This window comes from Podarcis melisellensis, assembly GCF_964234715.1.
Source record: "Podarcis melisellensis genome assembly, chromosome: 11".
NCBI lineage: Eukaryota > Metazoa > Chordata > Lepidosauria > Squamata > Lacertidae > Podarcis > Podarcis melisellensis.
The window spans coordinates 38,399,012-38,471,100 of record NC_138543.1 but is presented as its reverse complement, the minus strand read 5'-3'; the positions used below and the strand labels follow the sequence as shown (position 1 = coordinate 38,471,100).

At 42.1% G+C, this 72,089-nt stretch overlaps 1 long non-coding RNA gene across 5 annotated transcripts; it reads left to right on the top strand.

The window, feature by feature from the left end:
* The first annotated feature begins 33,441 nt into the window (after nucleotides 1–33,441).
* Nucleotides 33,442–48,545, top strand: LOC309380213. Of its 5 annotated transcripts, none has more exons than XR_014172717.1 (4): nucleotides 33,442–33,459; nucleotides 34,460–36,440; nucleotides 38,005–38,744; nucleotides 39,140–39,983. It is a non-coding gene; the product is annotated as an uncharacterized lncRNA (long non-coding RNA). The 5 variants fall into 5 exon arrangements; XR_014172714.1 differs by lacking the exon at nucleotides 33,442–33,459 and adding an exon at nucleotides 33,892–33,905 and having other exon boundaries at nucleotides 39,140–40,072; XR_014172713.1 differs by lacking the exon at nucleotides 33,442–33,459 and adding an exon at nucleotides 47,170–48,545 and having other exon boundaries at nucleotides 33,912–36,440; nucleotides 39,140–39,286.
* Nucleotides 48,546–72,089: the final 23,544 nt, after the last annotated feature.

The following is a 72,089-nucleotide window of genomic DNA, read 5'->3' as shown; positions in this document are numbered from 1 at the left end:
CAAAGCCAACCTCAGATGTAGAGTCGATCTGTTCAGCTGTTTAAAAGCATCTTTTCGTGATTAGTTATAATTTTCTATCGGAGCCAGCATTTGAGTCAATTCAATGAGGAATCATTCATTGCGTAAAGTCTCTGCAAGCTGCAAACAATTTATCCCTGAGGGGACAAGACCAAATGCTGAAGCGTATCAACTTGCTACTGAGTAATTTCGAAGTGTTCATAGAATAAGAATATCCTCACGTTGGACGGCTTACAATCTGACTTTTTGATATTGTTTGCTACCGTGCTTTGGTGCAGATTAAGCTTCCCAGCCATGAATAAAGAAAAGAAAATCTGAACTGATCCTTTTTCTACTGCAGAAGAGGCACTGGCCATGGCATTGTCAGCAATCAAAACTCCCATATGTGTGCAGACAAGCAGGTGGTCCTGTTTTGCATAGATGCATATTGCCAGATTTTTATAAATTTGTGCTTTTTGCAGGAGGGTCTATTTTATTTTTATTTTTTAAATAATATTTATTGAAGTTTCCAGAAAAATCCAAAATATAAAAGAAAAAAAAGAAAAAAGAAAGAAAAAAAAAGAAAAAAAGACATTTACATTTAGGCCTTACTTTCATTGACATCTTTCCAGGAATTCCCCACCCCACCCTCTCTTGTATCCCATTTCCATTAAATTAGTTCCACAAGTTTTTACCCTAAATTTTAAGCTTATTATCATTGTTATCATGACCCAATGTTCAATTTAATTCATCTTATATAACCATTTTCCCTTTATATTCCACCATCCTTCAACTTAAAAATATTTTTTCCCTCTAAGATCGATCCCTATTCCCTTCCACAAATTCCCCTCTTTAATACACAGGACAGAATGAAATAACAAAATAAAGAACAGAATATAATTTTACACCCTTTGGATTCCGAATTTCCCTCCCCCCTTTCCCGGTTTCGATCCCCAATGTCCATCAATCTATTTGCTGTCAGCCTGGAGACCCCACACCATGTCCAAATCTCGATCAGCTCCACTTTGCCGTCTTTTTGGTAGTCTTTAGTTTCAAACACCCAGTCTTTGGAAAAACTCTATCTCAAGAAGGTCCATTTTTTCTTTCATCCAGATCTCTATATTTACGAGTAAAACTCAAATTTTGTTTCTTAATCCTTTTAAATCTGAATGTCCCAAATGTTCCCACTTCCAGCTCTGTCCATTTCTTGTTGTTCTCTTTCCTCACTTTCCTCAGGTTTCTTTTCCTGTTCCGCTGCAAAAACATTCTAATTCCAAAATCTTCTAGTTCCTCTACAGAGGCTTTATTTGTTCAGGAACAAAAACTTGCGTCAAGTCCCTTCTGTTCTTCAATAGATATATCTATTGTCTCCTTTAGTGTAGTGACCTCTGTAGACAAAATAATGTTTCATTTTTGCAGCTTTCCCAGGAGATAAAAAGTCCAGTTCAAATCCATGAGTATTTTTCCACTTGCAACAATTCTTGTAGTGTCCCAAAGTCCCCTCGGATTATGGTAACTTAGTTTCCTTCCAGATCACACCCAAAAGTCAAATTAACTTATTGTCCCTTGTTTTCAACAATTTATATCCACATTGTAACGAATCTAACCGGCAAAGTCCTAGTAACAAAGTTCTCTTTTTATTCTGCAGGAGGGTCTATTTTAGCCCATTTTGCATAAGGTATACCCCTCTTTGCCAGGAAGGTCAACACATGTCAAACATTATAATTGCTACAATACTTTCATTTCCCTAGCTAGCTAGCTATCACATTGGTATCTTTCCCTACCTCCCATATAAAGCTTGATTTACATGGGATCATCACTTGTATCCTAAGATAAAACTTGTGGTCCAGGTATGGCTAAAAGTTCAGGTCACCAGTCAGCTCCTAGGTTGGGACTTCCTCACAAGTCTGCTAGGTGTAAATCTAATGATCTATTAACTATACCACACTAGCTCTTGTTAAACATAATTATTTAATTGACACTGAAATGAAGAATGCCTGGGTGTGCGCTGCTAACTCTGGGAAAACTCCATTGAAGCTAAAAAAGTGCTGCTCTCTGAGCTTTAACTAGTTGATAATTAACTGTGAATGTTCTCTGCTCTTGAACTGTGTGCTTTTGATCATATGACAAAGGTATTCGGTTGCAAATCTCCATTTTGAAAGGGAGTTGCCTTTAGTCCTTTGTTCCCAGGCTATGTGGGAGTAAGGATGTGTAAATGAGCCTCTCTGAGAGTGACTGCAGCTCCAGGCAAAATGGAGGCTGTAAGGAGAGAGACCTTTGTTCTTGGGTCTGTCTGGAATTATCTTTTATTTTTTATAAGATGCTGAGGCTGTGCTGGACATGCACCAGTTCTTGTATGGAGTTATGTGGATGTCTCACCATTAGTTTTGTTCTGTTCTGAGGAAAGTTCTGCAAGTAGAAGTTTTGAATAATATCTAATTGGTCTGGACAATGTTTTATTCCAAAAGGAGACAGAGTTTAGGCACCCAGTTGCTTCAAGCCGCACAATTTTAATACCTGCAATAGCTCTGCACTAGTTAGATCTCAGCAGGAGTACAGTGTTCAGTTCTGGGTGAAAAGCTTTAAGGAGGATATTGACAGATTTGGCCACAGGTATGGAAAACAAGTCATAAGAATGTAAGAAGAGCCTTGCTGGATCAGGTCAAAGGCCTATCAAGTGCAGCATCCTCAAAGGTCAACATGATGCCTATGAGAAGCCTGCATATGGAACCTGAGCACAACAGCAGTCTTCCCTCTTGCAGTTCCCAGCAATGGGTATTCAGAGACATATTCCTCTGACAGTGCAGCTAAAACAAAGCCATCATGATGAGTAGCCACTGATAGTCCTATGAGAGGGAAAATGGCGGTGTGTGTGTGTGTGTGTGTGTGTGTGTGTGTGTGTGTGTGTGAGAGAGAGAGAGAGAGAGAGAGAGAGAGAGAGAGTGTTAGCTCTCTTGAAATACTATGGGGAGCAGCACACATTAGAGGGCAAAGACTTATTCCCTGCTATCTTAGAAGATATGAATAGATCTAATCAGAAAACCTTATTGTATTTTTCCTACATGGACCTACTCTTCATTTACTCTATATTTCATTTATCTTCAGCTTATTCAGAACACGAATCTCATTACGTTCAAAGAACATGCAAGCATGTGTTTACAGTAAGTACACTTGAATTTAGTGGAAATATTTTTCCAGAGGTCACTACAGAAGCTATGGAACTGTTGTTTTTGCCTGAGGACAAGATGACATATTTATTTTATGGGGGTGGGGAAGGATCTCTAGTTAAACGTTGCACAGCTATCCTTTTTTATTACTCACAGTAGCTGCAAGGAAACAGATGTCTCATGCCATATATTGTACTGATTATTGGGATTGCAGTTTTAATTCAGTATCTTTTGCACAACAGTTGCTCACTGTTTCCTATGCTATAAGAGGAAATAAGAATCAATATGAGCAACAAAGGGGTGCTATTAGCTAAAGCACTAAGCTACGATTTCTATAAGATTATTTAGAAAGAAGAGGAGCATACCTTCAGAAGAATTTCTTTCTGCTAACAGATCTCCCATAACACGAGAACACCTGGACATCCAATGAAGCTCAATGTTGGAAAATTTAGGACAGACAGGTGTATCTGAAGAAGTGTGCATGCACACAAAAGCTCATACCAGTAACAAACTTAATTGGTCTCTAAGGTGCTACTGGAAATGTTATTTTAATTTTGTTTAGACAAAAGAAAGTGCTTCTTCATGCAATGCATAGTGAAACAATGGGATTTGCTCCCAGAAGAAACAGTTATAGTCCTTCAAAAGAAAATTAGACAAACTCAGGGAGGACAAGGCTATCAGTGGCTATGATGGGAGAGTTCAGTTGTTAGAGCATGAGATTCTTAATCTCAGGGTAGTGTGTTTGAACCCCATACTAGGCAAAAAATAATAATCCTGCATTGCAGGGGGTTATACTAGATGACCCTTGTGGTCTCTTCCAACTCTACAATTCTACAATGACTATGTTCTGCCTCCACTGTTGAATTCCTGAATATAGGTTTCTGGGGATAATGCTATCAGATCTCCCATAGGCATCTGGTTGGCCACTGTGAGAATAGGATGCAGAACTAGATGGGCCTTTGGCCTGATTCAGTAGACTCTTCTTATGTTCTTCAGCGATGTCAAAGGGTAACAAATGTGCAAACACTTAATTTCTCCCAGCACCATTCCCCCAAGTGGATGTGGGGAAGGAGTTGCAACTGGCCACTAATATGCTCATTGCATGATGGCTTCTTTAAAACCTCACAACCTTTGGAAATAAAAGACTGCCTTTTGTGTTTTTTTAAGCTGTCAGATCTATTGGCTCTGGGCTGCCTGCTCTGACAGAAGCTCTCCAGGGCTTCTCACCTACCAGAGATCCTTTTAACCAGAGTCACCCAGAATTGAACCGGGGACCTTCAGCGTACAAAGCATCACCTGCACTTCTGAGCAATGTATTCTTTTCTACTGTCTGCATCACACTGACAGGCAATCAATCAAAAAATGCTCTCATTTATCTAAAAGGGCTTTGCACAGGACAAGTCCTAGGGAATTTTGCAGAAAGTCAAAAACTTACTGTTTGCTTGCTTGCTTTTGACTAGCAAATACCAAACAGGATACGAGAGGGGTTTTGTTCACTTCTAGGAGTGGGAGAGAAAATCCATCCATAGAACCACAGAATTGTAGAGTTAGAAGGGACCACAAGGCTCATCAAGTCCAACCTCCTGCAATGCAGGAATCTTTTGCCTAATGTGGGGCTCAAACCCCTGACCCTGTGGTTAAAAGTCTCATGTTCTACCAGCTGAGCTAAATTAGATATTCAGTTTGCATTTAAGAGTGAATTTACTTAATTTGCATGTTCCAAAACACTATGTGAACTGAAACACAGCCATCCTACCAAATTTGCATGTCTCCTGATTTGCAATGCATTTCTTCCACCAAGTAATTGGTACAAAATTGCATACCCTAGGATAAAGTGCATGTATTGATGAAAATAACATATAACATGCATTATATGAGCAGGAATTGCTTTGCAAAAATATGCATATTTGTTTTTTTAAAAAAATGCATACAAAAATGTCTATATTAGGAGAAATCTGCACCTGAATTTTTTGATGAATTTTCACAAGATCTTTCAAAAAACGTTCACATCCTTGATGGGGAAACATGGAGAACAGAATGGGAAATGGAGAGAAACCAGCATTGGTATCTCAGGTCTGCCTCATTCACATATGACATAGCTCTTAATTTACATGCAAATGAAGTGCCCAGGAGGGAGGCGCTGAACCTTTCCTCTTGCAACTTTCATCCCCATAGTCTATCAGGCATGTCCCCAAGAGACTGTGATCTACTCCCAGTATAAAAAAAATAACTGGCAGCGATCTATCCATATACGGCCTAGGATCCTCGTACCTACGGGACCTCCTCTCCTGGTATGTCCCACAGAGGACCTTACGGTCTTCAAACAAAAACATCTTGGAGGTCCCAGGCCACAGAGAGGTTGTTGCTGTTGTTTAGTCGTTTAGTCGTGTCCGACTCTTCGTGACCCCATGGACCAGAGCACGCCAGGCGCTCCTATCTTCCGCTGCCTCCCACAGTTTGGTCAGACTCATGTTTGAAGCTTCGAAGACACTATCCAACCATCTTGTCCTCTGTCGTCCCCTTCTCCTTGTGCCCTCCATCTTTCCCAACATCAGGGTCTTTTCCAGGGAGTCTTCTCTTCTCATGAGGTGGCCAAAGTATTGGAGCCTCAGCTTCACGATCTGTCCTTCCAGTGAGCACTCAGGGCTGATTTCTTAAGAATGGATCGGTTTGTTCTTCTTGCAGTCCATGGGACTCTCAAGAGTCTATTCCAGCACCATAATTCAAAAGCATCAATTCTTTGGCTATCAGCCTTCTTTATGGTCCAGCTCTCACTTCCATACATCACTACTGGGAAAACCATAGCTTTTACTATATGGACCTTTGTTGGCAAGGTGATGTCTCTACTTTTTAAGATGCTGTCTAGGTTTGTCATTGCTTTCCTCCCAAGAAGTAGGCGTCTCTTAATTTCATGGCTGCTGTCACCAGAGAGGTTAGGCTGGCCTCAACCAAAGCCAGGGCTTTTTCGGCTGTGGCTCCAATCTGGTGGAACGCTCTGTCACAGGAGACTAGGGCCCTGTGGGACTTGACATCTTTCCGCAGGACCTGCAAGACAGAGCTGTTCCACCAGGCCTTTGGCCAGGGCACAGCCTGACCCCCTCCTTTGGCAATCCTCACAGAACTCTAGCCCAATGGTTGCCATTAATCTGATTTGAATTGATTTTATAATGAAATGATTTTAGTATATTGTATAATTTTACCGTTGTTAGCCACTCTGAGCCCGGCTTCAGCTGGGGAGGGCGGGTCATAAATATATTATTATTATTATTATTATTATTATTATTATTATTATTATTATTATTATTATGTCACTGGAGGGAGGAGGAGTGTGCATGGGGTGGGTAGATTGCCGAGAGGTGTTGAGGTTTTTGGGGGAGGGATGCACAGTTTTTTTAGATAATGATAAGGATCCCGCAATCTACCAGGATCAGCTGGGGATCTACTGGTTGGACATCCCTGGTCTACATGACTGGCAATGAGGTGAGGATGGAGAAAAATGTTTCAAGCAACTGGGTAGGAGGAGGTACAGTGGGCAAGGTTTAATCAGCCCTCTACCACATTATCTTTTTCATCATTAGCCTTTTGTATTGAGCAGAAATGTTCACAAAGTATAGAATTTATTTCAAAGCTAGGCTGTGGAAGTGGTTTGCTTAACATCCACAGTACAGTACTCCTTTTAAAATACTTGTTGGGGTTGGGGGTGATGTGATCTTCTCAGCTTTGCAAGCTCTGTTGCTTTCCATACAAATACATTCAGGCTAGCTTACAAGATTTAATGGTGCAGTTCAGCAGGTCTTGAGTCCCTTAGGCAAATTTAGGTACATTAGACAAATTGGACAGTTCATGCAGACTTGTCCTCTGTTGAGTCCCAGGACACAATTTGTTCTATAGGCATTTCCTATCCGCTGAACTGCTTAAATTCTGATTGTCCCAGAGGGGAAAGCAACCAAAATTCAATTATAATATGGGACATAACAGATGGTGAAATTCAGTGTGCAGACAGTTTGAACAGTACAGCCACCTCATGGTCCCAAATCAGGGAAGCTGCCTGTCTTCTGCGCTGGTTTGCGATTAGAGCTGAGCCCCAACCTATCTGATCTGTCTTAGAGGAGGCTCTTTCAGGGCTTCCAGCATAACAAAAAAATAGCAAAACACTTTCAGTTCTTGTGTAATTTTGCATATGTATCTGACAACAAAATCTCCCTATCTAATGAGCAGATTTAGATTTTGGTTCAGCCTTACAGCACAAAGCTAACTGTGTCTTCTCAGAAATAAATCCAATAAAATTTGGTGGTGTTTACTCCCAGGTAAATTGGGTTAGGATTGCAGCCTTACTCTGAGGTAGATGTCTATGGAATTTCAACCTTAGAATACAATCCTATACCGATTGGACTTAGTTATGAACAAACATTTATAGGAATGCAACTTAAAGCTAGTAAAATGAATCCTAGACATAAAAAGAGGGAGGACATTCATAGTATATGAATCCTGGACATGCTTTCTCAGAAGTCCCACTGAGTCCAGTGATGCTTTCTCACAAGTAAGAGCTGCACTGGGCTCAGAGAAGAACAACCAAAGCGATGAAGGGGCTGGAACAACTCTCCTATCAGGAGGGATTGCAGCATTTTGGATTAAAGGTCTTCTTTGGTGATCATTTGTAGCCGAGTAAGATTGTCTTCCATTAACACGGTTTTAAAAGTGAGTCCGTAAGTGACTGTGGAGGCCAATTCTGGATCCAAATATCTTCCACAGTGGGGACATAGGTTTCCAGGTGGGAGTTGATCATGATGAGGGTTTGCCAAGCGTACCTTCCTCTTACCTTCCTCCCTTTCATCCTGAGTTTGAACATCTTCAAAACCCATGACACCTTTGGCAAGGGCTGTTCTCCAGTTGGAGCGCTTGCAGGCCAGTGTTTCCAAATTGTCAGTGTTTATACTACTTTTTTTTTTTATTTGCCTTGAGATAGTCTTCGAACCTCTTTTGTTGACCACCAACATTATGCTTACCATTTTAAAGTTTGGAATAGAGTAGTTCCTTTGGAAGATGATCATCAGGCATCCGACCAACATGACCAGTCCAATGAAGTTGATGTTGAAGAATCATTGCTTTGACACTGGTGATATTTGTTCTTCCAGTACACTGGCATTAGTTCACCTGTCTTCCCAGGTGATGTGTATTTTTTTTTCAGTATGCAAGGGGTGAACATGATAGGCATGAATAAAATTATGCATGTTGGGGGGGGAATATAAATGGATGTTTTTCTCCCTCTCTCATAATGAGAGCTCAGAGTTATTCAATGAAGTTGAATGTTGGAAGATCCATAGCTGACAAAAGTAGGTCCTTCTTCACACAGTGCATAGGTAAATTCTGGAATTTTCTACAACACTAGCATTTCCCACCAGTTTTTACTGATCTCTGTTGATAATGGATTAACCATATTTCATAACAGGTATCCTTATCCATGTTAAGGGTGTCAACTCAGGCTTTAAAAGAGAATAACCATATTAAATCAACAGGCCATTTATATGGATTAGCCAAAAACTCTAAAAAAAAATCATTAGTTTTTCTTTAATGCATAGGAAGGTGGACAAGAGTAAAAGGAAGTAATCAAGTTATCCTAATGAGGTATATTCCATATCACCTGCCATCAAGAATAACCCAGACAGACAGTAATCAAACCAGGCCAATCAAAACCACACTATCATCAGAAGAAATTGCTTCAGCCTCTGCAAATGCACAAATGTGTCATTTAAGCAGTCACAGAAATCCTCATCAAATAATTGGTTTTTAAAGCAGCACCAGGCAACCTGGATGAACACCTGTCAAGCTATTTGCATTAATTAGCACCAAAAGTTCATTTATAAAAAGTAGGAGAAACTGGATAATTTACCATGCAGAAAGTTTCAGAATCAGCTGCCCTATGTAGCTGTTTTCAACTTTTACCAACTTTGCTGATTAAACTGGTAATGTTTTTAAATAACCAACAACTTTCCCAGTTTTATTACTTAAAATAATAATAATAATAAATTGGAACTTCTTGACAATGACCTATCAAGCTTGTGCCTCAGATTTCTTTCTTTGCAAGTAATTAATAAAATAATGAGAAGGCACATGTTATTTAACAGACATCAGTGGATACAAATCCTCAGTGTATTTATTTCCTGACACTCCAAATAGATTGAAGCCATTTATGGATTTAGGTACTACCTAAAATATATAGTATTGGATTCAATTTTTTACTCTGCAGACTAAAGAAGACCATTCTTAGAACGAGAATTCTGCTCATGAAAGAAGCTGTAAAGGTCCAAACTTAAGATATAACTGGGCCCTTAGTATACAGAGTGGCCCTAATACCCTATATTTTGGTTGGCTCAGAGGAAATGTCTAACTTCCTAAGTTCCTTCCATCTAGTCTCACCTGTCTTTCTTTCCTGAGCAAGTTGATCTGGCTAGCTTCAGCTCCAGCCAAAGCCAAGCTGTGAAAGAACTCCTTTATTCTTCCTGGTCATACGAAATCTGCAAGGTAGGGCTGGTGTCAGGGGCACAGGAAAACACAACATGAGAGAAGTCTTTTTTCAGCCCTTGTCAGCCCAATGTGTTGGACTCCAGCACTCATCATACCCAACTGATGGTCATCATGGCTGGGGTTGACAGGAGTTGGAGCCTAACATATCTGGAGAGCACCAGGTTGGAGATGGTTGTATAAGAGAAACCATCTTCAATCTGATGCAGTGCTGGATTTACGTATAAGCTAAACAAGCTATAGCTTAGGGCCCCACTCTCTTGAGGGTCCCCCCAAAAAATTAAAGGAAAAAACCACTGGATGTACATGTCCAAAATATAAGATAAAAAACCAAATAAAATAAAACCTACATACAGTTAGAGCTTAATAATTATTTCACTATTAATACACTTCTTCTTAATTGTATTTCGCTATTAATATACTTCTTCTTAATTGTATTTCAGTTCAACAATTACTTTGATTCATAGTTTGTTATGTGCAAATGGCTTTAGATACCTATTAGGTCCATAAATTATCATATAGCATATATTCAGCACACAAAAACATCAGCAATTTGTTTTTGACAAAGGACAGCTGGACATATAAAGGGCCCCAGTACCTTCAGTAGCTTAGGGCCTCCTCAAACATAAATCCAGCCCTGATCTGATGCCATCCAAATATTTTGGACTGCAAACCCAGTAGCCCCAGACATCATGGTTAATGTTAGTTGGGTCTGCTGGGAGGTGGAGTTCAGCTACCCTGTACTAATGTTGGTATCTGTAACACTGCTTTTATCGGAACAAATTTAATGTGGGTTTCCCCCCTATCTTTGTAAACCACTCTGTGATTTGTTTGTAATGATAAGCTGTGTAAAATATATATTTAAATAACTAAAATAAAAGCACTTCTAGCCAGCATGTACCATGGTTTGGGAGGGCACCAGGTATAGGAAGAGCATGTTAGAGAGACAATCAGCAACAGCCAGGTGGGAACGCTGTGGGCAATGCACATCTGCGTGACTCCCCCCCCCAATCTATTTAAAATAAAATTGTACATTTCAAACCACAGAGGATGACATGAGCACATTTGGATTAAATGCACTGGCTCAGTTTCAGTGTTCTCTTACCGCTAACACAAGGGCTCTTTGGCTAGTGTAAGGGCAAGTATAATGGTTGCACATTATGAAATCCTGTGCAAGAGGTGCACTAGCAGACACTTGTTGTGCAAGAACCAAGCTCAGGCCAATGTAAGTTTCAATAGTGGGAGTGGTCCCTACTCACAAGTCAATAGTCAATAGTAACAAAAACTAATCCATTCAAAAGTATGTAGTTCGAGTTCGAGTTTGTAATCTCTATTTGAGTTTGTAATTCTTGTCAGAATACATACTTTTGAATGGATTAGTTTTTGTTACTATTGACTATTGACTTGTGAGTAGGGACCACTCCCACTACTGAAACTTACATTGGCCTGAGTTCTTGGTGTGCTTTTTTCTTGGTATATTTAATAACAAGAACTCCAATTTATTTAACAATCACCAAGCTGGCTCCCTGCACCTTCTCTTGCACAAGACATTTTGCTAGAGCATCTAGTACACCACTAAGGGACTTTTACTTAGTGCTACATTGAATTCTTCTCTTATTGGTTAAATTAAATAACTGCTTTTGAGCTTTGAGCACCAACACTATTTTAAAAGCTACATTTTCAATTATATTTTTTAAAGCATTTGGGTAAGCTTGTTGTGTCTGAGGCTTCCTATGCTAACCTCCTTTCTCTGCCCATTCCAGGGAAGCCTTTTTGCTCGTCTGCTCAAGGGACTAACGTTTTAAATATGTCATCACATGGTCAAGCGAAACACAATGCTATGCTTTGTCACTTGGCTGCTAAATAGAATAATGATAGTAATAAAGACAAATAAAAGTCTCCCTTAGCCACAAAATTTCATTTCAAACCTAGTTAAGCGAGTTACAGAGTAACTGGTGTAATTTCCTGCAGGGAAGCTGCAAAAAACGTTTTCGCAAGTTCCTGACCTGTTTTGTCATGTACAAAACTGTCACCGTGTTATTACACAGGGTGTAGTCCTTTGCCAAACTGTGCACAGACCTCAGGAATCTGGGAGCTTGTCAAATGACAGCAGGGAGAGGTTCACTTTCATGGCTTGAGGCCATAAATCCTGCGAATAAAAGTGAAGTTCATACATAAAGACGTTTTCTCTCTTGGTGGGTGCTTTGATTCCGTGACAAAAAAAGTCACGAAGCACACAAAAAATCCCCCTGTGTGTGCTGCCGAACCATTTCCCATACTGTTACTTCACCTTTTCCTGAATTTTTCCAATGCAGTGTACTGTATGCATCAAAGCTGTTTCCATGCTTTTAAGTACAGCATGTGTCTTGGGAAAATTCCAACCCCAACCCCACACAGTCTACCGCTGAACATGAAAATCTATTGCCCAGAGCTTGTACAAGAGATTGGACCACCCAAGCCATCAGTCTTCCCTTCCCTTCCCTTCATTTCCCATCTCTGTTGTCCAGCCTCCTCTTTATGAAAGCAGTGGCTGCACACCCTTCTCCTCCCCAGTTTTTTCTTTTCTTTTGTTTGTTTCTTGTGCCCTCTACATCCCGCCTCATTCCAGAAAGTACCTAGTGGGTGCTCAGAGCAAGACGTTCTGAGTGAGGTGAGGGCATTCTCACAGCCAGCTTGCCCAGAAAGCTTCCCTTTAAGGACCTTTGAGGACTTTCAAAGAGAGAGGAAGGAAAGGGTGAGCAGATTGGAGCCATCTGAGGCACTAATTCACTGCCCCTGTGCCCACCACCTGAGACAGTTGCCTCAGTCTGACTAATGGAAGCACCGGCTATGCTGTTGCCCTTGGTGTGCGAGTGACAGCTTGAAGTTCATATCCAAACAAAGGGATTGGAACATAATGTAAGGATGTGTGTCCTCATAATTCTCCTTGTTCTCCCTTGCTGTTGGACAGGCTCACTCTGCTAATTTACAATGAGGGAATGCCCCCACCGCCAGGTGAGGGGGGGGGCTGCACCGAGAAGAGATGAAGGAGAGGTAAATGACATAACACCTTGATTATGACCCTCAGGAATGATGTAGAGAGGTGGGTCAGATAAAGAATTGGCAGCTCCTTTAATGAAAGACACAGGAGATGGAGGGTTTTATTTGTGCTATAATTAATCTGGAAATATAACGTTCTGAGAGACAATGATCTGGGAGGGATGCAACTCAATGCTTTGATTGCAAAAGAATCAAGGTTATGATAGTGTAATCATAGTTCCTGTGATTATTGTTTCAAATGTGTGTAGTTAAACAGCTTTGAAAAATCTATCAGTCATGCTAGAATAAGTGAGTGACTTGGGATTTTATCCAGTCTAAAAAACCCAGTAGATTATGAGGATATCGGGGTGATTATATGGAACCCTGCTGGCAACACTATTTGTGTTTGCAAAAGGTCTGGGGCAGACAAAGCGCTTCATTTCCAATCTGTGCATGTCCTATAGCTTCCAGCTGAACTCCTACAATTTTTTATACCACAAGTGTTTCAGGTTTTTATTGTGTGGCTTCCAGCATATATATAAGCATAATAAAACATTAGACGTTAAAAAAAACATTCCCTTTGTCTTCAGACAGCTCAGGGGGTGGAGAACTCCATACCCTCCAACATTCTTCCAGTGAAAATAGAGACAGCCTAAGGAAAAGTGGGACATTCCGGGATCAAATCAGAAACTGGGATGGTTTTTCTAAATCTGCTTTATTGTGCCATTGCTATCAATGTGTTTCTGATGTGTATCTAGGGGAAATAGCTGGTGATACTAATACTGAAAACTTTAAAGCAGGGATAAGGGGTAAGGGACGCAGGTGGCGCTGTGGGTTAAACCACAGAGCCTAGGACTTGCTGATCAGAAGGTCGGCAATTCGAATCCCTGCGATGGGGTGAGCTCCCATTGTTCGGTCCCTGCTCCTGCCAACCTAGCAGTTCCAAAGCACAAAGTGCAAGTAGATAAATAGGTACCGCTCCAGCGGGAAGGTAAACAGCATTTCCGTGCGCTGCTCTGGTTCGCCAGAAGCGGCTTAGTCACGCTGGCCACATGACCCGGAAGCTGTACGTCAGCTCCCTCGGCCAATAAAGCAAGATGAGCGCCGCAACCCCAGAGTCGGTCACGACTGGACCTTTACCTTTTAAGGAGAATGAGGGCCACATTCCCTTTTTGGAAATCTTCTCGGGGCCACATGCCAGTGTTGAGCAGGACCAGAGGGGGAAATGGGCAGAGCAATGAATGTAAATGTTTCCTTTGTAATGTAGGCTACACACATTGCATATCCCCATGTTTCTTCCATGTGGTCAAGATAGAGTTATTATCAGAGTTCAAGGACATAGTCTAACCACTGGAAAAAACAGCAACAGTAATTCTATAATGACATGTAAATCATCTTTTTCCACTACACTTTAGGTTAGATACTGTTTTTCAGGGGTGAAACTCCTAGTCATGTGACATGATTATGGAGCTTCTCTATTGGCTGGAAGGAGACTTTCACAAGAGGAAGCTCTGAATGATTCAAAATGAAGGATTAGGTATCTTATTCATGTGAATGAATGAATAATGGTTTCTTGTATAAACATTAATAGTGCAATCCTATCCATATTCATTGAGAAGCAAGCCCCATTGAGTTCAGCTTATTCTCATGTTCATAGGATCACAGCAATTTTCTCACTATAGCTATCACTAGATGAACCCATTGACTTCAGGGGTACATACTTCCAGGGGAAAAGATGCAGGATTGAAGCCTGAACTACTTTTGTGTAGAAGCATTGAATTAGAAAACATATTGTAAGATCAACTTAAGGTAAAGGTAAAGGTACCCCTGCCCGTGCGGGCCAGTCTTGACAGACTCTGGGGTTGTGCGCCCATCTCACTTAAGAGGCCAGGGGCCAGCGCTGTCCGGAGACACTTCTGGGTCACATGGCCAGTGTGACATCGCTGCTCTGGCGAGCCAGAGCTGCACACGGAAACGCCGTTTACCTTCCCGCTGGTAAGCGGTCCCTATTTATCTACTTGCACCTGGAGGTGCTTTCGAACTGCTAGGTTGGCAGGCGCTGGGACCGAGCAGCGGGAGCGCACCCCGCAGCAGGGATTCGAACCGCCGACCTTTCGATCAGCAAGTCCTAGGCGCTGAGGCTTTAACCCACAGCGCCACCTGTGTCCCAACAAGATCAACTTACTGTTTCATAAATAACTATCAGTTCACAGAGACAAACCAGTAAATGTGCATATTATTGCTAATGTACAGTTTTAGGATTTTGTTATTAATGCTTTGAAGAATGCTATCTATTAAAATATTGTTGCCTGCAAGAGAATTTAAAAACTCATGCTGAGAAAAACTATTTGCATTTGTGTGATATATATATATATACCGTATATATATATATATATATATATATATATATATATATATGCAGGTTTTGGTGTCCTCGGGTGTCTTCCCGTGTAAAAGTTGGGGTGTCTAGGCGACGTTTCGACGAGGTCTCACTCGTCATCTTCACCTCGTCGAAACGTCGCCTAGACACCCCAACTTTTACACGGGAAGACACCCGAGGACACCAAAACCTGCATTCCTGTACCCGTGAAAATCTACGAAAGCATATATATATATATATATATATCAGCATGAGATATATATATTAAGCCTTAATCTTATTTTGATTTCAGGCAAACAAGAGACATTAATACTCTATTAGTATTTCAAAAACAGATTGTCAGTAGGTGTGCCACAGGATAGTATTGATGTATTCTAGGCAAATATTTTCTCAGTCACATTCACATGAGGTAAGTGCTCTGATCAGGTGTTATGCCTGAACAGGGAATATAAACATGACAATGGGGAGGAAGGAGACCTCTAGATGTGTTTGGATTAATGTACCTAGAAGCTTCTGGCTGATCAGGAACCCTGATTCCAGATTAGGCAGCGGCTTCCATGCACATTCAGTGAAACACTCTAAGAGGGACCCTTCAGACAATCTCTTATCTCATCAAAGATGTTTGCTGCTTGTGTGGAGTTGCTGCTATGTATATTTCTTTTCCTCAAATAATTACATGAACTGGGGAACATCCCCGCTAAGGCGATAGAGAAATGTCTCTATTTCTGTTATGGTGAGGGAGTAGCAGCTTAAGCTATTGCCCTTAGATGTGCCTTCATTTAAACCCTCCCAGATAACAAACCTCCACACACCTTGATCCATGGCAGAGCCCCCTTTTCTTGAAAAGTTGTGGCCCAACTGAAACCAGTGCCATGAATGGTGGGCCATGTCAGCTATGGGGACATTGAGGGTAGGATTGGCACATGAAGCCCCACATGCCCTCTCTACACTTCCCCCATGCATTCTTTGAATGCCTAAATAGGGCTTGAGATAAACCAGAACATATACTACCAATTCTACATGCTGAGGGAAATTCCAGACAGACCAAGGTCTCTGCCCTGCCCTATTTTTCCATCTTCACTGCCATCACCAGCAGGAATTAGAAGGGAAGGTTTGTTTGTTATGTTCTCTTTGTAGCTAAGGGTCTTCATAACTTAGGGTCATGCCTGCCTGTGTGTCTGGTGTGTGAGATTGTATGGATGAGGCTGCATTTATGCATATGCATGGGAGACAAAATGTGTTGTGCCTGGTATATGGTGCATGTGTGTTTGTGGAATGAGGGATGGGGCTTGAGGGACATCCCTTTCCCCCCAGTCTTTTGAAGGAGGAGGATGTTCTGTTTTGCCTTGTCCAACATTAAAATGCAGCCCCTAGAAGGTTGGGTGAGTTCCAACCTGGTCCTCAGGTGTATCTGGATCTCTTTCACAACTGTCTGTGTTTTCTTGATCTGATGATCTCGGGTTATTGCCCCTCTTGTTAGGAATTTTAAAGGGAAATGGAATATTTTGAAGACTAAGTTCAAAAGTTCAGCCATGGATATGAAACCCCTAGAGGCAAATTCCAGCAGCATCCATCAAACCATCATCTTTTCAAGTCTTGCTCTACTAGCAACTAAATTTGTTATAGCATCATTTAGAGTAACTGATGTATAGGACAACCTCCATTTTTTTGTCTTATCTTTCAAAAGAACTTAGCTAGGCAAATCCTCTGACAGCAATTATAAGAGGACAATACTTGCACATTGTTCACAAGACAATTCGTCGGAATTTTTAGCTCCTTTTGTGTTTGTTGCTTAGTGTTACTGCCTTCAACTTGGATATTCTGCAAGTCAGTTCTATGCACTTTCCTCCCTATAATCATTAAGTTAAGGCTTCCTGCCAAAACTGAAAAGAAATTACGTGGATCTACTTCTAAAACCAGATTAACAAAAATTTATGGCAGCCATTTTAAAATCTATCACACCTTTGGCATATTGACTTATTGTATAGCACTTGAATGAACAAGCATTTTGGGGGTCCTGTGGCCTGTCCATTCTCATAGCAGTTTAAACTTTTCACACAAATGATTTCCAAATCATTCACATCAAATCTTTTGCTAAACTTTTCTTTTGCCCAGCCGCTTTTAGTGGGAAAACCCATCGCAGGAAACCTGATTGATCTTTGTTACAATTCAACAGTAAACAGCAGGTTTTTTCCTGGGTGCTATGTACTGAGCTTGGATCCTAGAACAATAGGCAGGTAGGTTGCTAGAAGGCAGCAACCTGATTGGTCTGCAGGAGCTGCCCAATCCGGCTCCAGGAGAAAGTGAATCAGCAACCTGATTGGCCTGCAGGAACAGTCCAATCAGGCTCTAGGAAGGGAGTTGAATCAGCCAATCACACGGGACCCATTGTGTAAATAATGTATATATAGCCAGAGATTTTGGGAGGAAGCACTCGCTCACTGTTTACTATGAGCTGAAATAAAGAGCATGAAATCAACACTCAACTTCGAGTATATTTCACTGAGGAAAGCTGTGGGACAAAATCAAAACCTTGCAGAAAGCAAGGAACAAGTGTGGATGAGCCCTCTCTCTGCAGGAAGACCTACTCAAGCCTCTCTATTTTAAAGCGTGCTCTGAAAACCTTCCTGTTTCAGGAAGCTTTTATAACGTAACATGTACACCTATTAAAGATGGAACCTCTTTACTGCTTACAACTTTTGAAAATAATTTTCTGCAACAAACAAATAAACAAGTAGTAATAATAGAGGACAGGGTTGTTTTAAGGTTTGGAGCATCTGACTATTAGAAATAGTTTTTTTGTGGATATGTGCCTCCCTTCTGTAATTCTCGGCACTTAACGAAATTCGATTACAACAGATGACCCCCTCCATCAAATGCCCATATGTCATGCAAAATAACTACTGTCCTTCAATTAACATTAATTCATTGCAAGCACATTAACCACTGATGCGTTGAGTTATGACAATGGAGTAATTTAATATCCCCAAATTGACAGTTTGACACATTCTTTTTTACGAGCGCCTGTTAATTTTAATGGCATTTTATGCCTTAACATGAAATCAAAATGCTTGAGAGGCTGGGAGTGTTTTGCTGAATGTAAATAGAAAGGGTGCCAACCGGTCAAAAGTAAGCACTTTTCAAACCCATCAGTTTCACTTGAACACAGGCTTTACTTTACTTTCTTGCATTTAAATCAGCTGGAACTTTGAAGTGCTTAACTTTGGCAACATCTTGCTCAAAATGTTAACGCCGGGTCAAAATTCCTCCTCCATCTTCACAGGGCTATTTGACTCCACAAAGTGAGGCTTTGGAGAAGGGTAGAGGGTCAAGAAGAGTCAGACACAACTAAACAACAACAGAGGGCACCAAATAATTTTCAGTGCAGGCAGGGCATGGAGCTTGCCATTGAAAAAAGAGATTGCAGAAGGTTTGGAAGGTGTCTTTCCTTTCTTTTACAAAACCTTGCCATGACACTGAGCATTGCTGAAGGTGAAAGGAGAACCCCATCTGCTTTCTTCAGTCCTATTATTTATAGGGGTGGGGGAAGATGGCTACCTCCACTAGTCAGCAGTATATTTGCAATGATATTTTTAAACAGTAGGCCGCATTGTTGATCCACTATAACCTGCCAGCCTCATTTATGCTGAAATCTAGCCTATCAAACACCTTCTAGCATTATTATTCTCCAATAATCTTTTTTAAAATTTGCGTACCACCCTTCACCCAACAATCAGATACCCCTCAACTATCCTGATTTTCCTGGGACATTCTGGAATTACAGAAGTCTCCCTTTCTGACTGGATCCTTGAATGCCCCGATTTCCCCTCTCAGCTGAATGTTGGAAGATTTAGGACGGATAAAAGAAAGTAATTATTCACGCAGCGCATAGTCAAACTTGGGAAATCACTACTCCAGGAGACATTGATGTCCACCAATTTGGATGACTTTAAAAGAGTACAATGGTACCTCGGGTTAAGTACTTAATTCGTTCTGGAGGTCCGTTCTTAACCTGAAACTGTTCTTAATCTGAAGCACCACTTTAGCTAATGGGGCCTCCCGCTGCCGCCACGCTGCCGGAGCACAATTTCTGTTCTCACCCTGAAGCAAAATTCTTAACCTGAAGCACTATTTTTGGGTTAGCGGAGTCTGTAACCTGAAGCGTATGTAACCCGAGGTACCACTGTATTAGACAATTTCTTGGAGGAGGGGCCTACTAGCCACAATGAATACGTTCTGCCTCCAAAGTTGGAAAAACTAGTTAGACACTTCTAAGCCCCTTTGATTTCAATAAGAAAGAGTTAGAAATGATTAAGTTGTTATGCGCCACATGATTGCAGCTGTATGGAAAGCGAGATTTGGCTGCATCCATCCTATTGTGTTCCTTGCCACTCCTGCCACCACTGTCAGTGTGTTGGGCAGTGGTCGGCAACCTAAGGCCCATGGGCCACAAGGGGTCCATGGGGGTTGTTTAACCAGCCCATGAGCCGCCCCCAAACCAAGCCACCCGCTCGGTGAGTCCCCGCGTTGCGCTGGTTTAGTGCAGCGTGGTGCGGGGACTCACTTCTGCGGCACCAGAAATCGCCTCTGCACAGACACTGGAAATCACAGGCACGGGCGCTTGTCCATAGACAGCTTTCCAGGTCATGTGGCCATCATGGCTAAATTGCTTCTGGTGCAACGGAACACCAGGACAGAAGCCAGAGCGAATGGAAACGCCATTTACCTTCCCACCACAGTGGTACTTATTTATCTACTTGCACTGGCGTGCTTTCGAACTGCTAGGTAGGCAGGAGCTGGGACAGAGCAACAGGAGCTCACCCCATTGTGCGGATTCGAACCACCAACATTCTGATCGGCAAGCCCAGGAGGCTCAGTGGTTTAGACCACAGCACCACCCACATCCCTTCTTCTGGGCTTATGATTTTATAGTATGCTACTATTTTTTACCATTTTAGAGTCATTATCTGTCTCTGCCTTTGAATAATAAAATGTTACATTGTGTAATATAACAATGAAATATTTGTTTGCCGGTTATAAAATCATCCATTTAAAAAATTGAATGTCATTTCCTCATTATTTCTGTTTCATTCATTACAACCCATATAATAGAGAATAATGGATTAAATACCCACTTTAATTTCATGTTAAATGCTGCTCGTTTGTCAACTAAAAGATTAGAATTGAAAAAATTACAGGCTGCTTCCATTCCACTGTATTATTATTCTCGTCGTTGTTGTTATCCTCATCAGGTTATGAGTATGTTTATGCACAGCCTTAGAAGTTTTAGGTTTGTGTTTCCATAAGCAATAGGGAAGTTTTACTTTTGCTCCTTCTATAGTTCATTGCTACATTTTAGGAATAGACAAATCTGTCCATGACTTTTAGTTTTTCTTTCTTAAATTCAGTTCATCTCATTTCCATATACACATTTTTTTAAAAAAAATCCTCACCAAAAATTGTCAGCACTTTAGCATGAATTCCTACTAGTATAAAAATATGGCTGTTAATTTTTTTCATGTTTCTCTTTCTTGGATTGTGTCAAGAATGAATACTGCTTGATAAATTATATATATATGTATACGTATATATGTATACTTATATATTTGTATGAAATTTTAATTTACACATTTTTGACAGAAACTTCCTTTGAGTTTTGATTGGATAAGTGCATTGCAAAATCTGGAGAAGCATAAATTTCAAAGGATTGCTGTGTTTTGGTTTGCATATTTGTTTTGGAAAGTTCAAACTGGGTAAATATGCATTAAAATGTGAATTCAAACTTAATTTCCTCTTCATCCCATTCCTCCAATATAAGTCAATATATTACTTTATATTATATAAGTCTAAGCCATGGTTGTCTACTTTCATGACAGAAGGCATCTGCATACTCTCAAACATCAACACTGTGGAAGAAATTTAATGTTGTAGAAATACGATGGTGAAGGAATGATAGAAATCTGAGATACTGGTTCAGAATAAGCTTTATAGGCTCAATCTGAAGGATTAATTGTACAAGGAAACAAAATCCACATTTTTGGCAGATTCAACACAGAGTACTATGTCTAATAGGGTCATTCATTCATTCATTAATTCATTTATTTTAATATTTATTTATTATACACACCACCCTATACCTGGAGGTCTCAGTGCGGTTCACAACAAGACCACAATATATAAAATCAAACCAAAAGTAGTAACCCAATACCCCCCGCCCCCCAAAACCCTCTTTTGTCCACCTATCACAAAAGAGACATTTTGAGGCATCAGGGATGAAACCCTTTGGACCAAGCAGAGCTAAACATTAGACTGCTCTGTATCAGTATTGAAACTTAATTTAAATAGGTGTTGACAGGAGTTGTTGTGTAATTACTTGCATAGCTGACAGGACTCCATAAACATAAACGAAGAGTAGCTTTTCACATAGAGCATTTTGATTGATTATGTCAGAGAGAAAGGCATTTTTGATCTTCCCCTGTACTTGGAGTTGGCTTTCAACAAATGACTCACAAAGTGATGGAATTTCTTCCCCAGCCTTCTATCCCTAGTTTTCATTACTCTTTTGGAGACAGCTTGGTAATGTCGCTCCACAGAGTGAGTTAATCTGTTGGTGTAAATTTAGTTTCTTGGAGGTGGACGGTTTCCAGGAACCAGGAATGAATCAAAACCTTTGAGCCTAGAGAAAGTTTGTACCCAGCAAGTCACCATGTATCTCTGCAGCAGGCTGGTAATATCAGCTTCTCCTTGTTCACCATTTCCCAAAGCACGGCACAAATAATATTTCCACGAGAAAAGGCAAATCAGACTAACTTAGTTAAGGGAGGCAACTGACAGCGGGTGAATGTTCCTATCAGGCTGCATCTTCTGTTGCTGCTACCCGATACAAAATTAAGAACCTGGGGTTTTCAGGTGTTTTCAGACACCTAATATAGGAGTGAAAGTTGATTTATAGGTGTAAGAAGCCAGCGTAACACAAAGATCAAAGAAAGGAGGTGTTGAATGCAGGAATGCCAAGCCCTAAGGGGAGCCACTTTCAGGAAGAAGTAGTCCTAGGGGTGGGAAACCTGTGGTCCTTTAGATGTTGCTGGACTCCATTGTCCACTGTCAGCATGGTCAATGGCCAGGGGTGATAAGAATTGCAGTCTAATATATGGAGGGCCAAGGATTCCCCAGCCCTGCTTTAGGGGGACTGCAACTCCTTCCTTAACAGGCTGAATACCACTCACACAAGTGGACAAACCACACAGTAACTTATATGGACTCAGTGTATTCATTTTTATACAGTCCCTTATGTTGTGGTCCCGTGCCGCCAACCACAGCAGAACTCAGTAGAGGGAAAAGCGAGCCAACCAGCCAAGTCTCAGGCGGGTACTTTTCTGGAGACAGAGTCCATATACAGTGGTACCTCTGGTTACAGATGCTTCAGGTTACAGACTCCGCTAACCCAGAAATAGTACCTCGGGTTAAGAACTTTGCTTCAGGATGAGAACAGAAATCGCGCAGCAGCGGCGTGGTGGCAGTGGGAGGTCCCATTAACTAAAGTGGTGCTTCAGGTTTAGAACAGTTTCAGGTTAAGAACAGACCTCCAGAATGAATTAAGTTCTGAATCCAAGGTACCACTATACAGGGTGAGTCTTTTAAAAGAGGCCCCGTGGAACATGTGTACTCTTTTAAAGGACTCGCCCTGTACAAGGTTCAGTCCAGTCCTAAGGTCAGGAATATCTCAGTTCATGTAGTCAGATGATCCAGGGGTCAAGAAAGCTGAGGGTCCAGACTCACAAGAAGCAGCAAGGTCCAGCCAGGAATGACACATGTTGTTTCCAGCGACTGACTGAGGCTGGAAATCCTGCTTAAGAAAGCTGGAGCCATCTGGTTCTCATTAGGAGCAAGAAGGCCGATCAGCAGCAGATGGAGTCACTTTGCTTTCTCCTTCAGGCTGCTGCTCAGCAGGTGAAGCCAACTCCTGACCCATGACACCTTACTGCACTCAGGCCCCAATCCATTATGTCCACAGCCTTACCTGCATCTGATACAAATGAGAGAGAGAGGTGGGTGCCATTCACATCCAGCTGGCATCTCAACCTCCCAGCAGTTTCCTGTGGATGTTAAACAGCATAGGGGTAAGAATAGCTCCTCACAGAACTGCCAAAGTTTCAAGCAACAACCCCATACCTCCACATTCTGGAATTGGTCCCAAGAATAAATGTTTTTGTGGCCTTGCATTTCTTTGTACAGTGTCCTGAAATCTATTTTTGGATGAAAGATAGTTTATAATTTTTAAATATATATATATCAATGATGCATGAAACAGAGAAGATTATTATGAATGCCTGGGACATGCCTACCCCAGAGTGCAGAGTTCATTTATTTTATTCCACCCACACAGCTTGTGCTATAGTGAGCTTGTTGTACCAGCCCATCCTGAGCATGCTCCCCTAGGAAAGATCTCCAAAGAGGTCTTCATTTCCTTGATTTGTTTCTACTCCGCAGCAATGCTACAGCACAGCGCTGCTGTTTTGACACTACTGAGTAATAAACTTAATATTGTATTAGCAAACCAGTCATCTGCAATAGAAATAAGATTCAGGATCCCATTGCTCATTGCAAAAACCGCATACCCTCTTTGCAATTTACCCTGCCACTTGAAACTCCAACTGTGGTGAGTCAGAGGTACTATGGGAGTCTTCATAACATATTTTATTGTTGCATGATCTATGCATTTTTTAAAAAACCTCATTTCCTTTGGGTATTTTTAATGCTTCAAAATACTAACTCAATTGATTTTTTTTTGCCACAGTAATATACAAAATTGTGTTTTAAAAACCCACACCTTTAATTTCCTAAGTGAAGTGAATTACTGCTTCTAACTTTCATTTTAATGTAAACTGCTGTGGGAATTTCATGTAATACCCATAATAAGTACAATATACTACAGAATTCACTATGCTAAATATTCAAATACTTTTTGGAGGATCTCCTCCCAATACAGTATTTTTAAACAGTATTTTAGATGACTTCTACTTTAAAAGGGGGGGATTTATGTTACAGCTTAATGCATGGACGAAATTAACTTCAGACCACTGATCTTTGTTCAGAGAATTAAAGAGAAGCAGTATAGAAGTATATACAGATAAGGCAAAATAGCAATGCCAGTTTCATTGCAAGTTCCCTGGCAAGTATGACCGTTAATAGAGCGGCTGTTCTTGCTGAAATTCAACAGATTGTAGTAGCTGATTGCATTGTTCCCAAAAGGACAATTTGAATCCTCTTTGGTACATTTGCAGGGGAAAGGCAGTGATGCTCAAGAATTGGTCAGTGACCCAATTGCCATATGCCAGGTGTGCTTTGTAGAGCTGCAGAGCCATGGGTTATGCACAAATGCCAGCACAGCTCCTTGGCATTTCACTTATGTGCTAAAAGTTCTAGCGCCTAAAAGCCAAGTTGCAGAATATATAAAGTTTGGGTTGTTGTGGTTTTTTTCCATAGGTGGTGGGGTATGATCAAGAAAAGCTGGGGGCCATCTGCATTATCCTTTTTAAACAGTATCATGCCAGTTTAAAAAATCATAGCTTCCTCCAAGGAATCCTGGGAAATGTAGTTACTGGAATGTAGTTCCTACATGCAGACGGTTCCTAAGCATTGACCAGACTGAGTCCTTAGCTTCAGAAAGGTGGCACCGTCATGTGCCTTCAAACCATGCCCTGGGAGCATAATGTGTGTTTCTGGGAGCTAGTTTCTGAACTAACACAGATGGTGGGAATAAGTAATAAGATTTGCTTGCTTGCTTATGTAATTTATATCCTACCTTTTCTCGAAGGAGCTCAAGGTGGCATACATAAGGTAAAGGAACCCCTGACCATTAGGTCCAGTCATGACCAACTCTGGGGTTGCGGCACTCATCTCGTTTTATTGGCCGAGGGAGCCAGCGCACAGCTTCCTGGTCATGTGGCCAGCATGACTAAGTCGTTTCTGGTGAACCAGAGCAGCGCATGGAAACGCCATTTACCTTCCCGCCGGAGCGGTACCTATTTATCTACTTGCACTTTGACGTGCTTTCGAACTGCTAGGTTGGCAGGAGCAGGGACCGAGCAATGGGAGCTCACCCCGTCGCTGGGATTCGAACCATCAACCTTCTGATCAGCAAGTCCTAGGCTCTGTGGTTTAGTCCACAGCACCACCCGTGTCCCATTTATCTCCTACCTTTTCTCGAAGGAGCTCAAGGTGGCATACATAGTTCTCCCCATTTTATCTTCACAACAACCCTTTGAGGTAGATTAGGCTAAGAGTGAGTGACTGGCCCAAGGTCAGCCAGTGAGATTCATGGCTGAGTAGGGATTTGAACCCTTGTCTCTCATGCCCTAGCCCAACACTCTAACCACTACACCACACTGGCTCTGATACATTGTGATGTTATTTTCCCTTTGAGCATGTTTCTATGTTTAAATGTGTTCTGACTTGCCACATGCCTTCAGCCCTCCTTCTCTTCCCTTTCTATTGTCCCATGCCATGTCTAAAATCAACTGAAAAACAGGTGGGAGAAGTAGGCGACATTTCAGGCATTCCCATCTGTGGCACTTGAATTTTATGAATCCTGAGCTTTGCCAATCAGCTTATCTCTGTGTGCTCTTTCTTTATATCTTTATACCCCTTATATCTTAGTGATAGTTCTCAGTTGTCTCCATTATTGCTTCATCTTGATATCAGCAGGGGATTTTCTTGCCACATGACTCACATTTCTGTTTCGAAATTGCCTATACACATATCAGATAAGATTGCTGTCAACATTAAGCCATAATCCCAAGTGGTCAGAATGATACCTGCTTGAAAGGGACTTGTTCTCGTTTTGCCCCAGGCAGTTGTTAATTTAGACAAATTAATCTCTGATTGCATTCAGCTCCATCTGCCAGAGGGTGTAGGATGCAATTTGGGCAGTAAAAGAATCAAATCCCTCTTCTTGGCACTAGACGTAGAGGGTGGGCATTTGCCTCTGCAGTTTGCCTTGACTTTCTGGAACACAGGCAGAAATGAGAAAATAACCCAGAGAATAATTTGTACATAAGTTTTTCTGTGCTTCTGTTGCAATAGTTTTTAATGGGGTTCATGCGGGGCTTAGCTCACCTCCTCTTTGTGGCCTGAATGACACACACACACACACACACACAGCTAGCAAGGCCCATGTTTGGGTGGCTTCCTTTGGCTTCCATGTTGGTTTGGGTAGCATTGCAAGCTTTACATCACCGTAACTACAGCGCATCATGGCAATTTCCCCCTCTGCTTTGGTGTGGCTGAAAGGTTAACCGACTAATCTTTGCAAGCGGATTGAAAAGGCCTCCTTGGTAGTGAAATGTAATAGAAATTGTCAAGTTGCTTATTCTAGTCCTCTAGCACCATCTCAAAACCCATTGCCAGTTCTTTATATAACACTGATGAGGTTGGGTACTCTAAGGCCAGAAGCTCTGCTGCTCTGCTAATATCTTTTCAGGCACTTTGCGATCTACATTAAAATCCTGCCAGACCACATAACAGCGTGGCTCCTACCAATACACATCTAGTGAATTAGATTATGATGCCCCCAAGATGCCGCTTTAAATAAACATTTTTATAATGCTTTAAATTACTCGCATTTGCCTGTAATCATCAAAAGGTTTTATTTTAAAAGTTTGCACGTGAGCTAAATATTGGCTTCGGCATGGAGAAGAGAAGCGTAATTTCCAAATAGACTTATTGATATTGAAATAAATGGTTTTCATAAGGCTTGTCAACTGTAATGATTAAGGATAATGAACACAGAGGGGAATGTGCTCACTCCACAAAAGTGCCTACCTCTGCAAACCTTTTAAAACTAGCAATGCACATGCCTGGCTAATGCAGAGGCAAGGAAGCTGTTCCAGCCTGAGGACCACCCGTCCTTCTGAGCAACTGTTTTGGGGGGAGGGAACATGCCAGTGGTGGGTGGAGCCTAGGGATGAGGGGAGCAATTGAATTCAGTTTGCATTTAAAGGCAGACCTACCAAATTCACATATTTTTCTGAAAAAGAATATGTTAACTGAAATACAGCCATTTTTTCAAATTCACAATTCTCTGAATTTTGCAATGCAGCTCTCCATTTTGTCACGGTAAAATGTGCATTAAAATGCATATATTAGTGAGAAATAAAACGCAGAAATGCATAATATTAGGGGAAATGGTATTGCAAAGTATGTCTAATTAGGAGAAATATGTACTGGAATGCTGGTGAATTTTCATGAGGAAATTTAAAAAGTTGTTCACAAACTGAAAATGTGGCAAACTGAACTTAAGACTGGAAAAATGAGAAACTGAGAAAAATAAATATGGACAGGTTGTCCATCCTTAGTGCAGCTAGAAAAAAAGTGGGTGGAGCAAAGAATGTGAATCTTACATTTGTGCAATAGCTTTGTTTCCACACACACACACCTCTCACTATCCTTTTAGGCAAGATAACAGTCATTATAAGAAAAGCCCGCTGATCCAGGCCAATGGTCCTTCTAGTCCAGTATCCTGTACCAGATGCCAGTGGGAAACCCACAATCAGGATTCAAACACAAGAGCACTCTCCCCTTCTGTGGTTTCCAGCAGCTGGTATTCAGAAGTATTGCTGTCTCCTCCATTATCGGAGTTCAGAGGCCTATTCTATTTGGAAAAAGAAAACACCCAAGGAAGGTGTGAAGAGGTGCAGCTTGAAAAGAAGGCATGTATTACTGGAAAAACCATTCAAAAGTGTTTTGGAGAAATTATTTTGCTAAAATATTAGGCAGAATTACATACAAACATGTGACTATTAAGATAAATTTACATTAAAATGTTAATGAATCTTCCTGAGGATTTTTGTTTATTTATTGCAATCTAAGGTAGAAATGTGGAGAAATGAACTCAAGAGAATTAAAATTAGAAACCAAAACCCATAAAACACAGAACAAGACTTGTTCATCTAGTGCTACATCTAGTGTTGCAGCAATAACTGCTAGCACATTTGCAAAGCTAAGCAAGGTCCAGTATGGTTTCAAATTGGATGGGGGACTCTTGAAATTCCTGCATTGAAGGGGATTGAACTATATTCTATAATTCTATGTTTCTATGATTCTATGGGGGTGTATGGGGTGTTAGGAGAAGGGTGGAAGATACAGCACACTCCTTCTGGGGGTAGTTTGTCCACTCTAGGTCCCTATCCTGCATTCAGCTCTCACTTGTAGCTCCTAGAAGTTCTCAGCTTGTGACAATGGCCACACCTTGAGAAATGGATTTGACTGGTCGGCTAAAGCAGGTGAGGGTAGCCAATGGGTCTCAAACTCTTGGTGAGTTAGGGAATTCCCCTACATGTGAAGACAGACTCAGGCGGATTGAGCAGACGAAGCCAATAGTGAGTCCAATGGCCCAGAAGGTGGATTCTGCACAGGTTGTAGAGGGAGAAGGAAAGAAGAAGGAAAACCCTGATCCTAAACCTTTGCTGCTTTGCAGCTATACTCATTGGTGAGAAAGGCTTTGGGAGTAAACCCCAAGGAAAAATGAGTAGCCACTGCCTTGCCGGACATCTTTGGGAGAAGAAAAGGCTAAGAAGTAAATCCTACACAAATCCGGAGTGGAGTCTCTTAGACAGTTGGATATGGTGCCTTGTACGCCTCCTTCCAGAAACTCCTGCAGTCAGTATGGTGTCAAACATATTGCTCTGCTTTCCTTTGGACCACATTAGCAAGGGTGAGAAGGGAGTCTTGTCATCTGGGCAGCCCAGGACCTCCATACACACTGCCCAGGCTTGCACCCCAGAGAGTTCACATTGGTGCTGCTAACACACCAAAAACAATGTGGGAGGCAGCAGTTACTGATCTCTGCAGCCACAGCAGATGCTGTGATTCTCCATAAATGTGACTTCACCCCTGGAGGCGCACTCCATTGTCTCTCAAGACAGATGGATGCCAACAATGATTGTATAACTATGGGAGAGGGATACCTATGTTTCCCATAACCCGTTCCAGCCTTCCTTCTATGGAAAGAACTATTTGGATCACAAGTAACTTGTAACACAAACCAAGGATGCCTAGGAAAGGAGAAGGCTTATTAAAGGAACCCACATTAGGACTAGATTATAGTGTCATCTTTAATAGTATGCCACTTTTGTTTTTTTAAAAAGTAACTTATTTCACTGAATAGTTTGTGCTGGGAGGTCAAAGAAAGTACTGAACTAAATCCTAAGCGATTCTCGCCTTTCTTGGTGCTTATATTACAGTTCTATTATTCATTGTGAAGACCAGGCCAGCAGCAAAGCCCTTGGCAGCAAACATTCATTTTCAGGCATATTAACTTTTTTAGAAAAGGAAATGTGATTTCTTTAGACTTTAGTCATTGCAATATTTGTCAGCTGTCTAAGTCTAAGAAATTAACTTTTTTGCGGGGATTGCTTTTGAATATGAATAGATAATAGAGGTTCAAAAAGCTTTGCTTCTCGAAGACTGACAAATGAGTTTTCATCAAAATAAGTGGTGAAATCTGTGGGGGGAGGAAGTTATTTTATTTTAGTGTTTTTTTAAAAAAGAATGTAAACCTGGTATTTTTAAAGCTATTGCTGTCAGAAAAGCGAATTCTGACATTTAGATAAAGCCAGTGTGGCAGAAGAGTAGTTGGAGAGAAGTTTGTGCGGTGTCATTTTTCAGGAACCTACCATTTTCAAGTTTCTTCAAAAATTAGTTAACTGTGGGAAATAAGCCCCCTTCTCTGTTTTCCATTTCTTTCAGGTTCCCATTAATCAAGTTTGTGCCATATAAGGCAGGTTTCAACCAGCATAGAGACTTGAGAAGGGACCAGTATAGGATGTGGCACCCTTCCTTCCTTCCTTGAGAAAGCCCTTTCCGAGCCTGCAGAGGAGAGGGTGTTGCGGGCAGGACCCTCCCACAGTCGCGGGGGCTTCTCCTGCCCCCGCGAGAGTTGGGGGAATCCCTGGGCGTGCCTGCAACCCAGCCCGCCAATCGGCGGGCCGGGGGAGGCGTGGCCTGGGCTACTTAAGGCCAGGCATGCCCAGGGACCACCCTCTTTTCCCCTCGCCCAGCAGCTGAGCGGTTTTCCCATCCCACCCACCCTTAGGTTTAGCTAGATTCGACCTTGCTATGGACTCCGGTTGGTCGCCGCAAGGGGCCTGGTAGGAATTTTTCCAAATTGGCGCACTTCCTGCCTTTTGGTTTTTTCGCCTACCTCGTAGCAATTGTCACAACTTTCGCGGTATTGGCGGTTAGGCATTGGCATGGGGCAATTTTCAGGCAAAAAGGAGGGGGGAAGGGAGCGCCATCACCTTCCCCCAAGGAGAAGGGGTAGTCCGGTAGAGGACTCCCGGGGGGGCGTGGCCTTGTCCGAAGCCTGGAGAGGTAGGGCCTCCGGCACGCCCCCGAGCGGTGACACCCGTGGGATCCTAGTTGGCGTACTTCAACAGGACTCCCGCGGTTTGTGTTCAACCCTTCCCGGTCACCATGCCGGGTAGTCGATAGAAGCCAATGCCTAAGGCCAATACCTTCAATTCCGTAATCAATAAAGTTGTGGCCTTTTATGCCCATTTAACCTTAAACAATGTGTCTGAGTCTTCATTTCATTTGGGGGAGGAAACTTGCCACGCAAAGAACACAAGAGAGACAGGGGTTGAACACATTTAGAGAAAGTGAGGGGCAATGTCTCCATGCAGCCATATTGTGGGTGACTTGTGGGCGAAAGCAGAGGCAGAAGTGGGTGGAACAACACAGGCAAATTTGTTGGCTAGTTTCCTTATACACAGGGATGCGGGTGGCGCTGTGGTCTAAACCACAGAGCCTAGGGCTTGCTGATCAGAAGGTCGGCAGTTCGAATCCCTGCGATGGGGTGAGCTCCCGTTGCCCAGTCCCTGCTCCTGCCAACCTAGCAGTTCAAAAGCACATCAAAGTGCAAGTAGATAAATAGGTACCGCTCTGGTGGGAAGGTAAACGGTGTTTCTGTTTGCTGCTCTGGTTTGCCAGAAGCGACTTAGTCATGCTGGCCACATGACCCGGAAGCTGTCTGTGGACAAATGCCAGCTCCCTCGGCCTATAGAGTGAGATGAGCATGCAATCTCAGAGTCGTCCACAACTGGACCTAACAGTCAGGGGTACCTTTACCTTTACCTTTCTTTATACACTCACCCAGTTCTCTCTCTTCTCCATCTAGGCAAGCAATATCAGAGTTCAAATACCGTACATATTCCTTTTGGATGAAGGGCAGGAAATAAATGTAATAAACAGGGTCACATTTGACCCCCAAACCCAAGGTTCCCCACCCTTGCCTTATAGGTTTTGAAAACTCAAATCTACCTGCAGGACCCAAAAGATTAAGAACCCCTACTCCATTCTTTCATTCCTTGCAGCCGTTTCTTAACTGACTTCTGAAAGTCCACAGGAAGGCTATGTTTCTTTTTATGTCATCATCACATATACATGGTATAAATATAATCTCTCTGCTTGCAAGATGACAGCATCACCTTTATGTACAGATGAAATTGGCACCATTTGCAAGCATACCTCCTTCACGACTAGAATCTTACCCCTGACGCCTGCTCTTTTAGAGGTAATCAAATCACATTTTGAATTTCCTAAGCACAGTTAATCATTTTAACAGAATCATTTTGCAGAGTGGTCTGTGACTTACTTGGAAAGGACACCACATTAATGTATATTTTTGCAATCTCTGCTCCATGGGGACACTGAATCAAGATATTTCCTGTCACATCGCAAGCTTCTTGACAGAGTGTACCTTAAACAATATCCTTGGTTACCTGGAAAGTTTCCAAATGTTTTTGCTTTTAGTCAGGTACCAGAAAAAAAATCCATTGGTATTTAAGCTTAAGTTTTTCCTTCCTGTTTGTATATTCACAAAGAATGTCAGTCAAGGGAGGAGAAATTGGTGCTTTAGATCTGAGTTGTCAAGCATCCCTGGAAGTAGTGACTGTCAATAAAAAATAAATCAAACCTTGGGTATCAGTAAATGTCACTGAAAGTTGTGTGTTGGTAACAGCAAAAAAGGGGGGGAGAAAAAACATATCACCCAACTAGTTTCTGAGTACCTGAAAGAGGCTGAAGGTTACCCAGTTCTGAAAAGACATTTAATTGAGACTCTTGGGAGTCTTCAGTTTGAGACATTCATTATTACCATTTCCTATAAGAGCTTCCATCACCTGCTCCATGACACAAATCTGCTCTTGCAACCCACTTGAGATGGAACCACACTGTAACTCGATCCATCTGTAGTTCATAGCGTATCTCCTGCATCATTTTGTCATAGGGATGTGATTGGAGAGTTAAAGAGGACCAGTCTGGTGAAAGGAGGAAATGAATATCCATTCAAGGAGTTCATTTTTGGACCTCTGGGGTCACACGCTCTTAGAGTCATGAGACAAAGTAAATCTAGAGCAGAGGCAGTCAATGCGGTGCCGACCAGATGTTGTTAGAACACAACTTCCAACATTCAATGGTCGGGGATGATGGGATTTATAGTCCAACAATATCCGTTCTATAACATTTGTCCAAGGAAAGTTGGGCTCCCCCACTGAACATAGCTAATCTGCTTCAGCTATCTGCTACCATTGGGGTACAGCAGTATAACAAGTAAAGAGATGTTGTACATAAGAAATGGAAAGAAAAAGAGAAAGGTCATTCTCAGGATCTGAACAGGCAGATTTTCAGAGGGCCAAACTACACAATAAATGCATAGTTTGGCATGGTGTTAATTTTCCTTCTTCTCGCCTTTAAATGGTTGCAACTGAGTTGATGAGGATCAGGCACATGGCACAAGTCAAAATGGGGTTTAAACATTGCTTACTGCATGGCAGTCTCAGTGAAAATCACTCCTCCCCCCCTGCCCTTCAAGGTGCAAATTGGCACAGCAGAATCCCCTAAGCTGATACCCTCCAGATGTTTTGGACTGCGTCCCCATCAGCTCAGGGGAGTTGTAGTCCGAAACATCTGGAAGGTGCTTGGCTGGGAAAAGGAAGGCTATGGTATTTATTTATTTATTTATTTCAGTATAAACCACAGTTTTGTAGAAATATAGCAAGGTGCTGTACACCATACAAAGTTTAGAACAACAGCATTAACCAAACATCAGAAAAATAACTTTAAATACAGGTTGGCTGAAGGAAAATCCACATTCCCAAGGCTGCCTATTATTAGCTGACATCTAAAAGAAGGCAGGGATGATTCCTACCAAACCTCTACTGGCAGGGAGTTCCACAGGACAGGGGCTGCCACACTAAAGGCTCGGTCCCTAGTAAGAGCTCACTGAACCCCAGAGGCTTGGGGAAGCACAAGAGGTGCCTCCTCAGAGGTTCTCAGTGACTGAGGTGGAGCAAAAGGGAGCAGATGATCCTTAAGGTACTTTGGTCCCAAGTTGTTTAAGCACAACAACCTTTCAAAACTGTGGCATGTTAGCATCCAAAATGTATATATAAAGCAGGGGTCAGCAAACCTTTTCAGTAGGGGGCCAATCCACTGTCCCTCAGACCTTGTGGGGGGCCAGACTATATTTGGGAGAGGGGATGAACGAATTCCTATGCCCCACAAATAACCCAGAGATGCATTTTAAATAAAAGGACACATTCTACTCATGTAAAAACACACTGATTCCCGGACCGTCTGTGGGCCGGATTTAGAAGGCGATTGGGCCGGATCCGGCCCCTGGGCCTTAGTTTGCCTACCCTGATGTAAAGGGTTAATTGCAAGAGCTGTAGAACTCTGTGATGTCATACACTCTGTGTCAGTTATGGCAGTTGGTACAGCTTTGGCAGTTAGTGGAACAGTCTTAAGATTTAGAGCAGCAGGTATGTTGTGTTGTGCTGCTGTCTGCCTCAGAGTTAGTTAGTCTGTAAGAGTTTAATCTATGCAAGATGTTTTAGCAATTTAAGTATCACCGACCTGCATTGTATATTTAATCTGCAAGTGCAAGTATGATCAGTAACAGTTGTATGTTATTTAAACTTTAAAAGAGAGTGTCTCGAGTACAGTGGTACCTCGGGTTAAGTACTTAATTCGTTCCGGAGGTCCGTTCTTAACCTGAAGCACCACTTTAGCTAATGGGGCCTCCCACTGCCGCCGTGCCACTGGAGCACGATTTCTGTTCTCATCCTGAAGCAAAGTTCTTAACCTGAAGCACTATTTCTGGGTTAGCGGAGTCTGTAACCTGAAGCGTATGTAACCTGAAGCGTATGTAACCTGAGGTACCACTGCAGTTTTTATAGGAGGGGAAAGAGAACTAATTAAAGGGTCAAATGGTCCAGGCCTGTCTTCCATATACTTTGAGTCTTAATTCCCACAAAAACTGCATTGATTGTATCCATGGATTTCAAAACAGCACAGATTTTTTTTTGTTTCCTAGAATTTCTGAGCAAACAACAGCAACAAGGATGCCAGTGTTCTTTATTTGAACTCCTAATCCATCTTCTTTGCATTTCAGAGATCTGTATTACAAAGGTTGGCATGTGTTTTTTCACATTCCGCTGCAATTAGATTCGAGTCCAGATGTGATTGCCTTACGATGGAACTCTTGCATCTTCATTAATGCGACTCACTGGCAAACCACAAATCTGCTACAGCATACCTGTCAATCCAATGCAAGTGTAGCTTTTATATGGCAATAAGTAGATTCTATTTCAGTGTGTACTCCAAATGCCAGGAGACAACTGAATGGGTTGTGAGTAAATGGAGATACATCGCACTACTTCAGGCAATGCTTTCCTTGATTTTCTGAACCGCTTGAGAAGCCCTGCAAAAGATTATCCTAACAAAAGCTGCTCAGAGGACTAATGTAACATAGAAGAAGACATAACAGAAACAGATCACTGGTTCCCAGACAAATGAGGGCATCTGCATGGATGGAGCATATCCACTTCAAGAGCCATTTCTGTAGCAAATGATTCCCTGGGTCTCAGCGGATCTCATCCTCTACTCTTTAAAGGAAGAGAAAAAAGGCAGAGAAAATGGGATGGATGATAACTGGTGGCATGCTTTGCTCAGTGATATATACACAATGCAAAGTACAGCGCAGCAAGAGAAAACTTTACATTGTTCATCGGAGGCTGATTTATTCTGCAAAAAACAATAATAATATTGGTTTTTGGTCTAACAAAAAACGTCAGGAGTATTTAGGTCTATGTGAGCAGAGCTCCTTTTTTGCAAAATCAGCTGTTTGGCAGGGAAGAAGTAGGAGAACATATTGGATCCATCCCAGTACCCATTTCTAAACTGTTAATTGGGCAATTCTGGCCCAACTGCACTGGCTTCCAATTGGTTTCCGGTGCTGGTTTTGACCTCTAAAGGCTTAAACAGCTCAGGACGGCAATATCTCAAGGACCACCTCTCCCCATATGAACCTACCTGCATCTTGTGATCATCATCTGAGGTCTTTCCTCGTGTGCCTTCTCCACGAGAGTTCTGGAGGGTGGCAACATGTGAACGGGCATTTTCTGCAATGGCTCCCCATTTGTGGAATGCTCTCCTTGCCAGGAGGCTTGCCTGGTGCCCTCATTATACACCTTTAGGTACCAGGTGAACATGTTCCTCTTCAACCAGGACTGACATCTGATGCCCTTTTAAATGTGTTGTGGGGGTGGGATTATTGGTTTGTAGTTCTTATTTTTATTATGTATTTTGTGTTTTTTATATTGTAATTTTATCTTGTGAACTGCCCTGAGATCTACAGATGAAGGGTGATATACAAATTTATTTATTTATTTATTTATTTATTTATTTGATTGATTGATTGATTGATTGCATTTCACCTTGATAAAGGGTTGTAGGCATGGTGTTTGTGTTGTTAGATGAGGCTAGGAGTTTGTGCAGTATTCAAGCACACACTAGGATCTCACTTGGATGCATTCTAAGTGAAATGATGCTGAAAATAACAATACATACACATCATATGCTGATGTGCAGTGTATATTTTATATACTGTTATAGACCAAGTTCAGGAAACCTGTGTTTACTGGGCTCCATCAGCCTCAGCCAACATACCCAGTGGTCAGAGATGATGTGAGTTACAAAGCAATAGAATCTATATGCCACAGGTTAGCTTAGCTAACCCTCTACTGAGATGGTAATGGATAATTTCCTCCTCCTCCTCCTCCTCCTCCTCTTCTTCTTCATTTTGTTCTGTTTTTGTCCAGTCCATACTTTTAAGTGAAGTGGCCTGGATTGGAACATAATTATCCTTCTGATTTTCTACTTTCTACAAATTTTGTGATATAGTACTCGGTTCAAAAAAATGAACTTAAGAGTCAGACATGTACTTGAGGCAACCTATGCTTGCCAGAAAAGAGACCATTACATATAAGAACCATTTGCTCTCTGTGTGGTGTTTTGTGTGTGTGTGTGTGTAATCAGGGGCGCCGACTTATAAAAAATATTGGGGGGGCCCATACCGACTTATAAAAAATATTGGGGGGGGGCCCAAGACCTCCAAACCACTGCTGCTGGGGGAACGAAAGGGGCGAGCCCCGGGCTGCCCCGACCTTAAGTGAACCTGTGAGGGCCCGCCCTTTGCGGCAGCCGATTGGCTGCCGCCGTGGGCGGTGAATATTAATGATGTATCATTTTTGTGCTTCATGCTGTGGCCACAGCCATGTGATCTGATGGTGAATTTGGGGTGACCCAATGCAAAAATCCTGAGAATCCCTGTGGATCCATGCTTTGTAACCATGTTTTTGCACCATTGCAGCCCCAGGCAACAGTGGGTGGGTGATTTTTGGGGGGCAGGCTGTAGCCATGGACATGCTATGTGCTCTGATGGTGAATTTGGGGTGACCCAATGCAAAGATCCTGAGGATCCCTGTGGATCCATGTTTTGTAACCACGTTTTTGCACCATTGCAGCCCCAGGCAACAGTGGATGTGTGATTTGGGGGGGGCAGGCTGTAGCCATGGACATGCTATGTGCTCTGATGGTGAATTTGGGGTGACCCAATGCAAAGATCCTGAGGATCCCTGTGGATCCATGTTTTGTAACCACGTTTTTGCACCATTGCAGCCCCAGGCAACAGTGGGTGTGTGATTTTGGGGGGCAGGCTGTAGCCATGGACATGCTATGTGATCTGATGGTGAATTTGGGGTGACCCAATGCAAAGATCCTGAGGATCCCTGTGGATCCATGTTTTGTAACCACGTTTTTGCACCATTGCAGCCCCAGGCAACAGTGGGTGTGTGATTTTTGGGGGGCAGGCTGTAGCCATGGACATGCTATGTGCTCTGATGGTGAATTTGGGGTGACCCAATGCAAAGATCCTGAGGATCCCTGTGGATCCATGCTTTTTAACCACATTTTTGCACCACTGCAGCCCCAGGCAACAGTGGGTGCGTGATTTTTGGGGGGCAGGCTGTAGCCATGGACATGCTATGTGATCTGTTGGTGAATTTGGGGTGACCCAATGCAAAGATCCTGAGGATCCATGTGGATCCATGCTTTTAAACCACATTTTAAGTGGGGAGGGAAGGAAAAACACAGAACGGACAAGGAGCACAAGAGGGGTGTGCAGAGAAGCAGCTGGCTAAGAATGCAGGGGAGGGGTATAACGGCAGGGAGGAAAGGAAGGCAAAAGTTTTCCCTCACCTGCCCACCCAAGCCAGCCAGCGCGCTCTCTCTCTCTCTCTCTCTCTCTCTCTCTCTCTCTCTCTCTCTCTCTCCTGCATGTTTTCAGCCCTCTCCTTGCCTGGAGGGGAGGGGCTTTCCCTGCTCTTTGTTCCATTTGAGCAAACACAGCAAGGAAACAGAGGAGGGTGGGCAGTAAGACCCTGAGGCAGAATGCAGGAAAGCAGCCGCTTCCTCTTTTTGAGGGAAAAATACGGTAATAATTTTCTTAAATTATTGGGGGGGCAGAGCCCCCCCAAACGAATTTTTGAGGGGGCTCGGGCTCCCTCAGGCCCCATTGAGTCGGTGCCTATGTGTGTAATCCCTTTTCTTAGCCTGTTATAGCTGTGTCTAGTAAAACTTCAGAATCATTTGAACTTGTCTGATCTTTCACTGCTTGGTCCAAATGGTGGGGGGAACACCAGTGGACTCCAGAAATGCACAACTTTAAATGAGGTGGTAAGCTCATAAATCATAGAATTGTAGAGTTGAAATTGACCCCAAGGGCCATCTAGTCCAACCTCCTACAATGCAGGAATCTCAAGATACCTGCTCCTGCAGTCTGCTGACAGGAAGCATCTATCAGGAGGGAAGCAATTTTTGTTAATTAGCCCTCTCACCCTAAAAAATCTGCCCTGGGCAGTATGACCCCCCTGAGACTGATTGAAGGAAAGTTTAGGAGCTTCATGAGCAGGGAGAATTGCCAGAAATGTATCCCTCCCATTTCTGCTTGCTGATGGATGCCTTCAGTCAATTGAAAGACACCAATTGGATACTACCCATTATACTTAGGACCCCTTTAAAAAGAAATGGGTTTACATTAATTACTTTCCTCACCATATATATAGACATGGGGATTACAATGTTCTGAAGCCATAGTCATAAAAAGCATCTCCTCTCATGAATTGTCCTAATTCTACATTGTCTTGCTTTTTTCTCATAGGAGCACCTAAGAAACAAGGAAGCCAGCGCTAATAGATATCTCCATATCGCCCCTAAGCCAGATAGCTTCAGACTCCACATAGATCAGCTGCCTTATCTCAGTTAGTCTCCTTTCTCCATAAATTGTTAACTTGTTGTTTCAGGCCAACTATCTGTTATTAACTTGGTAGATAAATGTTATGAGGCAAGATTTGGATTTTATCTTTTGGGCTTGACATGAAATTGAAATTCCATTTGGAAGTATTTTCTTCTTTTTGTACTTCATTTCCTGGGTTTTGGGCCAAGTTCTAATTTTCACTTGCTTGCTGGAGCCTGATTTTTTTATTTTTTATTTTTTATTATTTTCGTATTAGTCTAAGACTCTTCTCTCTGATCCATTGCATTTTCAGATTGTGTTCTCAGTGTTTTGCTCTGTTCATTGAGCTGTTCTAAATGCAGAGTCACACCTTCGTCTTTTCCTTGAGGCCACTGTTTACATTTATCTTCTTTCCTTCAGGTTAAAACAATATACAGCCAGTTACATACTTACACTGAGAGGCTGAGTTCTCCTTTGCTAAAATGATATCAAAGCCCCCTTGCACTTTGTGACCACCTGAAGCTGGTGAAGATCCTACTGGCTTCCCCAAGACATATAGGTCCCAAGGTAGGAGGGGAGTGTAAATGTTCAGAGTAGAACTGTGAACCCCAAAATGATACCTGCTATGACTTGCTTAAACTACAAAGAGCATGATCCAACCCAATGTTTTGCCCTAATTTGTGCAAAAGCTAAAATTTTGTCTTAATGGATTTCAATAGGAAAGCTAAAATTTAAGTATACTTTAAATTTAAATAATGGAAAGGGTTGTATCTTAGTGGTCGAAAGCATACTTTGAATGCAAAAGCTGCCTCCTAATGAGTCAAATGATCAATCATTCTAACTCAGTATTGTCTAAACTGTCTGGTAATGGTACTTCAGGGTTTCCATTTCAGACAGGAATTGTTCCCAGCTCTACCTGGATAAATCGGTGTTCAATGAGCCCGTGGTATCTGGAGGCTGTGGATCACACAAAATTAGGCCAAATGGCTCACAAGGCACCAGTTTCCCCATCCCAGAAGTAGATGATGGTTGCATTGAGTTGACTAGTTGTGCTACATCACAAAGTATACTGAAGACCATCAGCTTAGATGGTTTTTAAAAGGGATTGGGAAAATTCAAGGAGGGTTCATAGAGGATAAAGGAGAATAAGACTATCAGTGGCTACGGTCCACTGGTGGTGCTATGGTCTAATCCTCTGGGCCTCTTGGGCTTGCCGATCAGAAGGTCGGCGGTTCAAATCTCCATGATGGCGTGAGCTCCTGTTGCTCTGTCCCAGCTCCTGCCAACCTAGCAGTTTGAAAGCATGCCAGTGCAAGTAAATAAATAGGGACCGCTGCGGTGGGAAGGTAAATGGCATTTAAAAAGCCAGATGTCCCCCATATCATATTTGTGCAGCTGGTTATTCCTGCCTATGTGAGTCAGCTGCTTACTCATTCACTAACCAAGTTTTCTTTAACCTTGTGTAAGAAATAGGCATGCACGCACAAAATCACATATCTCAATTGTGAAGTAATGTGTGATGAGGGTGTTAGGTGTGACTAATGTATGCATGTTGATCCAAATTATGTGAAGCTTTCTCAAAAGAAATGACAGCACAAGCTGGATCTTCAATCAGGCAGTTCCAAGACTGAATCTGCTATATCTCAAGCAACTTGGATAGATACTTGACAAGACTTTCCTTGGTTGTTTAGGTAGAAAGTATGAGCTGCTTCATGAAAACAGAAAGTGATCTACACAAATTGTTCAGCTATAGGCATACATCCTTCTAAAGATAACTGCAGTGCCATCACTTTCTACAGGAGATTAAATTCTGAAATATGTCAGAGTTGAATAATTCTGAAGAAAAGTGTTGCAGGAAAGAAAAAGAAAGAAAGAAGAAAGAAAGAAAGAAAGAAAGAAAGAAAGAAAGAAAGAAAGAAAGAAAGAAAGAAAGATCATGAGCAATCACAAAGTATGCAACAAATGCAAGGACATCAGAGTACCACTTAGGTCAATAGCCAATCAGATTTGACTATGTAGCAGTGGTAAGAGCAAACAAAACCAATGCTGTATTCTCAGGATGCAATGTAATGTGTCCTCATTGCTGAGGCAATTGGGTTGACACCTCCTGCCATACCAGATTGCTTCATCATGGAGCATTCATTGCTTGTCCTCACAGCACAGCTTGGCAAAGCAAGGAACATTGGCCTGGTTGCCTTGGCAATGTGGGGGCTTGTTCCCTGCCTTGCTGTGATGTAAGGGCAATGAAACAAATGCAGTTCAGAGTGGCGAGACAGGATGTTGATCCAGTTACTTTGGTGATGGAAACACTTTTGTGAAAATTTTGTATGTGTGATGTTTTGATGAAGCGCATTGGTTTGATTAGCTTAGCTCTCTTCTTGACTATAAGATGGCCTATCTTGCTTCTCATCATCTTAAACTACTTCACCTTACAGCGGAACCTAATTATTCTTTCTGCAGTACAGCAGTACAGCAACTCTCCTTCCCAGTTACAATTCACATTACAGTTCCAGTACATTGGATAGCTCCCAAGAGTAGTTTTCATGCCTGCCAAAATGTGAGGGCAATTTATCTAGCTGAATAATATAAATGACCAAACACCCCATGGATCTGTAAACAAACCTTTGAACTGCAGAGCCAGTTCCAGAACGCTCAATTCACCATCTTTCCTGGGAGTTGCCTTCATGTCATTAAATACTTCTCTGCACACAACTTTGAAGACAGGAGAGGTGAGTTGCTGTTGGTACCTCAAAGGACATGGTGAGAGAAGCAACTCTCAGATTTAAGGAACAGCTCAACATCAATACATCCATTTCAGCTAAAGTGGCACAAAATGGTGACTTGAGATTCTGGCGATGTGGCTAAAACCTGGCAGCAAGGTTTGTCCTGGCAATGTGTAGGGAAAAAATGACCCAAGCCAGGCAGTCAAAAAATGGCACACAAAGACAAGGATGTCAGTTATCACCGCTGTTGTTCATTCTGGTACTGGAAGTACTGACGAGGAAAGTAAGAGAAAATAAAGAAATATTGGGAATAAAATTAAAAAGAAGTGAGCATAAATTGAAAGCCTTTACGGATGATCTGGTAATCACTGTGGAAGATCCGAAAATCTCCCTCCCAAAAGTAATGAACATAATACAAGAGTCTGGACAAGTGGCAGGATTTAAATTAAACAAAAATAAGACCAAACTGCTATTAAAAAAACCTTAAAGAAAATGAGAGGAAAGAAGTAACAGAAATGGTAAAAAGGTAAAATATTTGGGTGTATGGATAACAGCAAAAAACATAAACATATATAAAAATGAACAGAAGAAGTCTTGGAGGTGTGAAGCTGAAGGTACTTTTTACCATGTGTGGTGGGATTGTAAAAATGTAAAAACATATTGGGAAATATACAATGAATTGAAAAAAATGCTGAAAATGACATTTGTTAAACAACCAGAAGCTTTCCTGTTAGGTATTCTAGATCAAGATCTGCCGAAAGAGAAGAGGGCATTATTCATGTATGCTACTATGGAGGTGAGAATTTTGGTAGCTCAAAACTGGAAGACTGGAGAAATTCCAACAAAAGAACAATGGCAAGAGAAATTGATGAACTACGCAGAAATGGGAAAATTTACAGATAGACTACGAGAAAAGGACAACAGTGACTTTGAAAAAGAGTGGGAACCTTTTATATTATATTTGCAGAAACAAAAAAGAACATTGACTTGATGGCAGGATTTAAATAAACATACATACTTTTTAAATATAGAACATTTAAAACAAAGAAGAAATGATATGGTGAATTGGTGGAAACAGCAGTAAGCGGGTAACAAACCCAGGGAAGCCTGGGAGGAAAGGGGATGAAAATTTGTAACATGTATGTTATTGATATGATATGTTTGTTAAAATACAAAAGAAAGTTAATAAAAAATTATTTTTTAAAAAATGGCACACAGGGAGGTCAGTAGAAAGCCAAGCTTTAAAATCAGGGTGCCTTTTGTTCTTCAGAATGATAAAAGGTTTATCCACCCTTACCTTTAGCCCTCCTCTTTCCAGGCACAGGTCAGCACTAGAAAGCTCTGTGTCTGTTTGTCTGTTGCCCCAGAGCTTTCCTCGTGAAAACTTGCTCTTAAGTGCTCCGTAGCAACAAACATCAATGTGAGCTTTCCTTGGATTGCTGATTGCTCTAATTGAGCTTTAAAGAGTGGGTTTTCATGGAAAAGCTGCAGAGATTGAAAAAATAAATTAAAAGACATGAAGTTTTAAAGTGCAGACCATACCTGGACAGAACTGCCAGGGACTGGCTGAAGGGCTCCAGCCGAAGAACCCCCTAGGTAAGTAGCAGAGGAGGAAGGATCACAACCTGGATTGTGGTGATGGCACTCTGAAGACAGGTCAGATGAGGTTGGAGGCTGGGAGGTGGAAGAAACGACAGGCTCAAGGGAAAGAGCCAAAGGCAGAAAGCCCTTCAAGGGCACAACAAGGTGCAGAGGGAGATACTTCAGGCCCCAGACCTAAAAGAGAGGAGGAGTAGGGGACAGAAGCTGCAACAGCTTTGCAACAACTGCTCTCCTACTGTAGTAAGCTCCCCTGTCCTTTTTGACTCCAAGGTCACATAGGGGTTTGAATGCAGCTGAAAAGAAAGCTCAGAAAGTCCATAGGAGGTTCCCTTTTCGCCAGAGTTTATGCTGGGTTTGGGAGACATCTAGAGGAGGAGGTTTAGGGGGGGAGAGGAGGGGCCAAGAGTTAGTCTTGGCAAAGTTGCCACTTAGGGCAGTAGTGCCTGGGTGCACTTTGCTTGTATACTATTTTCTTAAATAAAAGCTGACTTTACTTTGAGTTTCTAAGTCTTCATTCTGACCTGCTGCTGAACCAGCCCTAAAAAGAGTGGAGGAAAGGTATGTGTGGATAAGCCCAAAGAGGAGACAGGCCGCAGTGCATTGACTGAACACATGCTTTATATACAGATGCTTAAAATGCATTATGGTTAGTCTTCCTGCTTTCCAGCTAAAAGTGAATGATAGCGAGTGACTGAAACAACCTTTGCTGAAGTCCTTGGAAAATTAACCACCAGAATAGGCAGAACTGGATTTGATGGACCAATCACCTGATGAAGGCTGCAAATATTTCAGTGGTGCGCCTATTGTTTTCCAACTGTCATATCTCTTAATTTTCCTGGCTAATCCTTTCCTAGCTACGGAGCTCTGTTAAATAGAGTAGAAGCAATTTCTCCTGTCACAATAATCTCCATTTAGATTTAGTAAGAAACCTTGAGGACCTCAATTGCTGCTGGCTGATTAGCTGGAAGCTGAATTGCACTTAATAAAACCTCTCTTCCCCCACTGATTAAAAGCCCCACACTCATCACTTAGTGCTATGATGATGGACCTCTCTCAACAGGGTAGATGAGGGATAGATCACTGCAGGGGAGAGAACATTTCTGTCCATGTTTTGGACAGTGATGCTCCTGTTTTCTGTTTTCAAATTATCATCATCCCCTTGGGATATGATCTGTTCAACACTGGAGAATTGTGGGAGGGAAGCAAACAAGGTGTGATCCATGCTGCCACATGTGTCATTGGGTGCAATATAGCAGCATGGTTAGCTGCCTTATGTTGCATCAGTTCCATTAGTCCGTGGGTAGGCAAACTAAGACCTGGGGGCCGGATCCGGCCCAATCACCTTCTCAATCCGGCCCGCAGAATGTGTGCTTTTATTTAAAATGCATCTCTGGGTTATTTGTGGAGCATAGGAATTCATTCATTTTTGCCCCCAAAATATAGTCCGGCCCTCCACAAGGTCTGAGGGACAGTGGACCAGCCCCCTGCTGAAAAAGTTTGCTGACCCCTAATAGTCCATCTAGCTCAGGAGTGCCTGAACTGCCTGGCAGTGACTCTCGGGGGTTTCAAGCAAGGTTCTCTCCCAGTTCTACCCAGAGATGCCAGGGATTGAACATGGAATCTTTTGCAAGCAGGGCAGAAGTTTTACCCTTCCCCAGACAACGGGACTCAGCTTTTCCCTCCTTCCCTGACCGTCATGGGCTGAGTATAAACTATTGGAACCAAGCATTATTATGTACCTTGTTAAGGGAAGGCGGAGGAATCTGTTCAGTCGCCTTCTCACAGTTGTCCACACTGATCTGACAGCCCTGAACTTTCTCTTAGAGTGGCTGGGGCAACCCAGCCAGATGGGTAGGATATAAATAATAAAAATATTATTATTATTATTACTACTACTACTACTCAGATTACACTCTTCAGAGTTTGAGATGCTCTTTTGGTGCACAAAAAATACAGACAAACATTTATATTTTACATAAAAGATGAGTGTAGTGTGTGGGTGTGGGTGTATTTGGATGAATGCATTGAAAACCACTGAAAAGTGCACACAAATTAAATACGGACCTCCTATGCATTCTTTTAAAAAACCATCTGCACAAAATTGAATGGAATGCAATGGACCTGAGACTGAATGCCAGCCAGACTGAAACATAATGGAATTAAGCTGCTCTGTCTATTGCTAGCCATGTCCAGCCATTCCAGTCATCCACAAGCAAGTTACTCATACTCGGGAGCAGTTGGACACAGCAGAAGAGGGATAATGCCCTGAATTTAAAACCAAAATTAGAGAACTGTTTTAAACAAGCCCACAAGGCACTGAGAAATCTCAGCAGAAAGCAGCTGCTGTTTTTGAATACACTTTTAACCAAAAAGAAACCCCAAACAAACAAACCACCAGCTTTCAAGTGGTACAGTAGGAGAGCAATTAGTCTCAAAATACAAGGAGTTGCTGCCCAAATCCAGCAACATACAGAATCTAGATTGACTGTTACCATTCTGAAGAGGCAAAGGCAACTGTTAATTGGAAGTAGGGACATTCCTAGTTCTGGCAATACAGAAAGTTCTGGACCTGCCTAGGACTATCTTTGTTAACAGGTGGTTGCAAAGTAAGGTCAACATGCAATTTTGTGATGTGCATATGTGTTAAAGCTGCTTTAAAACAAAATATAGATTTTGGGGGGGGGGTTGATAAATTTTATGTCAATTAGCTTTTAACCTTTGATTTTTCTGTATCTTTCATCAATATTTTATATTGTTTTGTGTAAGCTGCTTAGAGGCTTTAGTGGATGCAGGGTACATATGTTTTGTCAGATGAATAAAAAGAAGTTATGTTGACTTCATGCCACTGTGCATGCAGGATAGCAAACTAATAGATTCAAGTAACAATAGCAAGAAAGCAGGGCAGATGTGAAGCCTTTAAGTAGAAGTCACAACATAGTCCCCCATCTTAAAATGTGGGGAGTTAGAAGTCCCAAAAGGTTTTATTGGGGGTGCAGGATTAGTGATTAAATCAGCATGTAGAGTGGCTTAGGGATTTCAGAAAAGGAGATCAGGCTCCCTTTGTTGTCCCTGTGGAATCATCTGAGCAATGGGGTCCACTGATCAGCAGGGAAGGCAGTGAGAACAGTTGTGGCTAAACTGGCTCACCCCTTTGCGTTTGTTAGCTTGCCAGTCAGGTAAGGAGCACAGCCCAGATGGCAGCTGACACCCTCCAACCTTGACGGCTATGCTCCATCTTCACTGTCAGAGGCAACATGCTTCTGAATACCAGTTGCTGGAAACCTTAAGAGGACAGAGTGCTCTTGTGCTCAGGACCTCCTTGTGGGTTTCCTGCAGGCATCTGGGTAGACACCGTGAGAACAAGATGCTGGACAAGATGGGCCTCGTCTTATGTCCTTATCCATTTGTCCTTGCATAGGGACTGTGAAGGCTTAAAATGACCACGTGGAAGTCAAAAGTAGAGGCAATGCACTTGTTCCCTTCCCCCTCCTAATTCATAGAATAGGGGGATTATATATCAGTTCCATACATCAGTTTATAATAGAAAAAAATTAAGCTGGGGACCTAAAAGGTAAAGGAACCCCTGAGCATTAGATCCAGTCGTGGCCGACTCTGGGGTTGCGGCGCTCATCTCGCTTTATTGGCCAAGGGAGCTGGCGTACAGCTTCCGGGTAATGTGGGCAGCATGACTAAGCCGCTTCTGGCGAACCAGAGCAGCGCACGGAAACACCGTTTACCTTCCCACCGGAGCAGTACCTATTTATCTACTTGCACTGTGTTGCTTTCGAACTGCTAGGTTGGCAGGAGCAGGGACCGAGAAACGGGAGCTCACCCCGTCACAGGGATTCGAACTGCCGGCCTTCTGATTGGCAAGTCCTAGGCTCTGTGGTTTAGCAACACACACTCTTAAGTTCAACAGTTTCTTCCTTCTCCACCTCTGAATAAAGCAAGCAGGAAGGAACAGGACAAGAAGGAGTGATAAAAATAGAGCAATAGTTTTCCTAGACAGAGAAAGATACAGGCATGTCTGCATTTGGTTTAAAGGAACCAGGGGGCTGTAATGCACTGTTTGAGCTCACATATGTTTTTTCAAGGGTATCTTGCTTTCTTTGTCCTCATTTGCAGATTTGCCGATCAGCAGCACTGGTGATGCAGTTGACACATGAAGTATCAGAGACCCTGTGTGATACAATGTCTTCTTTTACAAGTTGTGCATCCCATGTGTTGAGTTTTGGGTTGCTGTAACACACCCGGAGCTACACTTCTGGAATGCCACTATCTTTGAAACGGCCATGATTTCTCTGTTCCCAATCAGTGTTTATCTAATACAATCCTCTGCCTGTGACTTTGAACTGATTTTCCATTTTGCTCAAGAGCACCATTTGTAATTGTAATTCCATCTTAGATGTGAAATCTACATCTTCAATAAGCATGGAAACAGCACACCCACTTAGGCTGGTTTCCATAGGAACCATGAGAGGGGAGAGGGCAAGAGAAAATGCTTTCCCTCTCCCACAAAACCATATTTCATCATTAGTGTAAAGAGAAAGCTACTTACTTCCCCACTCACTATAAACTTCATCCACTATCCCTGATCCTGCATAGTGGTGCAAGTAATTAGCATGATCCACTAAAATTCTTATGCACGTTCAAATTGAAGCATTCCCATAATGACATTGTTAGGACTTCTGTGCTCATCTTCAAGCCTGCATTTGAGTGTTTAATTGGAACCAGTTGAAATGATTAGCTCCTTCAGAGAGAGAATCTTTTTACTGATAGTAAATACAGCTTGCATTCTGCAAGCAAGTTCAATAATCTCCAACACCCGGTATGAGAGCCATGAAAGTATAACTCTACAAGCCTCTGTTCTGTGTCACATGTGGCATGTTCTGAATATAGATAATTCCCTCTCTTGCTGACATGAGATGCAATTGTGTGAGAGTTGTTGCTTTAGGTAGCCGAAACAGCAACACAAGGGATATACCCCCTGGGGTTGTCTTTACCCAGGGGTGCAAGGAGTGCAGGGCACCCGGGCGCTGAATTCTGGCGGGCGCCAGGTGCCCACCACTGAAGCTGCCTAATCTCTTAACTATCTACCTGTTATGAAAAAATAAATAATTTTGATCAAGCTAGAAAAACAAAATGCATACATACCTAGGTATTACCGAAATGTATACCTACTATTTCACTAAAGGACTTTCGCCTTTTGCGCTCATTTACCCGAGATGTGCCGTGCCAGCAGCGGCGCTTGTCATTCACAACGGCAGCACTTGTCAGACTCAATGACAGTGTTTATCATTCTCAACGGCGCAGTGCACACGAAATTAACTCTTACATCAAAATATTATGTTACGTATTGTATTGAGCTGCGCTGCTATGCGGCTGTGGGGTCAGCAGCACCTTTGGCATGACTGGTGATTCTCCTAAGCAGGTGCCTAAACAATACTTACAAGTTTAAGTGTGGTGGTGTTGTATACTTAAGTATAAGTGTATTGTAAACAAATGAGCAAATAAAAAAGTTCTTCCCTTCTTTCATAAGCAAGAGATAAGGCATAAGTATGGTGTCTGACATAAGCATAATAAAAGTTAATTTGAGAGCTAAACTAAATTTGGGGGCGCTGGGCAGATCTTTGCACCCCGGCGGCGCATATGCTAAAGACTGCACTGGATACACCAGTAAGCTTGGGGAAAACCCCAAGGTTTGCAGATGTACAGAAAAAAGGGAGACCCCCCCCCCAAAAAAGAGCAACTCATTGAGATGAATTTTTTGTTGTTGCTTTCATTTAAAGGCAAATCTACCAATACGAAAACCAAAACACAAACATTCTTCCATATTTTGCAATGCAGTTCTCTAATCAGTGTTGGAGAAAAATGCATATATTAGGGAGGATGAGGCATAAATTTGAATATATTAATGAAAATAGCATTAAAAATGTATTATATTAGGGGGAATCCAGAGGGCCAAAGTTTCTCTACATCTGGTATAGAGGTGATCCCACTGAGATTGTGTGCTGTGATGTTAAAAAGCTTTTGATAAAGCATCTCACCCAAGACTCCTGAGTTAGCTTAGCAGTCATAGAATAAAATAACAAGGTTCTCTGATGGATTTGTAACTGGTTAAGGAACCGAAAGCAGAAAGTAGGAATACATAGGCAGTTCTTCCTAAGGAGGGATGTAGGAAATTGAGTTGCACAAGGGTGAATAGTGGAACACATGCTTTTTAGCTTTCTCATTCATGATCTAAAGTTAAGGGTGAGCTGTGAGGTAGCCAAGCTTGCTGATGGTAGCAAACAGTTCTCAGTGGTGAAACTGTAAGAATAATTCAATGTGTAAAGTGGAGCAGCCTTTATGACCTTAATTTTATATATACATTCATGGGGTCTGAACTGGTGGTGAGTGACAGATAAAGAATGAAACCTTCGGCCCTAGTAGATAGCTTGATGATATCAACTCAGTGTGTAGCTGCTGTGAAAAAGTCAAATTCCATATTATGGATCATTAGGAAAAGGGTTGAAAATAAAACAGTCAATGTCATAATGGCATTATACATATTTATTGTGCAACCACACCCAGAATACTGTGTACATTTCTGGTCACTTCAGCTCATAAAGGATACTCTAGAAATGGAAAAGGTTCTCATTGCCTTCTGTCAGGAGCTGGAGTCAGGAGCAGGTCAGCAATAAATCACACAGCGTCAGTGAAGTTAACTATTCAAGGAAGCACGGTCAACTCAGAAGGCCAGGCCTAGTGGGCACAGCAACTCATCCTGGTAGATCTTGCCCCTATGAAGCGGTTGTGAGGACAGAAGATCGCCGACTTCCCACAGTTCCCTAAGTCTCCTCATTGCCCCGGTCCTTCCCAAGCAATCTAAGCCTCCTTCACCATGCCCAGCTTTGCTCCTCCCTGCCTCCTCTCTATCTCTTGGACCCCCTCCTCTCCAGCCTCCGCTTCTGCCTTTGATTCCAGACTGCTTTCTGCCACAGAATCTTCTTTCTCACTAAACCCTGTTACCTCTTCAGCTTCCGACACCTCCTCCTCCCAGTCTGCTCCCTCTGACCACTCATCATCATTCCATCACCAATCCCTCTGAGCATTCTTCCCTTGGGGGTTCCCTAGCCGTACCCCCTACCACTCCTCTGCATCCAGCCAGACAATGACACCCATTGTGAGAACAGGTGTGAGAACAGACTAGCTGGATCTTTTACCCAAACCAGCAGGGCTCATCTGATGTTCTTAGCTCTCTCTCCCAACCTCTCTCCATCCTGCTGTTTTCCTTACATGGCACACTTTGCAGAGAAATGTTTCAATCTTTGCTGACATACTGTCTGCACATTCTTTTAACATACAAATCTGTAAATTGCCCTGAATTGCTTTGAAAGTGCCTGATTCACTTTGGGGTGCTTTGCAGAGATCCTGCTGCAGTTCAGACAAGCCCTGAACCTGCCTGGAGCAATTCATTTCGACTCCTGATTTTGGGATTTATCCAAATCTGATTGCTGAACAACCAACCCACTTCTAATCCAACTTGGACATGGGAAAGCAATCAGGCAAGTGCTTCAGAACAGATACGGCATTCATTATGTGCCCAGCAAACTACTTCTCATCACACAAGATGGATGGTAGGAACAAAATCCAACTGCGCTACAATGAGAGTCAAAAGCTCGTGCTAATCACACATTCTCTTAACACTAACTGAAGTGGTAAAGAGCTGTCAGGATTGGAACCAAAACAGGGGCCAAGGAGAAACAAGACAAGAGTTTGAAGACTCCCAAAGTTTGCAGAAGTACAGATGTTTGTTTGTTTGTTTGTTTGTTTGTTTGTTTGTTTGTTTAAAAGAAACCCTAAAGTAAGAGTGGGGAACTATCCATTCAGATATTGCTCCTATCTCTCATCAGCCTGAGCAAGCATGGCCAATGCAAGGCGATGGCGAGAGCTGTTGTTTAGCAACATCTAGAGGAGATTCCTCATGCCTGCTTTATGGTTAAAATTGCCCATTGAAGACTGAGCATGCTCAGCAAGACATGAAATGTTGAATATCAATGGGAAAAGAAATCCGAGACCAGGGGAAAGAGAAGGCGGAAGAAGATTGGAAAAAAATTAAAGACTATCTTAAGAAATACTGTAAAATTGTTGAATGCTAAGACGATGTTGATTTTGAAATTAAGGGGTTGCTAGCTGTAACATTTATGTGAATATGGAAAGTAAGCTTAAAAATCTAATAGAAATTAAGGGAAGGATTTGTTGAAGAGACTTAATTAGAGAATGGAATACAGTAAGGAGAGGTATGAGGAGGTCAGGAAAGTAAGTTTCATGCATATAAGGGAATGAAGTTATACATGTGGTTTTTTCTTGTATGTATTTTTGTTTTTGTTTTTTGTGTCTTTTTTGTGATTTTTATGTTTTATAAAATTTGTGAAATTGCCAATAAATATCTTTTTTTAAAAAAAAAAAAGCTGGGAGGTGCAGGTGAGGGATGTGAGAGTGGCAAGTCCTGCTTGAGATTCTCAGAGGACACTGTATGCTAGAATGTTAGTGATGCTGCTATTAAAATCAGTTTGCATATTTTAATGTGAAGACATATTTTGCTTGACATAGTTCCTCTCTATTATTATTATTATTATTATGTGGTTGATATGACCATGATGGTTAAAGCATGCATACTGATGCTGCTACAGTTTTGTATGTTGTATACCGCTTTGCTGTTTTTTTTATAACAAGTGCAGTCTATAAATATGTAATAAACAGAAGATGGCATAACTGGCTATTTGGAATCTTGTTAAGGCATGTGGAGGGTTGGTATACACAGGCAGTGCCTGGGAAAGCAGACTGCCCTACATAAATAAATACTTCAACATTTTACTGCAGGTTCGATTTGTTTGTTCAACAAGAAATGTTCATTTTGCATTTGCCCTTACAACAGCCACAAAGTACATGGAGTCAATGACTGCCAAACGCATTTCAGACCCCACAACTTACGGTTTTTATCGGTTTGGCAAATCGCACATGTCAACGTTGTAGCATTCCCTCCATTTGACAACAGTAAATCTTGCAGATTACTGGCACAAACCATTTCAACGCTGCAGAACATTGCAGTGTACGTTCTAGCTTCCAGAACAGCCTAAATATTCCAGGTCAGCACATTAGTTGTGTGACAGGCACCATTGTTCAGGCTGAGCATTGAGAAGGAAAGTAGAAACATTTCTGTCGTTGGGAAAGACGTGACTTCCCCTCACACACCACTGCAGTAAGGCAGAAGCTAATAAAGGCTACTAACATGCTGAAATCCAGATGGCACCATGATAAGGAATTGCAAAACTGGGAATTAGTTGCCTGCTGCCAAACTAAAGCAGCAGATATTTGACACACACTAGGAGTAGAGAGTTGAACTGCAGCAGAACGCTAAAACTGATTCAGATATAGCCAAGATTCATTATGGCATAAGTTTTCATTAACTAGTATTTCTTGCATCAGATACACAAACTGTTTCCTTGTTTGGCAAGTATGTATTTGGCAAGCTGTGGGATTGGGGGGGTGTTTACCAACCACACACATAAGGCAGGTACTTCTATTGCTATTAACATCTAAATGGCATGTTTCAAAGAAAGAAATGAAGGGAGGGGGGAGGAAAATAAGCATAGAAGCAGCTGCTTCTTCAATAGCCAATGGGCGGGGGCAGGTTTTTCTCCTTGTCCTGATTTTTTGTCATGGAGAGCAGGGAGTGCAGACTCCCATGCTTAGGTGGCAGAAACCCAAGAAGCAGCACCATTATGGGCGCCTTGCTCATCCCACAGCTGAAATATCTCCAGATCTTGCAGAAAGCATGCGATCTCATGAGTTCTCGCCAGAATTTGCTGTCACCACTGCTGCTTTGCAGGTGCTACCACACAACCCATGTAAGGGAGTTTTTTGGCTGGGGGATAAAGGAACAAGACAGGGTAAAATGGGATGCACTGTCCCTGCTCCCAGCAGTCTTACTGTTGGGTGTGGGGCAGAGGCCAGATTCAGCTCTGCAGGTCCAGGGCAACAGGAAACAGGAATAAAGTCTTCCTTCTGGCCTTCCTTCTTTGGCCACTGAATAGGGCCAGTGGGTCTCTTGCTTTCCAATGATGCTGCTGTTTCATGGTGGAATCTCCCTTTCAAGTTATTTTGCTGAAGAATGGCAACTTTCAAGTCAGGTTAAGCTGCAGGTGGAATTTATGCTTTCTTTTCCCCTTCTTCAGCTGGCTGGGCTGACATTTGGAATGCACGAGGTTGGAGAAGGCCGTTACAATTTGGACCTTGGTTTTTTAATTTCCAATGGACTCTCTTTCTTTACTGTTGGAGCTAAATGAACATGATACCAAGTGGGTAGCCGTTAACCCTATTCTTAGTAGCAAGACTCACCAGTAGCAAGACTGCACAGACCTTTAAAACACATTGTTTGTTGGAATGTCATAATTTATTTGGAACTTGGAAAGCTTTTGGTAGTTGTAGAAGGATGGCACATATCTAATACTAAAGATGATCAGGAGACTGAAAAAGAGAAATATGCTGTGGTAATTAGTTTTATAGTCTAGGTTTAATGAACCTTGGGACTCCTAGGAACTTCAAATGGGTCTTCTCTTATATTTTATATCAAATGAAATGTACGCAAGGGAAAAATTAATCAATATGTAGAGCACAATGTTTACAGTTTAATTTTATTTTTCAGCCTTGCCATGTGATGTTCTAAATCTTGGCAAAAAAGGTACCCATCTTTGCCTGTATTTGTGGGCTTTTTCTTGGAAGCCCCATTTATTTCTAGGAGTATCATTGGATCCACTTATGTGGCAACATGGTAGATGCAAACAGAAGCAGAGACTGGCATCCCAATGATGAACCTTGGTACAGAGCTTTGATGAGAGTAAATAGTGAAAAAGGAACATCTAAGTGCATTTCCCCCCATTCTCTACAGCAGGTATGGGGAGCTTGTGGCCCTCTAGATGTTATTGGCCTAGTCACATCAGCTGCAGCTGGACCAAAGATTCTCCATCCTTGTCCTACTAAGTTATATGCAGCCCCAAGTCCCAGCTTAAAGGGGCTTGTCCATGCTTCCGCATCTTTTGTACCTAGGAAGCATGGGTCTGATAGGTTGTCCCATGCTTTCTTGGCTCAGTTAAGAGTGGTTTTTTGCTCATCCTGAAGCCTTCCCAGGGAAAACCCGCTGTTCAACGCTGAAGCAGTGAACAAGCTCAGGGTACTAATTCATTTTGGGGAGGCAGTCATTTTCTTACTGCCCTGGCATTTGCATTTACAGAGATTTGATTTGAATGCAGACACTGATCTTCACATCACCATTTCCCCCGCTAAGGCTGTTGTTAATTGCTGCAGTCCAGAGGTTAAATGGAAGTGCTAATTCAAGTGCAACCTAGACTATACAGTCCCTTATTAAGGGAAAGAGAACAATAAGCAGCATCCTATTGAGGGCACCACTTCTATGGTACATTTATGACCCAGCTGTCTCACAGGTCTCACTTTCAGTGATAAGGGTATATAGTGGCATCATTCACGACATCCTCTCCAGTGAAATAATGTCAAGTGTCAGGCCACCGATGCTCGCTTTAGCCTAATGGAAATGCCAGCGCCGACCCAGATAAGCAAAGAGAAGGTTAAATGCCTGATTTAAATTTCTGTTGAAACAAAGTCTAAGCTTGCATGAAAATGAAGATAATGCCTTTGTTTAACACCAAAAGGGCAGGGGAATGGGTTGGCAGAAAGCTCAGAACGGGGTGCGGGGAGAACCTTGCACAAAATGCTTATCAGCCGCAAGAAGCTAACAATAACAAGCTTGTTCCAAAATCATGTTTGTCAATGATTTAGGTGGCCACAGTGAGTAATTAAACAGCTTTTAAAAATCCACCATAATTTTAAAATAAAAAATATGTTGTAGTATTACAGTAGAAAGCCTAATTCATTAACAAGTGTGAAAGTGAAATCTGAAAGCCAAAATAATGGGCTTCGTGAATATTCATCTGCTTTTGTGTTTCTAAACGAGTAGATGGTCACATCCGCACTGTATATTTAAAGCACATTGCTCCCCCACCCCACCCAAAAATCCTAGGAATTGTCTTCTTCTTCTTCTCTGGTGATCACTCATAGCCGAGTAAGATTGTCTTCCATAAACACAGTTTTAACAATGAGTTCGTAAGTGACTGTGAAGGCCAATTCTGGATCCACACGTCCTTCCACTGTGGGGACATTTGTTTCCGGACAGGAGTTGTTTATCCCTCACAGAACTACAACCCCAAGCACCCTTGACTAACTATAGTTCCCAACATTCCTTGAAGGAAGCTATGTGCATTCAGTGTCCTTTCAATGTACGGTGTGGATGTGACCAATATTGGAACCTGATTGCCTATGTAGCACCTCAAGCATTGCAGAAGGCCAGTCTGTCAGCTTACCTGAATGGACCCTTATTTTTTGTGGTAGAGGAGTGTGACCAGCTCTATGCCTCTGTCGTGGCTACAGTGAAAGATGTGATAAAGTACTATGCAGCTCATGCATCACATAATCGTTCCCACTTAGAAAAAGGGAAGGAGATTCCATAATTCATGTTTGAACATGTTAAAGTGTAGCTATGACAGGGATACAGAGCACTCTGGCTTCTCTACCACCTGAAAGGCAGGTTTAAAGTGCTAGAGAGACTTTTAAAAAATGTTTTTATCACTTGGCAAAACATTGCAGAATAACATTAAACTAGAAAAGTCTCTGTAAAAAAAAATATCTCAATCAAAAGCCCTTTTTTAGCAGTGCTGTATTAAAATTAATCGCCTGCGGAAGGGACTGTGATTATTTTCAAAAGGTTCCAGTGAATATTAGCTAAAGTACCCAGCTTCCTCATGTCACTCTTGTTGACAGAAAACATCAAGAATGCAAACAATCTGTGTGCAACTGCCCAAAACTGCATTACAGTAAGGACTGGGGCCAATGGCATTCCTCTAGTTGGATAGCTAAGAGGATTGTATTTTGAGTAATGAGGAAGATCCTCAGTTTCCACGATACTGCAAGTACAAATTCCATTCTCATACTCAATTTTGAGTATCCCTTCCCTTTGAGTTTGCCACTATCAGTTGAAATCTATGAGCTATGACAGCTGTCCTTTGTGCACAGCAAATGCTTTTCACAAGTATGATTCCATCTACTTTGATTTAGCCAAGGTGGGGAAAAAATGTCAGAGAACTGAATCCTGATAGTTTTGAACGCTGATATCATTGAACCTGGTCTTAGCTTTGTGAATTGCAAAGATCCCACTGTGCAATACCAGTCGGGTAGGAGTTTGGAGCATATACTGAATCAGACTGTTGGCTCATCTATAGCTGTGTTACCTAAACATCCACAGTTTATCCATACCCCAGCCCTACCTGGAGATGGAGCCTCAGATCTTCTGCATTCAAAGCATGGGCTCTGCCACTGAGCTATGGCCCTTCTCAGGCCTAAGGTATACAGCAGCTCCATAGCTCTACTGCTGAGTTGATCCAGGTTGGGACCATAGTATGGAGATGAGAGGACTTGAGCACTTTGCCCCTGCTATATCCAGATCGCTCCTCCCCATGCAGGGTTGGCAATTTGCAATTGGAAGAAAAGCTTCCATTGTAGAGCTTTTGTTACTATGCAAATTGCTGGTGTGCAAACTGCAATCTGGTTTGGGGCTGCAGCAGGGAGAAAGGATTAAAGTCTCTAATCCCCAGGTCAAGATCCTGATCTGGATCAAGGGTTCCATGCTGGCTAGTTTAGCTTTCAAAGTTGCTACTCTATTTTCAGGGAGGCCAAAAGATAGAGACACATTCCACACACACCCCGTAAAAACAAGCCCTGTGTGGAAGCAAAAGCACCTTCCACTCATGCAGGAAGATCTTTGGAACCAAGCCATAGCCGCCAAAATACAGATCTCTTCCTTTTTATTGTGCATAATATGATCATCCTTGGAATAATATGTAAAATGCAGGCAGCTGATTTTAGCACTGATAAAAGACATAGGCAAAAGTCTGTGAATTTTTGGAAGCATTCTGAGCAATGGAGAAAAATTGCCATTCAGCATATTAACAGAAAAGTTACCTAATAATCCACAAACTGTAGTTTGAGTGTATTGCTGAGAAATTGTCAACTGCATTATTCAGAAGCTGGACCAAAGTGTGATTCCTTAAGATTTATGCTGCTGCATAATTTATCTGGAAAAAAAGTTGTAGTTAAAGCACCATTGAGTACTATTAATCAAACAATGTTTTTTTACTTAATCTGATTTAAAGTTCTGCACATTTCTTCCTAACAATTTTTGTATAACCTAGAGAGGCTTAGACTGCAGTGCAAACAAATAGTGGTGGCTGAATGTCTATTAGGAATCAGTTGAATATTTATGAGCATTCTCAAGGAAGTGATCATAAAAAGAAGATTGTCTCTTTTCTGGAAGTTATCTCCTGATTCATAATATTGGTGCATTTTCACAGCGTGATGAAGCCACACGTAATGCCATCCCTATGATTTGATTTCGTCTGCCCAGTACCACTCAACATTGAGTCATCTGCCTTGCACCCACCTTACATCACCAGCTATGGTGGCTGAGAGCTGCCTGAAATGACTCTTTCATATAAACCACATGATGAGGGAATCAGCTGCTCCCTAGTGGATTCCTTCAGGGTGGGGCTAACAAGGAGAGGTCAGGGCCTGAATTGGGAGCTGCCTTGAGCCAGATCCAGCCTACAGGTCAGCAGTTCCACGCCCCTGATATCATGCATATGATGGAAAGGCAGAGGACTGTGGACAACTTAGCTCTTGAGGAGCCAGCAATTGGCATTTGGAGACATGCCGCCTCTGACAATGGAGAGAGAGAGACCACAACCACTGTGGCTAGTAGCTATTGACAACTGTATCCTCCATGAATTTGCCAAATCCTCTTTTAAAGCCATCTAAATTAGTGACTCCATCCTGTGGAAGTGAATTCCATAGTGTCACTATGCACTGTATGATGAAGTTCTATCTTTAGGGCTAGACTTTGAAGTACAGTGGTACCTCGGGTTAAGAACTTAATTCGTTCTGGAGGTCCATTTTTAACCTGAAACTGTTCTTAACCTGAGGTACCACTTTAGCTAATGGGGCCTCCCGCTGCCGCCACCGTGCAATTTCTGTTCTCATCCTGAAGCAAAGTTCTTAACCCGAGGTACTATTTCTGGGTTAGCGGAGTCTGTAACCTGAAGCGTCTGTAACCCGAGGTACCACTGTACTTGGGCTAATGTCATGTGCAGAATATAGTGGCCTCTAAGAATAGGAAAGAATCTGTCCCTGGTATAAAGTAAGGATCTTTTTTTTTTTTAAGAAAAAAATAAAATAAGAAAGCTATAGCTGGTTGGGTAAAAATGGCTGGCCTTCTCTTACATCATTCAGCTCTTGTTTTCTACTTCATTTCTCAGAGTTTCTATAATTTATTTTTTAAAAATGGAAAACTTAAATCTTCAAAGAGAAACTCAATCTTCCTCTACTAGAGATAAACAGGTGTGTGCCTTTGAATTATTGAAGTGTTGAATAAAAGGAATGCATGAACAGTTGCCTCTTATGCCAAGCAAGGTCTGAAAAGCCAGGTTTTACAAACCGAAGTGAAATTGCAATGGAATGATTGAACAAAAGAAGGTAATAATCCTGGTAGAGATTACAAAGATAAAGCCAGGAATCTGAAAGCCTCTAGCACTTTCATAGTTTTGCAGCCTCACTCTCACATTGTCAAGTCTTTATTTCAGGTATGTGGAGGAGGTTGCTCTGAAAAGCAGCCTACCCAGCCCACCTGCCCCACGAAGAAGCACTGATGGATTCATTAGAACATCTTCATTATTAGCTTAAAACAGGATAAGCAGCTTTTGAAGCACTTCCCAGGTCATTCTCTGTTTTTCATTCCATTGGGGGGGTATTTTTAAAAAGCATCAATTTTCTAACTAATTCTCCACTGAGTTTCATTTACAGCTTAAGAGGGAACATAAAATAGCCTACTTCAGTGCCAGCTGCCACCAGAACTCTTCAACTTCATCATGAGGGAAGACTTAAGAGAGAGCTGAGGAAATAGCAACTGCTTTCTTTTTAATGCAATGAAATTGTTCTCCACAGAATGGCAGGGACATACTAAATATGTATAAGATATTTGTTCTGAAGAGTTCTATGAAGAGCCTCTGTAGCGGATTGCAAGCACACAGCAACTTATTTCATAACGTAATAGAAAACCCAGTACTTTATTAACAGCCAACTTCCCTTGCCTTTCTGAAAGAAAAAAAAAGAATAAAAATCGCAAGGGATGTCCAGCCCTCAAGAAGGATATTATGGAGTTGGAAAAGTTTTGGGGAAAAGCAACCAAAATGATCAAGGGGATGAAGAAATTTTGCGACATTTGGAACTTTTTAGTTTAGAGAAAAGGGCAAGTAAGAGGTAGCCTGATAGAAGTTTATAAAATGAGGTACAGCATGGAGAATGTGGATAGAGAAAAGTTTTTCCTCTTCTCTCACAATAAGTCATGGACATTCAGTGAAGCCGAGTGTTGGAAGATTCCAGATGGATAAAAGAAAGTACCTTTTCACACAACGCATAGTTAAATTATGGAACTCACTCCTGCAGGAAGCAGTGGTGGCCACAAATCCACCAACCTGGAAGGTTTTAAAAGAGGATTAGACTAATTCATGGTGGAGAGGGCTATCAAAGGCTACCAGCCACAAGGGTGATGCTCTATCTCCACCATTGGAGGTAGCAAAGCTTCTGAATATAGTGGTACCTCAGGTTAAGAACTTAATTCGTTCCGGAGGTCCATTCTTAACCTGAAACTGTTCTTAACCTGAGGTACCACTTTAGCAAATGGGGCCTCCCACTGTTGCCATGTGATTTCTGTTCTCATCCTGAGGTAAAGTTCTTAACCCAAGGTACTATTTCTGGGTTAACAAAGTCTGTAACCTGAAGCGGCTGTATCCTGAAGTGGCTGTAACCCAAGGTACCACTGTACCAGTTACTAGAAGCCACAGGACGGGAGAGTACTCTTGCTTGCTGGTTTCCCACAAGCAGCTGTCCAGCCATTGGCCTGATCCTGCAGGCTCTTTTTACATTCTGAACTTCCTGTGTTTAATGACAGGGCCCTGTATAATAGTTGCACATCACTGAAAAGGGACATCACATTTTCAGGACATTCATGTGCAAAATCAGATATGCAATTTTCATATGGGTAAAATTATTTTCTATTTCCCATCCCAATGCATATATATCATTCCCTGTTCAAAGGCCCGACTTTGAATGCCTCCTGTTGAGTTCTACAAGGGAATACACCGAACATTAAAAGCCCACAAGTTCCCACAAATAAATCATGAGAACTGTACTTGGCCCCTCACAGAGCTACAATTCCCAGCACACATAACAAACTACAGTTCCCGGGATTCTTTTGGGAAAGTCATGTGCTTTAAATGTATGGTGTGTATGCAGTCCAAGGAGATGCAGACAGGCAGTGTGACTCCCTGGACTGGATGTAAGTAAGCATGCAGGCAGGTGGAGGTTGCAGAGAGCAGATTGAGATGAATGGAGCTGCAACCCATTCAGTGCTGTGAAGGGGGTATGTAGATGAGCTCTGTAACACAGGAGCAGTGAAAAGAGCAGAAGCATACAGTGGTACCTCAGGTTACATACGCTTCAGGTTACATACGCTTCAGGTTACAGACTCCACTAACCCAGAAATAGTGCTTCAGGTTAAGAACTTCACTTCAGGATGAGAACAGAAATTGTGCTCCGGCGGCGCGGCACAGCAGGAGGCCCCATTAGGTTAAGAACAGTTTCAGGTTAAGAACAGACCTTCGGAACAAATTAAGTACTTAACCAGAGGTACCACTGTATTTACAAATGTGCAATAAACAGCTGGATTAAGTTCAAGGGAAGCCATAGTCCTCAAAATATTACTTGACTACAACTGTCACCATTCCTAACTACTGTCGTGCAGGCTGATGGGAGGTGAACTTCAACATTTGTAGGGTTGCAGAGTCCTCACCCCAGAGTTAAGCTTAACCACCTGAGAGATGGCTTTCTTCTGAAGCTATGTTATTATTTTATTCTATTTTTAAAGGACAACCATTTGCTTATCTGCGGGGGGGGGGGGCATCATTGAGTGACACCCAGCATGATTCAGCCTCAACCCAATGGATGTAGGTAACATGAGTCCATTCAAATGGGCCTACTCTAAGTAGGACTATCATTGACGATGGCCCCTTATTTTGTAAGCACTAACTTTTGGCAACTTGTGCAATTTACATTTTCCACACTCTTGGTACTAGAATCCCATTAACATTGTGACTAGTTTTCACTGTCACTACTTTGGCCACAAATTCCATTATTCTAATTGAGTTCTCCCAGTGTAGGAATGTATCATTGCTCATTAAAGCTTTTAACCGAGCCTTATCAGATGAGAAAAATGAATGTGGGCATTCGCTGACATTTGCAAGTGACGGTCAAGTGCCTGAAAGAGCTGCCGGTTTTTGTGTCTAAATGTAACAGCCTTCCCAAAACGAATACTAATGGAAATTAGATTCTGGCTTACATTTCACTCAACTATATGATAACTTCATATTTTTTAAGCATTTGAAATTCTGTTCACAAAAGCAGAGCGATGTGCCCAAAATGTATTGATCTCATAAGGATTCATGTTGGCTGAAATTTCCAGGCTAAGGAAGTTGGTCTGAAATCAGGCAGAGGGCCAGGGAATGGGAATGTGGAGCTTTTCATCTTAACCTGCCAAACCAGCCCGTCTAGGGGAAGGAAAACTCTGACCCTAAGCCTCAGCTACTTTGAAGCTATACTCATTTGTGAGAAAGGCTTGGGGAGTAAACCCCCAAGAAAAATCTGAACCCACTGTTTTGCGGGATATTTTGGGAGTAAAAACTGAACGAATCCAGAGTGGAGTTCCTGATACAGTTAGATAGCACCTTTTAGGCCTCCTTCTGGCAACTCCTGCAGCCAAGCTGGTGCCAAACGTAGTGCTCTGCTTTCCTTTGGACCACATTAGCAAGGCCAAGAAGGGGGTTTATGTCATCTAGGCAGTCCAGGACCTCCATACAGACTGCCCAGGCTTGCACCCCAGAGAGGTCACTTCAAAACAACATGGGAAGCAGCAATTTGAGTTACCAGTTTCTGCAGTCACAGCAGGCAATGTGATACTAACACAAATCAGTAAAACAAAAATGCAACTTAAAACAACAAAATAGAAACCTAAAAACAAAACAAACCCCCTCCCCCTCCCAAAAATGCAAGCACACAAAACAGAATCTGATCCTATGGGTTAGGAGAAGCCTAGGCAAAACTGATGCGTAAGTTTTTTAAAAGCTGCATTTCTGCTGGCGGTAAATCACTTGAACAGGATAAAGAAGCCAGCTGCTTGTAGCAGTCAAGAAAGAGAAAACTGAAATGTGCTACAGTAATTTTGCTAATTATGTCTTTGGACAAAGCATTCAAATCATAAACCTAGTATTGCTTTTGGCTTGATATTTGAGTGGTCCATCTTTGCTAATTAAGAATTAGTTCCAGTTCCTCAGGCTCCGAGAAGATAAATCAGCCATCTTGCCATATTCACTGAGAAATGGGTTATTTGTACCCTATTATCCAAAGTAGTGATGTTCAGTCACGACAAGCAAATACCGGTTTCCATTTAACAAACTCCACTTGGGAATCTTGCTTACTTCCTTTTTAAAAAAAAAAAAAATTATTAACAGGCCAATCACATCACATTAATTCCAAATCACATTAGTTCCAAATTACACAGCCAAATTTTTAATTTTTTGTTGGGGGTACCCATACTTCGTGCTCCGAAAGGGATCCAAACATCTCTCTTGCTGCTGCTTTAATGTACCTTCTCTTTATTGTTTTCCTTATCTTCTTGTTGTTACCCTATATTCCTTTCTTTGTGATCTCTGATAGTCTCCACAAGCGGGTTGAAAACAAATGTTGTTATATCCTGTGTGGATTTTACACTCCTCCAAGAGCCATGTCAAAAAAAACCCCAGATGTCATTTCCGCACCTCCGTACAAAACATTCCCACAGTCTGTCCGTTGATTTCCACAGGCCTGCCAGTCTCTCATCAATTTTCTCAGGGGGCCCTGCCAGGTCCAACTCACATTCCGATATACTAACAAGCCATAGTCCTCCTCCCCCTCGTCCTCCTGCAGGCAGGCCTGCCGTAATAAATCTCTTTTTATTGTTGCTTCACAGAGAACTTTCACTCCTTCCCGATCTTCCCACCAGCCATGTCTTTGATTAGTAATTTATTTCCACACATTTCTTAATCCTCCTGCTTGTGATCAGTAATTGCAACGATTCTTTTCTTGGGGGGGGGGGTTATTAGGTACTCACATAAGACAAAAAAAGAAAAGTTTCCCCCCTCCCCTTTTCAGTTCCGCTACATACCAATCCTTTGACGAATTTTCTTCTTGATTTATTGTTAAATCCAGCCCGTCGCTTCCACTTCACAGAGATCCCTTTAATTAGCAGTCTTTACTCCCGATCTTCACTTGAAGTATGTGCATTTGCTTATCTCCCTAATTGTTTATTTTGAGCTACTGCAGCTAGTGCGCGATCAGAGACAGCGTCCAGGAGAGCCAGACCCACACAAGGGCTTTGTGCCTAGTGCCCTCACCCCCTTCTTTCGAATCCGGGGGTGATATATGGCAACAGCAGGCAAGGCAGTGTTCCCCATTCCCTTGGGGAGACACAGGGAGGCTGCATACTCCCATATCAGCTCTTAATTACCTCGTGTTAGCCGGAGAGATGTTATTGTCGGCCATCTTCCAATGCGCCCCTAGTGCCCCCCCCCCCGGGAATCTTGCTTATTTCCAAGGGAGTTCGAATATGCCTACTACAAGCAGAGGAACCATCTCACTGCCATAGTTCTAGAGTGTGGGCTTGTTGTGGACGTTAAAGAGCAGCTTTGATCTCTGATTGGATCAGATCTTCTATGCAAGATGCTCGGTAGCAGTCCACAACCAGTGACTTCTAGGTCAAATCTGATTCCATGGAGTTTGCCACTTGCCCTGTCAACACCAGAGGCAGGTTGAATAACATCAGTGGAAACTGATCTTGGTAGCGCACCATCTAGGACTTTGGTTTCCTGTTGAAAGTAGCTCCCTAGGTACCAAGGTGCTGCTAAAGTTTGTGATGGGCAGGCTTCCCCAATCTGGTGCCCTCTTGGACTACAATTCCAGCCAGTGTGACCCATGATCAGTGACTCTGGGAGTTGCAGTTCAAAATGCATAGAAAATATCTGTTTGGCGAATGACTCAATAGAAAGAGAACAATCTTACTCTTTTCATGCCTTGTTGCAATCCCACATTTTATTTTTCCACCAGGCACAGTGCAATCTTATGCAGAACGAAGTCTTAATGACTTCAATGAGACTTCCTTCCATTGCTGCCAAGCTTCTGCTGGCAACTAAGAAAATATCCTTCTGCAATAAGTAGTCAATCTCTGATTTTGATTCTTTATTTTGTGTTTGTTGTGTGGTTGATGTAAACTGTTCTGATTTTTATTTTATTTTACAAATTGTGGTATATAAGCCAGCTAAATTTCACATTTGCATGCCTTTTGAAATCATTTCCTATCTCTCTTTTTTTGTTTTGTTAAAAGTAGCCATAGAATTGGATAAATATTAGATTAGGACCAATGCTGAAGAATTCATTCTTCACCTCTGTGCCCTTGTCCTGATGAAAAATCTTCCAACCTGTTATTTGTCCCATTAGTTAGAACTAATGGCTTCAGTTGGGAACTTCTGCCAAGGAAATAGTTTGGGGGGGCATGTAACCCTCCTCCCACGGTGTCATAGCCTTATTTTAATTTGCTAGCTTTTAAAAAAAAAGCATTTGAAGATCTAATCATGAACTTCCATTTTCTTGTTGAGCCCTATGTCAAAATGTACTCCAGATCAAAGATAAAAGCCAATAATAACAATCTCCATCATTGCATCTCATCTGGCCACAGATGGTTTATCATGAAATGTTAATATTTCAGCAAAGAATGGCTGAACAATGAAGAAAATAAAGTTTGGCTGGAACAGTGTTTAACTTTGGTCTGTGTAAAAAAAAAAATTGCTTTCAAGGCCAAATGACAGCATGACACATTTTTGATGAGTGTGGCAGGGTATACACACTGAAAATGTGGCATCAAACATACACACTGAAGATGATGATATGTTGACTGCTTTTTTTTTTAAGTCTCCCTTTGATGAAATTGCCTAATTACAAGTGAAAAATTGAAATGACTAATATCCAAATTCCAGCTGGGCAAACCCCCGTTAGGCTGCTAATAATATTTGTAGTTTGACATCAATCAACACGTGTTCAGATTTCTAGCTTCTCCTAAACTCAAGGGATGAGAGCCAGGTGAAAAGGGAAATTACCGACAAGCTGTAAACAACCCTAAATTGCTGCAGATGCACCGGGACCGTATTTGCTTTAAAGTGATGTACACGTAATCAAAATTTAATGCAGATCATCAGTTATTTTTCAGACATTGCTATAGAAGCAGCATCTGTGTTTATAGACAACATACTATACTATGCACTGTACAAATGGGGAAGGGGGTGTATAAACATTAGGAACGTTAGGGCTGTGCCAAAGTTTCAGAACGTTAAAAGAGGCCTGCTGGATCAGACAAAAGGTTCTCTATAGTTCTGCATCCTATTTCCATCACTTGCCAGATAAAAGCCTCTGGAAAGCCCACAAGCAGGGAAGAAAAGGAACACTTTCCTGCAATTAAATGTTTATGATGTTTGACAAAACCACCCTTTTGCCGGGGACTGCATTTATCACCCAAAGTTTGGGTTGCCTTTATGAAAGCAAATGCTGTTTGGTTCAAAAGCACTTGCCAGTTCTTTTGGTACAGAAAATTCCTGCAGCGGTATAATGCAATGAATAAAGTGTTGTGGTGTCAGGGATTATGTAAAATTAGATGCTGGCTCATGATGTCGTCATGTTGCTAGGGTATAGCAAATGAAGTCTGCACTTCAGGAATGGCCATAGTTCAGGAAGTCCAGTCACATGCTTTGTAGGCAAAAGGTCTTAGCTTTAGAATCCTCCTATTAGACATGCCAGCTGTTCCCAACCTGGTGCCTACTAGATGTTTTGGACTTCCTTCAACCCTGATCATTTGCCCTGCTGATACGGCTGACCCCACTATCCTGTCTGCTGGATTTGATTCATGAATTTTACTCCTGTTGGGTTAGTTGGTCAAAAGGTTTTTGTTCCATAGTCATGTTTAAGAGTAATGTCAGTCAAGTTCTGCTGCTTTGGCTTTTAATTATGTAGGAGGCAATAAAATGGTACGTGGAATAACCTGAACTTAGAAAATGTAATTTAGCTTTCTCTATGAAAAGGTTAAGTTAGTTATTAATTGAGGTCATAGGAAAGGGATTAAATACTGTATAAGACTTAATAATAATTTCCACTCCCATCCCTTCTGAGACTTGAGGCAGTCCTCAAAGGCAGAAAACAGCGCACACTTCAGACAGATGTTGGAAGCTGAGCAAAGAAATATCTGCACTTTAACCATCAATATTCCTTCTTGCTCCCTAGTGATGTATCTAAATTATTCTCGTTAAAAATGTAGCAACTCTTTAATAGAAGCCTACTAATCACAGGGCTTTAGGTAGGGCTAACAATGAAGAACTTAATTCCTTTCACCAGAATTAATAATGTGGATTATTAAAACCTGGGACAGTTGTTTCATTTTGGACTTTTTTTCCACTTTGGATGGATACTATAAAAAGCAATAGTAGCACTTTAACCAAACCACCTGTAATCCCTCTTGCCTTTTAAGATGCTCCCAGAATCCATGTGACATTTTAAATCCATGTGACATGGAAAATGCTTATATGAGACAGATTTATTAAACATTTATAATATGTGTTAAAGAGACAAGCTATGTAATGCTTGCCTCTTCCACAGTGCAATCAGCTGCAATTGAAACAAAGAATGGGGAAATGATTTATGAAACCAAGGAGACAGAATCAATAAAAAGACATTCTTCCATGTGCTATATTACAGGTGTGAAAAATGTCACAATGTCTGTGGCCTTCTTTTGAAAGAGCAGATTTCTACAGAAGCAGCAATTAGCAATTGGGGCCAAAAAAAGGGTTTTTAAAAAGTGTGACTTACAGCAATTATAAGAGCTGCTAATATCCAGAAGTGTCAGGTTTCTGGGCTTCATTTTTTTTCCACACAGTGAAGCAAGACTTATTGAGGCATTGGAAGTGATGTCCTAACAGATGTGGCCATTACCTTCATTGCTGCTGCTGCGTGTCACCCTGTAGGCTTGGAAAATTTAGAGCTTCCATGCTAGAGGTGAACAGAAAACCCTGTGTACATTGGGTAAAGAGCAGAGTGATTGCGTCTGCTTTGCCCCAACTCTGAAGTGGATTGAAGCAGATGGAATAAGATTCCGCAACCTAATCCAGTCGTGTGCGGAATGGATGGTGATATGTCACTGTCCCCATGACCCTGAGGACGTCTTGGAGACCACTTGAACTGAAGGAGGCATTTTCATACCTCTCAAAATTGCCACCATTTTGGGGGCTGCATTTAGGGGGCTGCATCCACCCCTGTTTCCTTGGCAACCAGGATAATGCTCCTTGGGGGGGGGGAATGAATCCACCACAGTGTAACCACTGCAAAATAGAGTGTGTTGGTCCAAACTGCAATTTTATGTGACTCATACTGGGTTAAGACTTCACAGTAATGGCAATACCCCTTCATAGCTCTCACTTCCATCATCATGGAAGCTCAGTCAGCTGGAATCACAGGTGCAAACTGATATGGATGGAGATTCCTTTGGGCCCCCAATAAAAGATCTGAGGGGGCCAGGGCCCCCCCAAAGTTTAGGGGCATTGCCTTTCAAATGGTGTGTGTGCACTGCATCTTGTGATTGGTGATACGGGGCAGACCTTACCTGCCCCTGTGACATTAACATATGAGAGTGCTGGAGGTAAAATAGTTAAACAGGTTACCCAATCAGAACTCAGGGGGTGGAGTCAGAGGGACTATAAAACCAGCTCTGGGAGGGGCGAAGGGAGGAGTTCGTTGGGAGTTGGGTGGTTGGTTGGAGTGGGAGTGAACTGGGATAGAGTCTGTGGGTAGGTTGAGTTAGTGTAGTGAAATAAGCTGAGTCAGGAACAGTTAGGAACTAGGAAGACAAGTAAATATCTGAGAGGTGGTTTAGTGAGTGAGAGCAGGTAGCGGAAGTTATAGGTCTGGATAGGCAAGCCATGATTGTAATGGACCGATACCATTTATGAAACCACATGCTTGTTAAACTGCAATAAAAAAACAGAAGTTTATGTTCCAATTTAACCCTGACTGGGCTCAGTTTTGTACAAGGTAGGGCCTGGGTGGTGGCAGCGAGAAATAAAGTGGTGGTACAAGGATCAATAGACAGTGAAACGTCCGGGGACCCTGTGAGCTCCACAGCCCCCTCCCCCAATATTTCATTTAAGTTGGCACCTGTGGCTGGAATCCACATTTCCAGGATGTCTTCATGTTTGCTGTGCAATTCCTCCACAGGGCTGGATGCTATAATGGAGCAAGAAGCAGCCCCAAGTTTTTTAAATGGCAAAGCAACAGCTGATTGGTGGATAAAGGCTGTGAAGAGGCTGTGGAAACAGGAGCAAGAATACATTGGAAGTATCAGCGGACCCCCTCCCCCATTATTCTTACTGCTGGTTTCTAAAGATTATTATTCCGACCAAGGGCTTTGAATGAGAAGTGTGAGAAATCAAATGGGGGAAAATGCTTACTTATAAAAGAAATTTTCTCTCTTTTTATTTGTTTGCTCCCATGGTTCCTCTACATATTTCTGCCATCTCCCACTCGGTAATTGATTTCATTGACTACAATGAAACTTGCTGCTTTAAAGAGTGTGAAGAGCTCATTTCTGACAACGGCAAGCCCTGTCTCTGCAGCAGCACACCTTCCTTCCCTCCTCCACCCACACCATGTCAGATACCAACATCCCTGGCACTTAGGCGGCATAGATTATGCCACAGGGATCTGCACCCCTCCAGACAGGAGTTTAGCAACTAAACCCTGCTTGTTCTAAAGTGAACAGGGCATCATATTGGATCCCGGTGCTTCCAAATCATCACAGCAAAGGAGGCTGTCTCAGTGGGTGGGTTTCTGCGAACTACTCACTTGCCAGCCAAAATCTATATATAGTCTATAGATGCTTTGACAGACCTCTATTGTCTGCTTTGATTCCATTTACTGGATTTATATTACCTATATTGAAAAAAACAAAAACCAAGCCTTGTCTGTATCCTCAGCTGACATTTAAAAAAATAGTTTTTGTAGATGAGGTTTCCAGCTTGCAAAACTGAAAACATCCCTCACATCCCCATTAGTTCTTCAGTCAAACATAAGGAAAGCTGCTCTCATGCTAACTAGAACAAAGGGAAAGTAGCAGGAATGCACCATGGCTATTCCTGAAAACGACAATATTTGTTATGATGATCTAAAGCATTATATTTTTTTAAAGGACTGAAACATTATCACTCAAAGTCCAAACACATAGCGAACGAACAACTTTCCCAAATGTATAGTAGATGCAGGGGGTTTAGCAGCTGACAGTAAGGGGACTGTGGCATTTTTTAAATTTTGATAGGTTTTATTTCTTTCATTATACACCAGCTGGTTTTGTCCGTGCTCATAATGTATTGCTGTGCCCAGTCTCCAGAATTCTGCAGGCAATAGATCTCAAGTGAAGTAGTATAAAGTGACACTGGAGAAGATAGATCTTCTATATGCAGTTCACAGTGGGCTGCTGCTGTTATTTATGCCTGACAGCATTTGCAAACCATTTACAAGAAAAGTCAGCTGCCACAGCTGCTGTTGTCACTGCCATTTTACCTGGTAGGAACGGTGTCATAATAGCATGCAGCCTCACACCTCACTCCTGTGTCAGACTCACAGTCTTTCTAGCACAGGATTTAAGACAAAGGTACCCAAGGTTTTATCATAGATTTGTAGAGAAACAGACGCCGAGGGTCACCCAGTCCAACCCCCTGCAATGCAGGAATCTCAGCTAAAGCATCCATGACAGGTGGCCACCCAACCTCTGCTTAGTAACCGCCAAGGAAGGAGAGTCCACAACCTCCCAAGGGATTCTGTTGCTCTTACTGTCAGAAAGTCCTAAAATTTTGTGTTTATGCGTTTATTTTTTTCTCCCCCCGACGTTTCCTTTAAACTCCCCCACAAAATGCCCCTGCAAACACTTCTGCTATGAGTCCTGGTCATGAGCTCCCAGAAGCTGCCACCAGCTTTTTGACCTAGGACTGTATGCACACCAGATCATAGGGACAGGGAGCCTTTTCTGGCTAAAGGAGCACGTTCTTTTCTGGGTGGCCTTCCTAGCACCATGTGTCATAGGTGGCTGGGGCCAGAGGCAAAAGTGGGTGGCCCATATGAATACAAATGGTACCTTTGTGTCATAGGTGAGTTTCTGCATGCTCCCTCCAGGCAAGCAGGAGGTTTTGTCAGAGTTCAAGGGCACCTGCCAGCCAGGCAAATACAACTGGAATGGGTGTGGCTAGGGAGATTGTGTGGCCAGGGTAGAGTTCTATGGGCCAGCCAGAGAGACTTGGATGAATGCATTCAGTCCATGGGCCTAAGATGCCACCACTTCTGTGCTATCAGTTAACCAAACCCCCTGAACACTTTTTTAAAAAAAATAAATAAATAGGTAAATATTATTTTGTTTGTTTTGCACATAGGAAATAGGATGGCAAAGTTGAAAGGGGGCATTATGACTCAGAGTTGGAGACAGCTCTTTATATGTATTTTGAAATGGCTGTCACTTAAAGTGTGTGTGTGCGTGTGTGCGTGCGTGCTTGGACAAAACCTGAAATGCAGGAGTTTGCAAAAGGAATGCTCAGCAATATTTAAACTACACTTCTGCATGTTGTCTGACTGTAATAACACTAACTTATAATTGTTTTGTTTGGGGGGGGGTCAGAAAGCAGCTGCAGTGCTAAAATATCCAATTTCCTCAAAATTACGAGGCAATAAAACTCTCAGGCCTCTAAGTCTGATAAATGCATAAAGAATGGTTGCCAAGCGTTGTTGCAGAGGCTGTCGTCGTGTTTACTATTCATTCTTTCAACCAGCATGTGTTTTGGATTTGCCTCCACTGTGTAATTGGACTCTGCTATTACTTTAAGAAATAATATTAATCCTATGATCCTAGAGACATACCCTCTAACATTCCACAGACAAAAATTGGGATGCACGACTTTCTGGGCTGCGCTCCAGCAGGAACCAGTCAGAAGCTGGGGTGGCTTCTGTAATTCTGGGGTGTCCCGCTCAAAGCAGGACAGTTGACAGGAATGTAGAGGGAGAGTATGTAGAAGCCAGCCTATTGTACAAAGGTAAAATTCACATTAATTGCCCAGTCTCCTTGTGCTTCTGGTCCTTTCCATTAGTGGCATGTGCCCCTCTGGAAGGTTTCCCAGATAGGGTTGCTGAAAAAGATCCTCCACTCCTGATGTATATATTGCAACAATTATAAATCTAAACAACACTAAATGGAGGAGGGATAACAATAGCTCAGCAGTGTTATTGCAAGATGGATCAGATCCAGTGTGGAATAGAAGAGTTGCAGCATGGATAGCAGATAAAATGTATCTGAATGCTGAAGCAATTTGCCAGTGGAACACACTGACCAGCAAACTTCAGGGGATGCTTTTTAAAAAGCAGAATATGGAGGCCGGGGGGAATCAAAAGATTTCCATGCTATGAGAGCTCTGATTAAACCATTCCCTTGATGTAATTGCAGTATGTTGAGGTCACTTCAACCGTTCCTGACCATACTCTGAATGGGCAATTACAAACTGGCTGCATAAAGATGTAAGGTTCACACTCCAGGGCATACACAGCCAAAATTAATCATCTGGACTGAGTCCTAGCGTCCATTTATAGCAGCAATATATTTGGGGTAGCTCCACTTTGAGCTCCTTGTTTTATGGCTTGCATCCTGAGATTCAGTTGGGCATTTA